Below are 72,089 nucleotides of genomic sequence, written 5' to 3' on the forward strand. Positions count from 1 at the left end.
AACTAAGACCCAGTTAGTTGGTGAGAGCTAGTCCCAGCAGAGGTGTTTCTTCTTGGCCCTTCTTGAGCAGTGGAGGGGGGAAGGACAGCAGAGGGGGGAAGGACAGTGGAGGGGAGGAAGGACAGCGGAGGGGGGAAGAGCTTTGTCGGAGGTAAGACTTTGTCTTACGGAAAATTTAGGATAAAAATTATAATAAAAAGTTTACTTATCTAAGTCTAAGTTACTAGGCTAATGTAGCTGACCTGCCTCCTGTGTGCCTCTGAAGCCAGAGACTGCAGTCTCAGACATTTAACACCTCATCCTAAATCAGCAGGACATTAAGTAAAGGATTTGTTGCTAGAGCCTTTTCTCTATTGTCCAGATGCCTCTTCCTTGTCAGTCTAGGGGGAAGATAGGAGCAATAAACTTCTATTGGACCAGGAGGAGAGAATAACACTTCCAGAAAGAAAAAAGTCTACATAAGTGAATATGCATAATCACACATAAATTCATACATACAGCTTCATACATATTTTCACGTTCAATCTCACAATCTCATGCTTACACACATACATGCATACATTCTCACAATTACATACTTACACACACATCCATACTTACATATGCATATGGAGCAAAAGACCAAGCACCAGTAAAGAAAGAACTCACTCATTCTGGATGAAAGATGGAATCCAATATTTATTGCATCAAGAAAGAAAAAGCTTCTACCTTTTCAATGCTAAATGAATTAAACCCATGTTTGTAAGAAAAAGGCTTTGTTTCTCTTAAAAAGACTAAGCCTTAGTACAAGGAGATAAGAATGGATCAACTCGCATTCTCCTGCATACTGACCTCCAGTTGAGCCAGCACCATTTGTTGAAAAAGCTATCTTTTTTCCACTGGATGTTTTCAGCTCCTTTGGCAAAGATCAAGTGACCATAGGTGTGTGGATTCATTTCTGGGTCTTCAATTCTATTCCAATGGTCCACTTGCCTGTCCCTGTGCCAATACCATGCAGCTTTTAGCACTATTGTTCTTTAGTATTGCTTGAGGTCTAGGATACTAATATCCCCAGAAGTTCTTTTACTGTTGAGAATATTTTTAGCTATCCTGGGTTTTTTGTTATTCCAGATAAATTTGAGAATTGCCTTTTCTAACTCTGTGAAGAACTGAGTTGGGATTTTGATGGGGATTGCATTGAATCTGTGTATTGCTTTTGGCAAGATGGCCATTTTAACTATATTAATTCTGCCAATCCACTAGCATGGCAGATTTTTTCCATTTCCTGAGGTCTTCTTCGATTTCCTTCTTCAGAGACCTGTTCTTGTCATAAAGATCTTTCACTTGTTTGGTTAGAGTCACACCAAGATACTTTATATTGTTTGTGGCTATTGTGGAGGGTGTCATTTCCCTAATTTCTTTCTCAGCCTGCTTATCTTTTGAGTATAGGAAGGCAACTGATTTGCTTCAGTTGATTTTATATACTGCCACTTTGCTGAAGTTGTTTATCAGCTGTAGGAGTTCTCTGGTGGAGATTTTTGGGTCACTTAAGTAGACGATCATGTCATCTGCAAATAGTGATAATTTGACTTCTTCCTTTCCAATTTGTATCCTTTTGACCTCCTTATGTTGTCTAATTCCTCTAGCTAGAACTTCAAGTACTATATTGAAAAGATATGGAGAGAGAGGGCAGCCTTGTCTAGTCCGTGATTTTAGTGGGATTGCTTCAAGTTTCTCTCCATTTAGTTTGATGTTGGCTAAAGGTTTGCTGTACATTGCTCTAACTATGTTTATGTATGGGCCTTGAACTCCTGATCTTTCCAAGACTTCTAGCAGGAAAGGATGCTGAATTTTGTCAAATGCTAAGTGGATCAAGGACCTCCACATAAAACCAGACACACTGAAACTAATAGAAAAGAAACTGGGGAAAACCCTTGAGGACATAGGCACAGGGGAAATGTTCGTGAACAGAACACCAATAGCTTATGCTCTAAGATCAAGAATTGACAAATGGGATCTCAGAAAATTACAAAGTTTCTGTAAAGCAAAGGACACCATCAAAAGGACAAAATGGCAACCAAGAAATTGGGAAAAGATCTTCACCAACCCTACATCTGAGAGAGGGCTAATATCCATTATATACAAAGAACTCAAGAAGTTAGACTCCACGAAAACAAATAACCCTATTAAAAAATGGGGTACAGACCTAAACAAACAATTTTCGCCTGAAGAAATTCAGATGGCCGAGAAGCACCTTAAGAAATGCTCAACATCATTAGCCATTAGGGAAATACAAATCAAAACAACCCTGAGATTTCACCTCACACCAGTCAGAATGGCTGAGGTTAAAAACTCAGGAGACAGCAGGTGTTGGTAAGGATGTGGAGAAAGAGGAATACTCCTTCACTGTTGGTGGGATATAACACCACTTACAATGTACCACCATTGTAAGATGGTACAACCACTATGGAAATCAGTCTGGTGGTTCCTAAGAAAACTGGACATGACATTTCCAGAAGACCCTGCTATACTTCTCCTGGGCATATACCCAGAGGATTTCCCAGCATGCAATAAGGACACATTCTCCACTATGGTTGTAGCAGCCTTATTTATAATAGCCAGAAGCTGGAAAGAACCCAGATATCCCTCAATGGAGGAATGGATACAGGAAATGTGGTATATATACAAAATGGAATACTACTCAGCAATTAAAAACAATGAATTCATGAATTTTTAAGGCAAATGGATGGAATTGGAAAATATCATCCTAAGTGAGGTAACGCAATCACAAAAGAATACATATGGAATTCAATCATTGATAAGAGGATATTAATTAGCCCTGTAGCTCTGAACACTGAAGATACAATTAGCATATCAAATAATTGCCATGAAGAAGGAAGAAGAGGGCCCTAATCCTGGAAAGCATTGATTCCTAATCCTGGAAATCCTGATCCAGCATTGTAGGGGAGAACCAGGACAGAGAAAAGGGAGGGGGAAAGATAGGAGAATGGATGGAGAGAAGAGGACTTATGGGACATATGGAGAGGGGGGAACTGGGAAAGGGGCAAGTTTTTGGATTGTAAACAAAGAATATAGGAAATATATATATATATATAGTCTTTATATATATATATATAAAGACTAAGCCTGCCTTGTCCTTACAATGGGACCTGTCCCATGGTAAGGAGAAGCATGCCTACTCCTTCTGCTCTCTACAACATCTTTTTCCTCTTTCCCTCTGCCTCCTGCACATTGTTCTCTTAGTTATTTTATTTTGCCTATAGTTTCTAAGTTATTCACTATACATTCTCCTTCTAATCTTGCTCTCTTCTGACTAAAAACTTCTTCTCAGTTCAGTTCTTCTCTCAGCTCTGTTCCTCTTACTCAATTATTCTCGTCTGACTCCTCTTGTCCTCAGCCCTTAAACATCCTTCAGAATACATAATCACATGTTACAAAGTTTATCATAAGTTCACACAAAATACCAACTCATAAATTAAAATAGATGTTTACAACAGAGAATATTTACATGCATATCCATTAGGAGTAATTATCTAGCTATCATTTGTCTTCTCTACAGGTTCGTAGAAAGTTTAAAATCATAACTAAGTTATAAGTGAAGTTTTGTATCGATAAACCCAGTCAATATTTTGTCTTCTGTCCTAACACCTATAATAAATCCTAGTTCCCTTTTTTATGACCTTTGGTTAATTGTTTTACAACTTCTTGGAATGTACTCTGAGTAGGAGAAAGTCTGGTTGCCATCTAAGAGTGATAAACTTGTGACACTTGGGAGACTGGCAGAGTTCTCATTGCAGTTTGACTATAGAAAAGGTCCTAGTAGCAGTCCCATTATAAAAGAGCTATAATAAATCCTAGTTCCCTTTATAATAAATTATATTTATGATAATAATCATAAATATAATTTTAATAATTCTTATAGGATCATCATTAAAACTTCAGTCATCTATTTGCCTACCTAGCATCACTATAAGACAGTACATCTTTGTGGATCTGCAGAGATCTGCGCCAAAGGGGTGTGCTATTACTTATTAATTATTATAAATGTATAATAATAACAGGAAAAGCATATAAATAGCAGGAATATTTCCTAAAATTAGTCCCCCACAACCTTGCTGAATGGGGGATCACCTGTTGCAGATTATATAATAATCCAAGGCAGGCATTTCAGGATGATCATCTGCTAGTATATTAGCTTGTCCCATTAAGGCTCCTGACAATTAATCAAAGGAACAGAGTGATAGATTCCACTGCCTTTACCTCTGGTGTAAGTGGAAGCCATCTTTAAAGATACATCAGGGACAAAAATCTGATATGACTACATACCGGACAAATCAGGAGATCTGTATATTAGATTGAATTTTAGGAAAACATTGAGTTAGAAAGTTGAACTGGAATTCCAAACAAATTAATGTTCAAGGGAATTGAGGACATGGATAGAGTAATCAGAGACCTGCTCTGGATAATTCTAAAAATCAAGATAAAAGCATGTGAAACTTTATGGATTTTATTAAACCGCAATCCAGATTAAGTTTAAGTTCAAGAAAACAAGGAAGACTTCATTAGTTGGGGACAGATATAGTCAGAATTATCAACATGTTTAGATTAAGGAGAATCAATTGATAGGGCACTTAACATGTATCTCAGTGTCTTCAGTGTGTATAATGCAGTTTACAAATCTTGCTTATCATGTTTCTTATTACTTCTGTAATAAGAGAGATTACTTCTTAATATTTCTGTAAAAAAGAAAATTAAATGCAAAATCTATCCATGTATGTACGTACTTATCTTTACTACACAGGGAAGAACATATTTGTGAACAATTGTGTGTGACATAAAACCATGTCATGAACTTTGGTAAGGTAGAGTAGGTGGAGACCTGGAGATTTGGTGGACACACATGAGGCTTATATTTTTCCTAGCTCCCTGCCAGACTCCAGACTTGGAACACACTTAATAGAAACATGTCCTATGGTCATATATGCTCAAAACAGAGTTCTTCATGCTAATGAGATACCTAGAGACCTAGAAGGCTTAGCCAATAAGCTTCCCTTTCCAGACTTACCTCTCTACAAAAGTTATCTAATCTCAGGCCCACCCTGAGAAGTGGGGTGTGGTTTATGCATCCATTTTCCACCATGACAATAAACTGTTTAGAACAATGGACTGTCTCTTTTCATGCAGATCTGCCTGGGAAGCCATGAAGGAAGCATTTGCCTACAGAGCTACAGCCTCATCTCCTGTGGAAGGTGTTTCTGAGCTTCCAGCTACAACTGCCACCAAGCCTGCTGCTGCCAATCTAAGGACAATCATGCCCTATTGGGACAAGCCTGAGCTCTCCTTTCCCACTGCCCATCCCCAGCCACAGGCTAGACATAGCCCATGGCTCTGTTCTCTGCTCTTCCTTGACTCCCTGAGGGGCTTGGATGTCTAAGAGTGTGAGAACGTCATAGCCCTGGCCTTGTCACAGACCTGGGGAGCCCCAGCCAGCTCCACTTTTCCCATGTCTCAGACTGCGCTCTCACACCCCTGAAGCGATATCTACGCACTTCCCTATGACCTGTCATCCACCCTGTCAAACTCTTGCATTCTGCCTCGCCAAGTGCTATGCCCTGAGTCTGGGCAGACTCTGGCCTACACACTTGTTCTTGCCAACAAACTACAATTGCATTCATAATATAAAAAGTTCAAAAATAACTCTTGAATCTTTATGCAACAAACTTCCACGGGTCCAATATCTGAATAACTTATAGTAGTATTGAGGAAAGATGTATATAGGAACTGCAATATTGTTTTGCCTCCAAGATCATCCTAATATATTTTCGTAAGAATTATATTAGCCTATCAGACTGCTTTCCTGAAGCCTAACAAACTTAATAAAAAACAAACAAAAGAAAATGACTTCACAAAATCTAGATACTGGAAATGCAAAGTACTGTGACAGCAACAACAAAAATAATCAGTTAATCAATCTACAAGGACCTACTCCTTGGTTTATCTGTTGCCATTTCAAGTTTTCTCACACAAAAGAGTAAATGACTTATCTCTTTGGAATTTCCTTTATAAAGGCATAAATACGAATGTCAAGGAATCAACCTAGAGGCCAAACATATCATTGTATAGCATATTATTTTTAGTATATAAATTTTGGAGGGACACAATCTATGGCTGCCAGATAGATTTAGAATTTCAATTTAATTTTTCTTTCATGAAGAGTTTTTATGAAAAGTTGAAGTGTGACTAGAAATAACACAGTGGTCTCTGAGGTTTCCAAACTTTATTTTTCTTCTAATTTTATTTCAGTTAATTTGCTGTAAGTGAGCATAATAATTATATAGCAGCATTAATTCTTAACTGTCCTTAATGATGTTAGACTGAATATAGTTTCATGAAGAAACGTATATACAAACTGGTTCTGGTTTGCTTTTGTAAGGATGCTGATTTGACAAAATTCTCAGTGATGATTCTAGATCACTGTTCTATTTGAAATCATCTTAAATATTAGACTTCTTGCACTACACTTCTTAAAAATTGTTATTTTGGTAAATAATAAATATATCTGAAAAAGCTCTTCCCAGGTGAAAACAAAATATGGATCAATGGTAGAGTACCTGATTAACATGTGGTAGCCTGGGCTCAATCTTTAGCCCCACAAGAGAAACAGAATGAAATGAATGAGTAAAATAGAAAATAATAGGTCTTAGTGGCACTAGAATAGCTGCTTCTAATCCCAGGTCCTCATTCATCTTTCTATCCTTTGCTTTTATGATCCTATCAGTTATAATTTCCTGTACAAGTCATAGATCAGTGAGATAGTGTAGAAAGTATAGAAAGGCCATCGGCCTGTATAGTAAACTCAAAGATAGGCTGTACTAAATATTCACTATCACCATCATTGTGAACTGATTCTAAAGAATTTACGTACCATCAATTCATATTCACATTCTTGAAATTAAGGCTACCGAAGGTATAATCATGTAATTTATAAGCCAAAGAGTACAGAATTACTGCTTAAGTTCATTTGGATATGAGCAACATTTATAAAATACTTGCATACTTGTTATAAATGCATACTAGGTGTAATTAGTGTCATTAAATCTGAAGTGTTACCAAACTCTGTATGACAGCTACTGTGGAGATGGTAGACAACCAATCCAGGAGAAATACAAATAGCCTTCAAGCACAAAATCCCAGGTCTCTCCAAACTTTAGCAGCATCAAGTACTTAAGGTTGGTTGGGTGTGCTGAGGATAAATTGACATGTTAAGATTTGTGTGTATGTGTGTTTGTTTTGCCAATTAGCTTAAGACTGATCTATTTAGCTTCTAAGAAAACTATCCAGTCAGTAATTGTTAATATATTCAGATAAGAAGTTTTCCCCTGACATACAAAATTTCACAGTGCTATCACAACAATATTAAATTGCTACATTAAAACAACTGGACTTATAACGGCAACACTTAGTTTCTTTTATTTTTATCTTTTCACGATGCTATGTGTGGATGAATCCACAGCAGGTGACCTGGGGAAAAGAAGATGAGGATCATATTCATTTCGAAAAGCATCTGAATGCCCTGCTGCTCACCACAAGCTTCGTTTCCTTTGTCAATAACGTGACAGATAGCCCTAAGTCTATACCGGAGCTGTGAGTTTAAATCCACAGCTGAGTTTAATTTACTGACTGATTAACTGGTTTGGGGAAAGTTGGGAAATTCAATCTTTTCTACCTTTATTAAATTGTGGAAGCAAAGGGACTGCTTCTAGTACAGAAAGAAGCAGAACAATGGGAGGGGCTTTGGGAACCGGGTCGTAATATCTTGTTGCTTTTGACCTGGTCCAATTGTCTAGAAGGAAAAAGAAATGTTTTTCTTGATGAAAATCACTTTAAATCCACAAACTCAAATAAGTGTTTAGGTACTATTACTGTATTTTTCTTTTTCTTACCTGAAAAAGCGAAGATGACAACAGAGAGCTCTTTAATGTGAAATAACTTAAATTTTTAGAAGTTAAAATGTCAATTACTGCATTCTGAACAAAGAAACAGTTTAAAAGCAATGAAAATATACTAATATTAGAGATTAAAAAGATGCCTCCTTAACATTGGGGCTAACTGATTTTATCATGTAGAAAGCTATGTATATACTGTCTTTATCTTGAGGAAACAGGAGATAAGTTTAGAGAATCGATGCAATACATGAGAATGACCAGAGTCATCATGTGTATATTTAAAACACCAAGCAGTTATTCAGGCAAGCTTTCCTATAGGTGAACAATGGACAAATAAAACAGCAATGTGGGCTGCGGAGGTGACTCAGAATGTAAGAAAACTTGCCTTTGAAATGTATGGATCTTGTGGGGAATACCCAACATAATAAGCAGAGAATGGCAAGGCATGCCTATATCTCGCGTTGTAGGATGAAGATGATGTGATCTCAGGTTATCACTACCCAGCCCGCTTAGCTAAAACATGAAGCATTGTATTCAGAGAGAGAGAGAGAACCTCTTTCAAGGGAATGAAGCAGAGTTAGATAGCAAGATACCTGACACATGTGCATACACGTGCAAATGTCACACATATACACATGTAGACAGCTAAAAATAAAATACCAACACTAATGCAGTGATTAGAATGAGCTAAGTGTACAAGGAGAAGTGGGGGTACCCTTACCAGAGCACTTCCGAAAACATCCTGGGTTCCTGCCCTAGTGTTGAATTACTATTTGAACCACTGGATTTTTTTTTATGGGGCCTTATTTTTCTCTTTCTAACAAGCAATGCAAACTGATTCACCTCTAAAAGGCTAAATTGGGGAGGTAGTTTCCAGAACATTTTCTTAATTGCTCTATTAATGGTATTTCAGTCTTACTACTTGCTTTCTTTTAAACGCATGGTTCATTTGGAATTTTGTAGTAAGTCACCACCACCACTAGCAGATCCTGCGGTAGAATCAGTGGTGACTATTCACTTTCGAATCCAGTATAATTGCCAGGAGCAAGTCAAGAACATACATACCTCTTAGTGGTCAGAAGGACGTAAAATGATCTTCAATGAAGTTACATATGGCACAAAAGAATCTGAGAAAGAGAGTGGGGTAACTGATTTCATAAGCTGAAAATCAGAAATTGTAAGATCTGTCAGTGAGGCTACCAATTTCAGCATCCCTACTTTAGTTTTCTCTCCTGTGAAAGTCAACTTCCATTGCACAAGAAATGCTGTGAAAACCCAATACATATCTGAAAGTAGTATTTTTAAAATCAAAATTTTGTCCCTGATCTCATTATTTAGAAGCCCTAGAGCTTTCCCTGTAGAAAACATGAAGAGAATGTTTCAGTATAGAAAACCCAAGTGATAACACTCTCAAATACTACTACAGAGATATCAGTTCAAAACAATTCTTGAAAGCATATATTTTGTTTAGCATAAGGAATGTCAGAAGGTTTATATCATGTGCTGAAATGAGAAGAGAAATAATATGTTTTAAAAACAAATGATTAAAAAAGTATTGGCCAGGCATGGTGGCACATGCCTGTAATCCCAGCACTTGGGAGGCAGAGGTAGGCGGACTTCTGAGTTCAAGACCAGCCTAGTCTACAGAGTGAGTTCCAGGACAGCCAGGGCTATACAGAGAAACCCTGTCTCGAAAAAACCAAATTCAAAAAACAGCAACAACAACAACAACAACAACAACAACAACAACAACAACAAAAAGGTATCAATGAGAGATTGCAAGAGAAAAAAATTGAAGTTTTGGGAAAAGAATATGTAGTACATGAAGAGAGTTGAAGGAAACTTGGAGAGGGTTATTTCCCTTGGGAATAAGAGACTAAGCTCATTCTAAAGGAGACAACTATGGAGAAAAGTTAAGACCACATAGTAGATTCACTGTGTCACAGAAAAAGAAAGGATTTTAAATCGCCATTTATCCGGTAAGCATCATGTTACAACGCTACCATATTTCAAGTTCAGGACTGGAGAAGAAAAAACTTGAATTTTCCTTTATCATTTTCTCCCTGATATATCAGTGAGTGGCACCTTCAGGTGACCCTTTTACACATACCAAGCTGAAACGTTATGTGGTTTGTTTCTGGTGTGTGTGTGTGTGTGTGTGTGTGTGTTTGTGTGTGTGTGTGTGTGAGAGAGAGAGATAAATTAGTTCTCATTCTGATATACTGTGCATAAGGTTTATTGATTATTCAAATGTCACACATCCAAATGCTAGTGTCCTACCAAAGAAGTTCTTAATTAAGAAAGCAATGACATGAAGACCAACGTGTGGGTGCTTCAGTTCTTCTTAGTCTCTGGTACAAAAGACACACCAGAACAAATACAGAGAAAAGTACGGAGCAGAGACTGAAAGTAAGGACATCCAGAGACTGCTTCATGTGGGGATCCATCTCATATACGACACAAAACACAGACATTATTGTGGATACCAAGAAGTGCTTGTTGACAGGAGTCTGCTATAGTTGTCTCCTGAGAAGTTTGGCCAGAGCCTGAAAAATACAGAGCAGGATGCTCATAGTCAAACATCAGACTGAGTGCGGGGTCCATGATGGAGGACTGAAGGAGCTGAAGGGGTTTGCAACCCCATAGGAAGAAAAAAAATGTCATTCAACCAGACACCCCAGAGCTCCCAGGGACTAAACCACAAACCAAAGAGTACATATGGAGGGACCCATGGCTCCACTCGTATATGTAGCAGAGGAGGGCATTGTCTGGCATCAATATGAGGATAGGCCCTTGGTTCTGTGAAGACTTGATGCCCCAGTATAGGGGAATGCCAGGGCAGTGAGGTGAGAGTGGGTGAATGGGTGGGAGGGAGAGCATCCATATAGAAGGAGGAGGAAGGGGGATGGGATAGGAGGTTACCCTGAGGAGAAACTAGGAAAGGGGAATAACATTTGAAAGGTAAATAAATAAAATATTCAATAAAAGAAAAAAAGAAAAAACAGAAAAAAGAAGAAAAAATAAAGAAAGAAAGAGCAATGGTTTGAGATTTGCCAAGCTTTCAGCAAATGCCAGTGTGTGTTTCCATGAAGATCACCTTGGTTTAATTTCTAAAACATTGTGAGCCAGGCGGTGGTGGCGCATGCCTGTAATCCCAGCACTCTGGGAGGCACAGGCAGGCAGATTTCTGAGTTCAAGGCCAGCCTGATCTACAGAGTGAGTTTCAGGGCAGCCAGGGCTACACAGAGAAACCCTGCCTCGAAAAAAACCAAATCCAAAAATAAATAAATAAATAAAAACAATGTGTTTTATTTTTAAATTTTACAGAAAATAAGATACAGCTTCAATGACAATCTCGCGATACTTGTGGTAATTTAAAAAAAAAATGGTTGAAGTTGTTGCTGTATAAAGGAAATGCAGGGACAAAAAAATGGATCCGAGACTAAAGGAAAGGCCATGAGGAAACCACCTCTCCTTGGGATCCATTCTGTCTGCAGACACCAAACCCCAACATTATTAATGATGCCAAGAAGTGCTTGCAGAGAGGAGCCTAGCATGGTTGTCCTCTGAGAGGTTTTACCAGCAGCTGACTAAGACAGATGCCCATACTCACAGCAAACCATTGTACTGTGCCCTGGGACCTCAAGGGAATGGTTAGGGGAAAGACTGCAGGAGCTAAAAGGGATTGCAACCCCATAAGAAGAACAACAGTATTAACTAACCAGGCCACCTAGAGCTCTCAGGGACTAAACCACCAACTAAAGAAACAAAAAGTGGAACCCACAGCTCCAGCTGCATATGTAGCAGAGGATGGTCTTATCTGGCATTAGTGGAAGGGGACAACCTTGGTCCTGTGGAGACTTGTTGCCTCAATGAAGGGTAACACTAGAGGAGTGAGACTGGAGTGGGTGAATGGGTGGGGGAGCACCCTCTTAGAGGCACAGTGAAGGGGGGATCAGCTGGGGGATTTGTGAAGGGGAGACAACATTTGCAATGTAATTAAATAGAATAATTAATAAAATATAAAAACTTTTAGTTGTATTATTATTTATCAATCCTTTCATTACCTGTTTAATTTTTCTTATAAAAAATTCAAACTTTGAGATATGTTTGAAGAAAGTTTGATATTCTGTGGTTTTTAGAGAAAGAAGGGAGTTAAAATATCTTAACACAAAAACCTAGGAAAAGAAGCCCTCATACTGTTTATTAAGACTAATTATCATATTCAAATTATTCAAGACAGAATATTTCTAACACTTGAATATATGTCTGCACGTATCTCACATGCTTATAAATACTTTCAAATTCATGTCCAAATGGATTGAAATATGCAATGCACTAAATGATATAGAATATTATGTACATATTTTCTATGGGTGTTTAAGAGCACTAAGCAAATATGTGAAACAATTATGCTAATTTATGCACTAATATATTTAGAGTAATTAGATGCTGTAGAAAAGAAAGGAGACCTTCTGGTGTATGTTAATTCATTAGTTTTGCATTGATATATGATTAAATTCTCAATTTCTTGTTACTTTCAGCACTAATATATGTATGTGGCATACATAAATTTAAGGGAACTATTTTAAAACAGAATTTGAAATATGTAAAGTTTGTCAAATGCCTTTGTGCAAAACTAGGAGAAGCTTTTAAGTAGTTTATCCCACGTCTTCATTTCAAGTCACGTCAATCAGAGTGATACTGTTCAGTGTGGCATAGGTTTATACTTTATTTGTAACTATTTAATTTATTGTCAAATCCACAGTAAATTTTGGGAAAAATAATTTATCTAAAGCCACCCAACTTGCATAAAATCTGATTCATTTACTTCCTGAGTCTTGGACAAGGGTACCAGTGTCAGACAAACTTAGAACCCAGGTCTATACCTCCTCCGAATAGTAAAGACTGTCCAAAAGTTAACAATTGTGTTGGTTTGTTTCTGCAGTTATAAAAGTATAACTTCTGCTGAGAGGACTGATGGTGATTAGTAATATATTGCATTAAAACAAGGGGCAATGCAGTAAATGATATAGAACATTATATACATATTTTCTATGGGTGTTTCAAAGCACTATAGACATCTACAGTAAAATCTATTTCCCATTTGCCCTATGAGAAAGCAGTGGCCATCAGGTGGATGCATGTACTTATTACAAATTATTTTGAATGCATAGATATGTACAGAAAGAGTACTTACACTCATAATGGTTAGCTTGAAAAGCTGGAACACAGAAAGTACATTCTGAATCATTTGCCAGATTAATTTATATTCATTATAACCTAGTTTCCCCTGTACTTCAGTCTGTCATAATTTTCAGTAAATATGCAATAATTCATTGTTAGCAATGGTAGGTATATCAGGAGTTCTTGCTATGATTTAATCAAAATACCAATTTAAATAAAAAATGTTTAATCAATGACTTAATGTCTCCCTTTACTTTTCTAAGAAATGAAGAGAGTAAATCACTCCAAATTAGGGAGAAATTATTTCAGTAACAAATGACTGAATTTTAATTCTGTATAGTTTAAACAAATAGTATTCTCATAAGAACTGTAAAATATCTTAAGAAAAGTTATTGAAACTAAAATGTTCTAACATCCAAAATGCTAAAGTCAAAAACATACAAAATCACTTAGATTCTATGTCTTGCCTCATTTTGACTGTCCTTCTATTGATAAATGTAGTTACTTTCAAAGAATGAGATGGATGCTAAGTCATCTAAGATATTTGCATGTCAGATAACATATAATATGCCTCTCATTGTATTTGAATTACATGTACACTGCTAGACCAAATATTGAATTTATAAAATATTTATATTTTACCCTGGCCCAACCATGAGATGCTAGTTGTTAGTTCCATTCTTGATTGCTAAGAAAGCTCTGTTCTTTAAGGCACGGGGCTTGGCTTCCCTAATAGCAGTCAAAAGGGGACAAGTAACAAGGAGTATGGTGTAGGACTGATCAACTCAACCACACTAACAATCTCCTTGAGGCATCTTTGTATAGAAGCTACAGGGTCAAGAAGGAAGCCAAAAGCTGGATTATGTTCCCTTCCATTCTATTTCTGAATGATTTCTCCAATTTCCTTCAAATCCTTTATCAGTGTTTGCTCCTGTCATAGAGGAATCAACCCAGCATTTCACCTTGCCTTTTGTATCTCATTTTCTTGCAACACATTTTAAAATATTTCTGCTCTACTTTTTTATTTCTCAACAAAGAATTAACAAACTCCTTGTGTCTCAGGCATTTTTGATAGGGATACTGAAATAAATAGGGTAGAAATTGACTCCATCATTTATTCTTCTCTATTGCTTCAAGAGAGAGATTGTTTTCTTTTTCTTGTTTTCTGCATGATTTCCAAAACATAAAACTATCTGGCATTTGCTACCTCTTGGAGAAATAAGTAGAAAAACTGAAATCACTAGATTTGGCTTAGGTGATAAAAGAATAGAATCCTCATCTTTAAGACATATCTATAATCCAGCATAGAAGTTATATCATTATGTATGCCCTATTACTTTCAAGAAAAAATAATGTTACAGTTACCTAATTTTTTTTCCTGAGAAAACATAATGAATCTTGTACATAATTTTCAGCCTACTTTTATCTCCACTTTTAAGATAAAGATGGTCACCAAGGATAGATGTCAAACAGTTTTGTTGCTTAGATCATACTAGATGTGTCAAACAAGCCTTGTTGTTTAGGTCACACTAAAGTACTTTGTATGTTGAAATGTTCCAGCATGCTAAGATGGAGTAGAAACACAATTCAGCAGCTTTCTTTTCCATCCTCGTATTTATTTCTCCTTTTCCATCTGGCAACAGGGGAAAATAAACAAAGGAAACAGCATCTGTTGCTCCTGCTGCTTTGAATTAAGCTGCCTTAGTTTAATCAGTTTTCCCCACCAAATCCATCGCTGTACCTTCCCAGGTCTTAGTCTGACCTTTACTTTGACATGCCTGATGGTTGGCGAACCAAACTTCTTTTTAAGATGTAATAGCCAGGGAGATTGAAATTTTCAAAAACTAGCATATTTAATAGCCTTTACTTTAGTTTATATGCATATATAAACCTTAACGGTTTAAAAATACCAATTTCCATATTAGCGTCTATATTTAAAGCACATGTAATAAGACTCTGATATTAAAAACAAGGGATTTCCTAGAGCTTTGTTTTAAATAATAGGCTTTGCAGCTTTAGCACTGGTTGTAGGGTGTTTCTCCTTGATAAAGAGATAGGATGAAATAGAGATTACTAGATGATTTGGAGTTTTAGGAATCTGCTTGGTTTTATACAAGCTTGATAATGCTTCAGCATACAAACACTTCCCATAAATCTAAGTCCTCCAAATTCAAGGGAAATGCATTTCTTCTTAATTGCCTGTCCTGATAATCATCATCATCATGGTCATAGTCAAAGTCATCAACAAAAACAAAACAGGTACACACACACACACACACACATACACACACACACACACACACACACACACACACACACCACAGTCTAATAACTGAAACATAGGTGTGATTCCTAATACATCAATTCAAAGATGTCAAGGAGAATCGTGAAATTTCTTTCCCATAACATTATCTATTTGAGTTTGAACTCTGTTCACTTGACAAAAAAGACTTTGTTCTCTTCCAAAAAAATTCAAATCTGTAAATTTGTTTAGTAAGTTTATCTTCTACACTGAAATACTTAATTACAAGAGATCTTGATGGAGAAGAAGCCTCCCAAATGAAACTTGATAACCACATTGGCATTTAAATGAGGAAAAGCAAAATCAACATGTTCAAAGTAAGTTCAGATTCTATCAGGTTGTGAGAAACAAAACACATTAAGTATCCTCACTTATAAAGTTTATATGCTAATTATCAGTTGCACTCATAACAATACAATTAGTTAACATTGGCCCCCAAATGTTTCAAATCTTAATCTTACAGTTCCAACAATTTGAAATTGAAACAGTCTGTTTTGACCATTAGTGAAGATTGAGTTTACCAAGTGAAAGGTTAACACATAATACTATTACAGCTACTCATTCTCTGTTAACACTATTTCTTCAAAGCAACATTCTGTTATTTGGTACTTCAACAAAGCAGTAACAGTTGTGTTTTACTTAAACAACAGTTGTGAGAAGTGTTGTGCTGATATTGGTGAAAATGGAAAAATCAAAACTGTTTATGTAGAGGTTCCGACCTATAAGTCAATCAAAGGAACATTCAATTCTGCAATCTATCTATTAAATATGAATGGACTTTCTGATTGGTGTGACATTTTACTTGACACTATCAGACAGCAAAGACAATAATACCCATTTAAAAGTAAAGCAGAATAAAATGTTCACAGTTTTGTCAAATACAGAACAAATGATCCTTGTATGAATTAAGCAATGTGCTATTCCCTAAGTCATCCAACATCAAGAATGCATTTAAAAGACATCATTAAGACGATTTTATTACAAGCAAATTTTTGTATTAGTGATTTTTTAGGCCTTCCAATTAAGTATGTAGGTTATTTGATTCTTCAAACTGAAACTTTATCATCCTTCAATGTCACTGAATTGTTTTATAAAAGTAACTTGTCTTCAGAATACTTTCCTTGGGCTTGGGCTTTTGACTGACTTAGGATATAGAATTGAACTTGAGGTTCTGAGTGGCAGCTGTTTGTCAGGTGTGAACCTATCCCTAGGGCACTGTTAATTCCAATTAGGAGAAGAAATCTAGATTCCCAGAGGTAAAGAAACTTGAAAACCTTATAACTTCTTGATGTCCTGGGATATTAAGAGATGTCATACTTGCATATCAAGCACTTTCTCCACAAAGCCATCTCCCAAGAACTAATTTAGTATCTTTATGTGACACATTAGTGTCTCTGAAAGCTTAATGTAACAAATTTGAAAATATACACCTATTTAAATATTTTATATCAAGTTAATTTGTAATTTCAACTTTAATTTTTTCATTATTAGAATGTATGACATATTTAAAATCACTGCAGTTATTTAAATAGTGTCTAAAATCAAAGATAATTTTATGAATGTAAGTGACTAATAGGAAATATAAACATATTTTTGGTGGTATAATTTATTTTATAAATTAGTTTAGAGATTTCTGCCTTTACATATTTGAAAGCAGTAGAATAGTAAGCACATGAAATTTTTGATGAAGAGTGGATTTTGTAATGAGAATTAATGTACTACTTTGGTCATATGAAAGCATGATGCTGTTTTCTTTATATTAACATATGAAGATTGGTTATCAAGAATGTAACATTTTTTACATTTGCTAATTCAATTCTGTGTCCTATTTTCCTAAAAAAAATCTGAATAAACAATTTGTGTTCTTTGGATATCATTTTTGTGTTTCATTTGCAAGATAAATGAGATAATGTTTATAAAATGGACTGATAAAATTCCTATGAAGCCACATTAACATTCAATTTGATTTGTAGCATAATCAACTAAAAAAATTAGCAATTTTATTCATTTACTTTTCATTCATTGCCCACCATCCAGGTCTACCCTCCCACAGTTCCTCATTCCATAAGACGAACCTTCTCTGGTGATGTCTGAGGAAGGCACAAGTCTGTAATAGTACATTTTTATTTAGAACAATACTATTTAGAACAATCTATTTGATTTTACACAATTTCCCTGAGCTATCCAGTCTCAGGTTATTGGTCAGCTGAATTGGGTGTCCAAGATGCCCAATGCATCTTGCAGCCTTATGTCAAAGAGATTTTGGTTGCTTACTTCCACCATCTTTGTGACAACATTTCCATAGCACATTTTGCAGACAGGACACTATTATTTTTTTTAATTTTTTTTATTCGATATAATTTATTTACATTTCAAATGATTTCCCCTTTTCTAGCTCCCGCCCCCACTCCCCGAAAGTCCCATAAGCCCCCTTCTCTTCCCCTGTCCTCCCTCCCACCCCTTCCCAGTTCCCCGTTCTGGTTTTGCCGAATACTGTTTGACTGAGTCTTTCCAGAACCAGGGACCGCTCCTCCTTTCTTCTTGTATCTCATTTGATGTGTGGATTACGTTTTGGGTATTCCAGTTTTCTAGGTTAATAACCACTTATTAGTGAGTGCATACCATGATTCACATTTTGAGTCTGGGTTACCTCACTTAGTATGATGTTCTCTAGCTCCATCCATTTGCCTAAGAATTTCATGAATTCGTTGTTTCTAATGGCTGAATAGTACTCCATTGTGTAGATATACCACATTTTTTGCATCCACTCTTCTGTTGAGGGATACCTGGGTTCTTTCCAGCATCTGGCAATTATAAATAGGGCTGCTATGAACATAGTAGAGCATGTATCCTTATTACATGGTGGGGAATCCTCTGGGTATATGCCCAGGAGTGGTATAGCAGGATCTTCTGGAAGTGAGGTGCCCAGTTTTCGGAGGAACCGCCAGACTGATTTCCAGAGTGGTTGTACCAATTTGCAACCCCACCAGCTGTGGAGGAGTGTTCCTCTTTCTCCACACCCTCTCCAACACCTGCTGTCTCCTGAATTTTTAATCTTAGCCATTCTGACTGGTGTAAGATGAAATCTTAGTGTTGTTTTGATTTGCATTTCCCTAATGACTAATGAAGTTGAGCATTTTTTAAGATGCTTCTCCGCCATCCGAAGTTCTTCAGGTGAGAATTCTTTGTTTAACTCTGTACCCCATTTTTAATAGGGTTGTTCGGTTTTCTGGAGTCTAACTTCTTGAGTTCTTTATATATATTGGATATTAGCCCTCTATCTGATGTAGGATTGGTGAAGATCTTTTCCCAATTTGTTGGTTGCCGATCTGTCCTCTTGATGGTGTCCTTTGCCTTACAGAAACTCTGTAACCTTATGAGGTCCCATTTGTCAATTCTTGCTCTTAGAGCATACGCTATTGGTGTTCTGTTCAGAAACTTTCTCCCTGTACCGATGTCCTCAAGGGTCTTCCCCAATTTCTTTTCTATTAGCTTCAGAGTGTCTGGCTTTATGTGGAGGTCCTTGATCCATTTGGAGTTGAGCTTAATACAAGGAGACAAGGATGGATCAATTCCCATTCTTCTGCATGCTGACCTCCAGTTGAAACAGCACCATTTGTTAAAAAAGGCTATCTTTTTTCCATTGGATGTTTTCAGCCTCTTTGTCGAGGATCAAGTGGCCATAGGTATGTGGGTTCATTTCTGGATCTTCAATCCTGTTCCATTGATCCTCCTGCCTGTCACTGTACCAATACCATGCAGTTTTTAACACTATTGCTCTGTAGTATTGCTTGAGGTCAGGGATACTGATTCCCCCAGATTTTCTTTTGTTGCTGAGAATAGTTTTAGCTATCCTGGGTTTTTTGTTGTTCCAGATGAATTTGATAATTGCTCTTTCTAACTCTGTGAAGAATTGAGTTGGGATTTTGATGGGTATTGCATTGAATCTGTATATTGCTTTTGGCAAAATGGCCATTTTAACTATATTGATTCTACCGATCCATGAGCATGGGAGGTTTTCCCATTTTTTGAGGTCTTCTTCCATTTCCTTCTTCAGAGTCTTGAAGTTCTTGTCATACAGATCTTTCACATGTTTGGTAAGAGTCACCCCAAGATACTTTATACTGTTTGTGGCTATTGTGAAGGGGGTCATTTCCCTAATTTCTTTCTCAGCCTGCTTATCCTTTGAGTATAGGAAGGCCACTGATTTGCTTGAGTTGATTTTATAACCTGCCACTTTGCTGAAGTTGTTTATCAGCTGTAGGAACTCTCTAGTGGAGTTTTTTGGGTCACTTAGGTAGACTATCATGTCGTCTGCAAATAATGATAGTTTGACTTCCTCCTTTCCAATTTGTATCCCTTTGACCTCCTTATGTTGTCGAATTGCCCGAGCTAGTACCTCAAGTACAATATTGAAAAGATAAGGAGAAAGGGGGCAGCCTTGTCTGGTCCCTGATTTCAGTGGGATTGCTTAAAGTTTCTCTCCATTTAGGTTGATGCTGGCTACCGGTTTGCTGTATATTGCTTTTACTATGTTTAGTTATGGGCCTTGAATTCCTGTTCTCTCCAAGACTTTAAGCATGAAAGGATGCTGAATTTTGTCAAATGCTTTTTCAGCATCCAATGAAATAACCATGTGGTTTTGTTCTTTGAGTTTGTTTTTGTAGTGGATTGTATTGATGGATTTCTGTATATTGAACCAACCCTGCATTCCTGGGATAAAGCCTACTTAATCATGGTGGATGATCGTTTTGATGTGTTCTTGGATTCGGTTGGCAAGAATTTTATTGAGTATTTTTGCATCGATGTTCATAAGGGAAATTGGTCTGAAGTTCTCTTTCTTTGTTGGATCTTTGTGTGGCTTTGGTATCAGCGTAATTGTGGCTTCGTAGAAGGAATTGGGTAGTGTTCCTTCTGTTTCTATTTTGTGGAATAGTTTGAAGAGTATTGGTGTTAACTCTTCTTTGATGGTCTGATAGAACTCTGCACTGAAACCTTCTGGTCCTCTGCTTTTTTTGGTTGGAAGACTTTCTATGACTCTTTCTATTTCTTTAGGCATTATGGGACTGTTTAGATGGTCTAGTTGGTCCTGATTTAATTTTGGTATTTGGTATCTGTCAAGGAAATTGTCCATTTCCTCCAGATTCTCCAGTTGTGTTGTGTACAGGCTCTTGTAGTAGGATCTGATGATTTTTTGGATTTCCTCAGTTTCCGTTGTTATATCTCCCTTTTCATTTCTAAGTTTGTTAATTTGGATACTTTCTCTATGCCCTTTGGTCAGTCTGGCTAAGGGTTTATCTATCTTGGTGATTTTCTCAAAGAACCAGCTCCTGGTTTTGTTGATTTTTTGTATGGTTCTCTTTGTTTCTACTTGATTGATTTCGGCCCTGAGTTTGATGATTCCCTGCCTTCTACTCCTCCTGGGTGAAATAGCTTCTTTTTGTTCTAGGGCTTTCAGGTGTGTCATTAAGCTGGTAATGTATGCTCTCTCCGTTTTCTTTTTGGAGGCACTCAGGGCTATGAGTTTTCCTCTTAGCACTGCTTTCATTGTCTCCCATAGATTTGGGTATGTTGTGTTTTCATTTTCATTGTGTTCTAAAAAGTCTTTAATTTCTTTCTTTATTTCTTCCTTGACCAAGGTATCATTGAGTAGAGTATTGTTCAATTTCCACGTGTATGTGGGTTTTCTATTCTTTCTGTTGCTATTGAAGACCACTTTTACTCCGTAGTGATCAGATAGGAGGCATGGGATTAGTTCGATCTTCTTATATTTGTTGAGGTCTGTCTTGTGACCAATTATATGGTCGATTTTGGAGAAGGTACCATGAGGTGCTGAAAAAAAGGTATATTCTTTTGTTTTAGGATAGAATGTTCTATATATATATCTGTTAAATCTAATTGGTCCAAAGCTTCAATTAGTTTCATTGTGTCCTTGTTTAGTTTCTGTTTTCCTGATCGGTCCATTGAGGAAAGTGCAGTGTTGAAGTCACCCACAATTATTGTGTTAGGTACAATGTGTGCTTTGAGTTTTAATAAAGTTTCTTTTATGAAAGAGGGTGCCCTTGCATTTGGAGCATAGATGTTCAGGATTGACAGTTCTTCTTGTTGTATTTTTCCTTTGACCAGCAAGAAGTGTCCCTCAGAGTCTCTTTTGATGACTTTGGGTTGAAAGTCAATTTTATCTGATATTAAAATGGCTACTCCAGCTTGTTTCCTGAGACCATTTGCTTGTAAAATTGTCTTCCAGCCTTTTACTCTAAGGTAGTGTTTGTCTTTGTCCCTGAGGTGTGTTTCCTGTAAGCAGCAAAATGTAGGGTCCTGTTTACGTATCCAATCAGTTAGTCTGTGTCTTTTTATTGGGGCATTAAGTCCATTGATGTTAAGAGATATTAAGGAATAGTGATTGTTACTTCCTATCATTTTTGATATTATTTTCAAAATTTGATTGCTTAACTTCTTTTGGGTTTGATGAAAGGTTACTATCTTGCTTTTTCCAGGGTGAAGTTTCCCTCCTTGTATTGGTGTTGTCCTCCTATTATCCTTTTTAGGGCTGGGTTTGTGGATAGATATTGGGTAAACTTGGTTTTGTCGTGAAATATCTTAGTTTCTCCATCTATGGTGATTGAGAGTTTTGCTGGATATAGTAGTTTTGGTTGGCATTTGTGTTCTCTTAGTGTCTGCATGAGATCTGCCCAGGACCTTCTAGCCTTCATAGTCTCAGGTGAAAAGTCTGCTGTGATTCTGATAGGTCTTCCTTTATATGTTACTTGGCCTTTTTCTCTTACTGCCTTTAATATTTTTTCTTTGTTTAGAAAATTTGGTGTTTTGATTATTATGTGACCGGAAGTATTTCTGTTCTGGTCCAGTCTGTTTGGAGTTCTGTAGGCTTCTTGTATATTCATGGGCATCTCTCTCTTTAGGTTAGGGAAGTTTTCTTCCATAATTTTATTGAAGATATTTGCTGGCACTTTAAGTTGTAAATCTTCACTCTCATCTATGCCTATAATCCTTAGGTTTGGTCTTCTCATTGTGTCCTGGATATTTTGGGTTACAAGCTTTTTGCATTTTGCATTTTCTTTAACTGTTGAGTCCATGGTTTCTATGGAATCTTCAGCATCTGAGATTCTTTCTTCTATTTCTTGTATTCTGTTGTTGATATTTGCATCTCTGTCCCCTGATTTCTTCCCAAGGCTTTCTATCTCCAAAGTTGTCTCCCTTTGAGTTTTCTTAGTTGTTTCTACTTCTGATTTTAGATCCTGGATGGTTTTGCTTAGCTCCTTCACTTGCTTGTTTGTGCTTTCCTGTAATTCTTTAAGAGATTTTTGTGTTTCCTCTTTCATGACCTCAGCCTGTTGACCAAAGTTCTCCTGTATTTCTTTAAGAGATTTTTGTGTTTCCTCTTTCATGACCTCAGCCCGTTGACCAAAGTTCTCCTGTATTTCTTTAAGTGATTTTTGTGTTTCCTCCTTGTTGGCTTTTATATTCTCTTGGATTTCTTTCAATGATTTTTGTGTTTCCCTTGCAAGGGCTTCTAACTTTTGATCCATTTTCTCCTGAATTTCTTTAAATATGTCCTTCATGTGTTCCTGTACCAGCATCATGACCAGTGATTTTAAATCCAAATCTTGTTTTACTGGTGTGATGGGGTATCCAGGACATGCTGGTAGAGGAGAATTGGGTTCAGATGTTGCCATATTGCCTTGATTTCTGTTAGTGACGTTCCTGCGTTTGCCTTTTGCCATCTAGCTCTCACTGGTGTTACTTGGTCTTGTCAGTGCTGGACTCACTAGTGCAAGCTGCCCCTTCCCCGTTGGCCTCTGGTGCACAGCTTACACCCTGCACTGCCTGTAGACAGGGTGCTGCTGTCCAGGCTGTTCAGATCCCGAAGCAGGCAGCTGAAGGCTCCCGCTAGGGCCCGCAGGATTTACCGGAGCACACCGACTTCTCCCAGCTGGCCGCCCGGAAGCCCCCGCTAGCCTCTTGAGGGACCTGGAGACGTGGTGCGGCCGCCCAGGCTGATCTGAAGCGGAGAGAGTTGGGCTGAGGGCTTCCGCCTGAGGCCTTGCCCCAGATTGTGTCAGTGGACCAGATGGAGCTGGTGTGCACCCCCAGGGAGCGCTGAAGGTGTACGCTGCTGTGACCTCCCCTGTGTTCCGCTCACTCCGCTGGGCAGCCGATTCCCCAGTCAGGCTGGTGCACACAAGGTTAGCCTCGCCGCCCAGTCCCTGAGTCCAGGCAAAAGCCTGGGGGGCCAAGGTCCGAGCAAAGTTCCCCTAGGGCTATGACTGTTAATTGGGTCTGCCAGGTGACCTGGATGGCCGGCGTGAGCGTCCGCGCTCCCCGAAAGCACCCGGAGAGTCTGCTGTGCTAACAATCTCCTGGGCGGGTTGACACACAGATGGCCCACCAAGCCGCCCAGTTCTTGGGGTCAGTCCTGTGCCTTTTGGGGCCTAGACCCCCGTTTTGTTAGCCTCAGGCTACACTTGTTAGCTGTCTCTGCCCTCCCGAGCACTCTGGGTCCTGTAGGCAAAATGGCGTCGTGCACCAGCCAGGGCAAAAAAACCTCCTGGCTGGGTTGGCACCCCGATGGCCACTCGAATAGCCCAGGGCCTGGGTGCAGGCCAACGCCCGTCGGGCTCAGACCCCTGCGGTGTTGGCCTCGGATTATGTTTGTATACCTCAGTCTGTCCGATCTCTGGAGCCCGGAATCAAAATGGAGGTGAGTCTCTCCTGACTGGCGGGAAGGCGAGTTCTGAAGTGGCTTCCGTGCAGCGAAAGGCTCCGCAGAACAGCAGCTGCTTGCCGCCCGGCTGGTCAGCGAAGGTCAGTGGTCGTGGGCGCAGGGCCTAACTGGACCCTGTGTCGCCTTGGTTCCACTGCTGATGGCCCTTCAGCTGGACGAGCCACTGCTGCCGACAGGACACTATTATATTTCAAAGAGTTGTTTATGTTTCTCCTTTGGTACCATCCAAGTACCATTTTGTTGCAAAAGACATATGGGCACTCTGCTTCTCTCTATATTCAATTAATTGTGTAGGTGTTGTCTTCAGTAACTGGACCTTGCTGTCAGTTTGTGGCAAGCAAACTATAGTCTTTACAATAATCTGAACTGTTTGGGGGTTATTATGGTACTCCTTCGGTCAACAATCCAGTCCTGGTAATGGAAGCTTCATTTGGTAACAAGAAATGGCCTATTGTGGCTCTGTCCCTCCATTATTGGGAGATTTTATTTAGAGTGTCTTTATGTATACATATATTTTAGGAAGTTTCTACTGTATTAGGTTTACATGCTTCCCCTAAAATTGCCATTAGTTGAGTTCGCTCTTTATTTTTTTCTTCTTCCCTCTATTTTTTCCCTCCCAACACAACTCCTGCCCCATCCATCCATAGCTACCTACTCAGGTGGCCTTTCCTATCTGTCTTTCTAGTCTCTTAGTATATACCCAAGCTCTGTAGTCTTATGGGTTACAATTAGGTTATTATGCAGTTAACAGCTAATATTCACATACAATCAAATATAAGCCATTTCTTTCTGGAAGGGAAAGTGGGAGTGAAAAAAATATCTCACTCAGGAAGCTTTTTTTCTAGTTATATCCATTTGCATGATTTCATATTTTAAAGACATAGTAATACTATTTTGTATAAATGTACGCCATTTCCTAACAATTTTTTGATGGACAGAAGAACAGTTGCCTATTGGTATTTTTATGAAAGAGAAAGAAATGGTGTGTATTTGGACCAATGAATAAGGGAGGACAATCTTTAAAATTCTTTGGGATTTTAAAAAATGGAAAGAATAACAGTAAATTATTTTACTTATTTATTTATTGTTACAGATTTGTAAGTGTCTCCAGTAACATTTCCACTCCATTGAGTTTCTCTCATTAAGTTAAATGTCCTGATAATTGCCAAATTCAGGGCATGAGTTCAATGTTAATTTTATTTGACTTTCCTGTCCTGTGACACCGTTAATGAGCATGAACTTGATCTTTACTTCCTCAGGAAACCTATAAGAATGTTCATTATTACTGGCCCCTTTGTATTCTCAGAGTACATGTTTTAGCTGTACAACATTAGTGAACAAACATGAGGTGTATGTACTTCCCCCTAATTTTAACCTTGTCCCCTTGATTTCAATTGCCATCTGATATCCTTGCGTTTAAATTGATAGCACAGCTGGTCATGTATTCCTCATGCAGAAGAGAAATACATGGCAGTTGCTTCTCTGCTTATTTATCTTATACATAAATTGGCCTTAATATGTATGATATGGTCCTGCTTTTCTAGCTACCCAATCTCATAAACAGCCACTTTCTTCTTTATATTGCATTTACATCCCAATAATAAACTATTCCATGAGAAATACTCGGTCCTACATACTTTTATAACTGTATATAGATCACATACTCTATTTAGACTATGTTTCCTATTCCTAGGAATTTATCCTATAGTACATCTAATTTTCATGCATACAAGAATCCTTCATAGAATTCATCAAATTAAATATCCTCTCAATAAACTTGATTCTCTGAGTCATGAATCTAATCCCTAGCATATACTTTGTATGTTGCGTTACTACTGCTTTCATATTTGTTTTTTAATAGATATTGAGGAAATTTTACACAAATAATTTTATTGTAATATTTTTATAACAAACCACAATGAGCTAAATGTCCTATGTAATCAATAGGCTTCTCAAAATTATTTAAGTATTATTTGATCCAATTATATTGTGCATTTCACATGAACTATATATGTATATAAGCTATATTTAACCAATCATTAACAATTTATATTAACTTAATTGTCTACCTACTCTATGGTATTGTCTCCAATTACTTTTAGTGGTCTAGACAATAATTTCTTGAAATTAGTTTTTGTTGTTGTTTTGACAGATTTTCTTTCTCTAGCCTAGTTCTATCTAGAAATTTACTAAAGGACCAAGTCTGATCTTGTACTTGAAGCAGCCATCCAACCTAAGCCTCCCAAGAGATGAGATTACTAGTCTAAACCATTTTGCCAGGCTTTATCAAAATATTTCTGATAACAGACAGCCTTGGTATCAGCTATTACTGATATCAGATATGAACATTCCTATGAAGGCATAATTAAAACTTCATAGACATAGTTTTAATTGAGCCAAGTCTAATCTGATTACACATATGTTAGCCAAATAACTGTTTAGGAATACAAAATAGAGATACAGGGAAAATATTACTTCTTAAAGCTAGCTTTATTGTTTTAAATTCTTTAAAATATTTCTGTGATTAGGAAGAGTTTAATTTTTAGAAACATATATTTATAATACTTAAATATTTCTAATATAATATCTTCAAAATAATTAGATTTATCTTATTATTTTACAAATACTCATATTTGACAGCATATAATTTAAAGTCTATTATTATGTGGTGACATAGTATTCAAAAAATGAACTCTAAAAGTAAATGCATTTTGTCGAGTGTGTGTGTGTGTGTGTGTGTGTGTGTGTGTGTGTGTGTATGGAGATGAAGAAATTTTAAGAGTTGTTAACCTAAAACTTCTAAATGTTTTAATGGTTCTTCATTTAGCAGGATTTTGATATATTCTTTGAGATTGCTTTATAATTGAAACATTTACCTGTTCTTTTTCTTCCCTCAGACACTGTCCCAGATGCTCTCCTTGATGTCTTCCAAACTTTTGGACTCCTTTTGCATTAGAAATTTTATCTATATATCTATAGATAGATATCTAGATAGATTGGTAGAGAAATGTGTGTCTGCACTGTGTGTGTGTGTGTGTGTGTGTGTGTGTGTGTGTTATGTATGCATGCATATATATGTATGTATGTATCCAGGGCTGGCATTTTGTATTAGATAACTAATTTATTTGTACCTTCCAGAGTTAAACTATTTTTTCTGCCCTCAGGATTTGTTACTTGCCTGGAGTTTTCTTTGATTGTTTGTGTGGGGTAGTAGGGCCTCATGGGTTTTTTTCCATCCACTTTGCCACAGTTATTAGGGTCAGCCTTCTTCTACTCATGATGATATTTTTCCCATTGAGTTTGTGATTTATTTAAAGAAAAATTTAATTTATTCAAAACTTGTTTATCTTATTAAATCTCCTAAATTTCTAGTATTGGGTTACAAATATTAGTAGAACTTAATCATGATTCAGTGGTATTGTAAAATACATATTAACATACATAAATTTTACATTCAAAATTAAGTTTAAAGATACAGAACACAAGCTAGCAAAGCAAGAGTCCATAATGATGTCATGATTTTGTATTGATTATATTTCATATGATTTATCACTGGAACTAGGGTAGTAAGTGAAATCATGTATTTGTCCAGACTGTGGAAGAACTCTATTAGTTAGAAGCTAGTAGGTGTATGAGTAGGGAGGGAGGGTGAGGAGAACTGTCCTGTGAGTAGATTTCAACTTAGATAGTGAAATATCCTACAGTTCCATAAAAACAGCCCAGAGACAGACAGACATACATACATACATACATACAGACAGACAGACAGACAGACAAGCGATACACTTTATGTAAGAATAGCTTTCTCTTTTTGACACCCTAGAGACCTTGGGGATGCTAAGGTGAGTTGTATGCTGGTCAGTTTGAATTGCTGGTAGCATATGCACTCCTCACCAGTCCAGTTCACTTCGTTCCCTTAGGATATTCTCAGTAAACCCCATCACTTTTAAAACATAAAGACTCTAGGATAGGTGATGACTTGTCGTTGGCTTCTTTAGGCAGTGTTAATAAATTGATGACTGTATTTGTGTTAGTAAAACAGCACAGTGGGAGAAAGTTGCTAATGAAATTTGTAAATATATCTGATTTGTGAATAGCTGAGAAAAAATATGAAGGATATCACAAACCATGACACAATTGTGACCAGCATACTTTCATTTAAATCTGAAACTGGATTGTTTTCACTAACATAATTTAGAAAGCTTGGGGGAATTAATCATAGCGCAAAGAACGATCAGCTTTGAAAGCTTTATATTTTTGTTATTCCTTCCTGAAAGCATCATCCATTGAAATATATATTTATTTCTTCATCTTATTCAAGAATGCTCAGGGCAGGACTAAAATGATGAGGAATCCTTAAGCAACCATCAGAATCTCACAGAGCCTGAGGCTACCATTCTCCTTCCCATATTCTTCACAACATTTCCATGTCCAGGAATAAACAAAGATTGATAAAATCATTCTTTTCTCGTTTTCAATTTTTGCAAAGCCTTTCTTACATGATATTTAGAAAATAATCTATTTTGAAGATTTAAAATAAGGTGATTTTAAAATAGTCACCTTATTTTTGCTTTTAAGTAAATCTGTATTTTTCTGAAAAATTAAACTTTATGGATGTATGTATTTGTTGTTTGTAGCTACTCTGATTCTTTTAGTGTTCTCATTTGATGGAGTACAGGTTTTTAAAGAATGACTTTACAGTATTCTGGATTTCCACTGCATCTGTTGTCTTTGCCATCTCTAATTTTGTTAATTTTGATCTTTTATCTCTGCTTTTAACTAATTTGGATAAGGGTTTGTCAAACACATTTTCTCAAGAAAGCAATTGTCTGGTTTATTGATTCTTAGTATTATTTTCTTTGTTTCTATTTTAATGATTTCAGCCCTGAGTTTGATTATTTCTTGTCAACTGCTACTTTTGGATGTGATGTCTTTTTTTTTCTTGCTTTTGCGGTTGTTGTTCTTGCTGTTGTTATAGAGCTTTCAGATGAGCTGCTAAGTTGCTAATATGAGATTTCTTTATGTATTTATGTATTTGTTTATTTACTTATTTATTATTGTAGGCACTTAGTGATATGAACTTGCCTCTTAGAGCTGCATTCATTGTATCTTATATATTCATTATTTTTTAATTCTAGAAAAACTTTAATTTATTTTTATTTGAGTCTTGATCCATTTTAATAATAAGGTATTGCGTTTCCATGAGTTTGCAAGCTCTCTGCTTTTGTTGAAAGCCAGCTTTAATCTATTCTGGTAAGATTCAGGGTGTTATTTCAAGAATTTTGTATTTGTTGAGACATGATTTGTGTTAAAATGTGAGCTAAACTTTGGGGAAAGTTTTACAAGTTGCTGAGAAGGCATATTCTTCTTGGTTTAGGTGAAATATTCTATAATTATTTGTTAGGCCATTTGATTTAGGATGTCAGTTAGCTCAAGAATTTCACTGTTAAACCTTTGTGTTGAGTGAATCTCTTAGTGAGAGTGTGACATTGAAGGCACAGTTTATGAGGATTAATAGTGATAGTTTAATGAACTTGAGTGTTTTTGTATTTGGTATAGAGATGTTTAGCATTGTGGCATCCTTTTGGTTAATATTTTCTTTGAAGGCTATTCAATGTACTTCCCCAATTTTCTGATTAATTTTGGTGTAAAGTCTATTTTTTAAGATATTAAAATATCTGCACTATCTTGTTTCTTAGGTCCATTTTTTTTTTTTGGAATATCCTTTCTCACCTTTTAACCCAGAACTGATGTCGATGCTTGATGTTAAAATATATTTCTTAGACAGAGCAGTAAGATAGATTGTATTTCACACCTATTTTGTAACAATGTATCCTTTTGCTGCAAGATTTAGATCATCGATATTGAGAGATTTCAATAATCAGTATTTGCAGTTTCTTGGTATTTTGTTGTTGTTATAGTGTCAGAGGGGGATTTTTTTTCTTCTGTATCCACCATTATTTAGTCCTTTTGGATTTTTGGATGTGACTATCTTCTTTAAACTGGAATTTCCCTTCTGTCATGCTTGATTTATGGATAGATATTGCTTAAATTTGGTATTATAGGGAATGTCTTAATTTCTTCATCTATTGTGATTGTCTTAGTCAGGGTTTCTATTCCTGCACAAACATCATGATCAAGAAGCAAGTTGGGAAAGAAAGGGTTTATTGAGCTTACACTTCCATGTTCCAGTTCATCACTAAAGGAAGTCAGGACTGGAACTCAAGCAGGTCAAGAAGCAGGAGCTGATGCAGAGACCATGGAGGGATGTTTCTTACTGGCTTGCTTCCCCTGGCTTGCTCAGCCTGCTCTCTTATAGAACCCAAGAGCACCAGCCCAAAGGTGGTACCACCCAGAAGGGGCCCTCCCCACTTGATCATTAATTGAGAAAATACCCCACAGCTGGATCTCATGGAGGCACTTCCCCCAACTGAAGCTCCTTTCTTTGTGATAACTCCAGCCTATGTCAAGTTGACACACAAAACTAGCCAGTACAATTGACCCTTGTCAACTTGACACATAAACACATCACTATTAAGCCTCAACCCTTACTTTCTTATTCATCCCCAAGATCTAAATTACTTTAAAAGTCCCACAGTCTTTACACATTAAAAGTTCAATCAGCTTAAAATGTCCAATCTCTTTAAAATTCAAAGTCTTTTAACAATTCAAAGTCTTTTAACTGCGGGCTCCACTAAAATACTTTCTTCCTTCAAGAAGGAAACATATCAGGGCACAGTCACAACCAAAAGCAAAACTCAAACTCCAATGGTTCAATGTCTGGGATCCAACTCAAGATCTTCTGGGCTCCTCCAAGGGCTTGGGTCACTTCTTCAGCTCTGCCCTTTGTAGCACACAGCTTGTCTTCTAGGCTTCAGCTGCCTGTACTCCACAGCTGCTGCTGTTCTTGGTGGTCATCACACGGTACTGGTATCTCCAAAACGCTGCTATCTTCCACTGTAAATAGGCTTCACCAATAGCCTCTCATAGGCTCTCATCAGGCTGACAAGCCTCTGCTCCTATGCATGACACCTTCAAGTCCTGGGCCACCAATTGCAACTGAGAGTGCACCTTCAGCAATGGCCTTCCGTGGCCTTTCACTGTTCCAAGAGCCTCAGCTGCTCCTCATGACCCCTTCATACCTTAAAAACCAGTACCATCTGGGTGACTCTTACACAGTACCAAGTCCAGACACAGCACAAAATACAACTATGACTATCTCTGGAACACACTCTCTGTGCTGTCACAAAACACTTCCAAGAAGATTTCTTCTCAGTGATGCTGGTCTCTTCTTAATCACCGCTAAATAGTTCCAGTAACACAAAGGTTTGCTTTAGTGGTTCTGGTATCTTACTTACAGCTGATTCTTCAGCCCCAGCTAAACAAAACCACAGAATCTTCACAATCAAAACATGGCCACTTTAAGAGTCTTTAATCTTCCCTCTGAAATTTCACAAGCCAGGCCTCCATCTTCTACACTGTTTGTAACATTGTCTTCCAAACTCCTACAGAACTTTCCACAGCTTTTCTAGCTCAAAGTTCCAAAGTCCTTCCACAATCCTCCCCCAAACATGGTCAAGTTGTCACAGGAATATACCACTACACTGGTACCAATTTGTCTTAGTCAGGGTTTCTATTCCTGCACAAACATCATGACCAAGAAGCAAGTTGGTGAGGAAAGGGTTTATTGAGCTTATACTTCCATGTTCCAGTTCATCACTAAAGGAAGTCAGGACTGGAACTCAAGCAGGTCAGGAAGCAGGAGCTGATGCAGAGACCATGGAGGGATGTTTCTTACTGGCTTGCTTCCCCTGGCTTGCTCAGCCTGCTCTCTTATAGAACCCAAGAGCACCAGCCCAAAGGTGGTACCACCCACAAGGGGCCCTCCCCACTTGATCACTAATTGAGAAAATACCCTACAGCTGGATCTCATGGAGGCACGTCCTCCAACTGAAGCTCCTTTCTTTGTGATAACTACAGCCTGTGTCAAGTTGACACACAAAACTAGCCAGTACAGTGATTCAAAGGTTATCAAATATAGCATTCAATCTAAGAGACCAAATGATCTCTTAGAGTGTATAGAACACCTGATCAATCCCATCTGGATTTAGAATCTCTATTGAGAAGTCAGGTATTATTCAATACGTTCACATGTATTTGTACTTGCTTTTTTCTTTTTCAGCTTTTAATATTCTTTTTGTTCTGTAAAATTGGAGTTATGTGCCCAGAAATGTTTTTATGATCTCATCTATTTGGTGTTCTATATGTTTTTTTGTTTTGTTTGTTTGTTTGTTTGTTTGTTTGTTTTGTACCTTGATAGGCATCTCCTTCTTTTGGTTAGGAAAATTCCCTGTATGATTTTGTTGAAAATATATTCTGTGCCTTAGACCTGGGTTGGTCTCTTTCCTCTATTCATATTATACTTAGATAGTATTTTCATAACATCACAGATTTTCTGGAGTTTTGTGAGTTTTTTTCAAGATTTAAAAATTGTTTTGATTGAGATATTCATTTCTTCTATCTTGTCTTAAATGTCTTGGATTCTCACTTCCATTTATTGTATTCTACTGGTTCATTCTGTCTCTGAGGTTCTTGTTTGAGCTCCTATAGCTTTCATTTCTAAATTTCCTGCAGTTTTGGTTTTCTTTACTGATTCTATTTTCTTTTTCAGGTCTTGAAATGTTTTATTTTTTCCTTTCCACTCTTTTTGAATTTTTATCAAAATTGTATACAAAATTACAGATTTCTTTAAGAAATTTATAAATTTCCTCTTTAAGAACTTCTATCATATTCATAAATAATACTTTGAGGTATTTTTCTTATGCTTGATCTCATTAGGAAATCATTTGCATTTCTCAAGGCCTACTGTATTAGGGATACTGGAATTTACCAGAGACATATAGACCTGGATGTTCTTGTGATTTTTACACTAGTGTCTAGTCATTTGGGTTTGGAATGATTATAATGCTAGGTGCAGAAATCTGGTCTTGTCTTTGTTGTAATTGTATGTTGCCTGGTAGGGAATACGTTTAGGATCCCAATATATGTAGATAGCAGGGGATTCCTTTACAATGTGTTTAGTTACTAAGAGCTGATATTTAGAAATTGGGATTTATTAGAAGAGCAGGTTGAGGGGATCCACAGGAGAGAGAAAAGCAAGGTGTTCCTCTAGAATCAGTTTAGTCTTTCTGAATGGGGATCAGAGAGTGAAGAGATGTCAGAACAGGCAGTCTTCTACAGAAAATAGGGGATTGGATATGGTGGAGAGGATAGAAGGTAAAGATCTATTGCTTGCCTACTTTCTTAGCCTAGTTGTTTCACTGTTAGGCTTGGCTGGCAGTTTCCCAGAGAATGCCTATTGGAATTGGAGACTTGGGTAACAGGATGAGTAGAGATGTTGGAGAAGATCTGTGAGATCCACTGAAGATAGGGGCAAAGAGGAGATGGGTACTGAAGCAGATGGTTTGCTCCAGAGCTGAGAATAAGATGAAAAGATTGGATTTATAGCAAAGGATGGATACAAAAATGTATTTTGGCTACATTCTTCCCAGATAGATTTGTTTGTGGTTTCTCAGGGGATTCCTGCTGGTGTTGAGAACTAGGACATATCCTTGAATGGTGTACAGGTAAGTCTGAAGAGAAGATCTGTGTGACTCACTACAGATGGGGTTCACATTGGGAGAGGACATCACAGCCAGCAGTCTCCTACAGAACTAGGGTGAAATTGAGGCATGGACATGGAACTAAGAGGAAGAAGAGACATTATGCAGTTAGGTTACTTGTTTTCCTGGCTTTATTGGCCTGTGGATGTTCAAAGAATTCTGTGAGTTTGGGATGAGGACAAAGTGATGTGTGTCGGGAAGAAAGTTTGAAAGACACTTCAGTGTGATCCATTGGAGATGGGAGAAGGGACAGAAGGAAAGTGGTAGCAGGTAATTTGCTACTAAGTTCTGATGAGACAGAAGGATTCAATTTAAAGTACAGATGGGAAAGGTGAAGATCTACAGTTGTCTATTTAATTTTCGGATGAGCAGGACTGGGAAGTTCCCAAGAACCATTTGCCATTGTTGGTGACTGGGATTATAAGATGAGTTGGGGGAAAGAATATTGGAAGTGTTCTCCCTCATCATTGGAGAGTGGGACAAAGAGGAACTTGAGATCACAACAGATGGTTTGCTAGAAATCTTTGATTATCATGGATTGAATTTAGCATACAGGAGAAAGGCATGAAGATCTTGTGTTAGTCTCTCTGCTTTCCAGGCCAGAGGGTCCTACTTGTTGCCAAGGGAGCCTTACTGGATTTAGGGGCTGCAACAAAGTGATTAATGGGGAGTATATATGTGGAAGACTGGAGGGGAATCATTGTCATGAAAAATGTATTTAGTTCAGCTCCAAAGGTTGCTGTATGCTACATACTTTTCAATGTTGTTTGAAAATATAAAGTATTTTCTGAGACTCAAGGCAATATCTACATTGCAAACTCCTCAAAATGACAAAAGCAAATTATGCATTTCGAAAATACATGAGGACCAGATATGCCTTACAATTTAAAAGCAGAAGAATAGAGGTGTAGTTAGGACTTACTGAACACAGGCAATACAGAAACCCTGCAATGTCAGTATCAAATCCTGTAGCCCTATGCACAGTATCTTCGAATTCTGATTTTAAAGGATTTATTGGGTCCCATCTTGATGTGCTACCTGAAAATATAAGTCTCACTTAGACTGGTTTTTACCCTTGCATGCAACTCAAGTTGAGGAAGTCTCATGTCTGAGCATACCTTGAGTCTCCAATGCAACCCAGGATTCACCTTGATGGTTTTACACAGTGGCTTTTCAAAGACTCTTGCTCTCTCAGTACATTCACAGAAGGATCCTGGCCATGCATCTACTGCTCCTATCATCCAAAAAAAGTTTGAGAAAATTCATGACCTCTTCACTTTTCCATTCTTCATAAATTTAAATCTAGCAACATGTAGACAACACTGCCAAGTTTGGGTGCCAGTTTGGAATGGAAGTTGACTTTCTTAAAACACATTAACACTAGCACACATTTATTTGGTTGTTTTCTAGGATTGCAAAAACACTTTCTGCTCTCTTTCATGAGTTGGAAGCTTAGACAGGTAGGGCCTTGCCCAGGCAGGGAGGGGGTGGTGGTGGTTCACAATTGTCTTTTTGCCAGTGCAGTACAGTGCTTTCTTCAATTGCAATAATCTTATCAACTCCACTTTCTCTTTCACCACATGCCTTGGCTGTAATAATAAGCTTCTTACGCTTTTTTTTCTCACAATGCTTTAGAATTTGTATTTCTTTCTTCCCAACTTTTTCCTCTTCCTTGTAAATTTGCAGAATTATCAGTAATACCCATTCCACATAATCAACAATATGTAGTCTTGAAATTTACTACACCAAAGAACTTAGTCTGTTACTTTTTATTTAGCCTCAGACAACTTCTCACAACAGGGACAGAAGACAACCAGATTTTTTTGCCAAAATATATGCATGTCCTCTAAGGTCTGTTACTAATATGATTCCCCTCTGGAAACTCTTGGGCTGGCCCTTCATAGTCCATATTGCTCTCAGCATTACTGTCTTCCTAGTTGAATTCCTTAAAATCTGCTTGAAACATTTAACTGCTTTCCTAGTGCAAAGTTGCAAAGTTTTATCCATTCCTCCCCTGAATTAAATGATCAAATTCTCCAGGGAAGTAGCCACCTTCTGGTACAAACTCTGTATTAATTATTTTTCTGTTGTTATAATTAAACAGCATGGTCAAATGCAGCTGCTGAAAAGAAGAGAGAGAAAGTTTATTATAGATTACAGTTCCTGGGTGATCAGCGTCCTTCATGGCAGAGTAGAGATTTGACATTAAGTTTAGCCATGGAGGCATAACCAGGAAGCTGAGAGTTAACATCTTCAAAGGCAAACACTAAGCAGAGATCTAACTGGAATGAAAGTGAGGCTATGAACTCTCTAAATGTAGCCCCACTGTCTGACTTTCTACAGTGAGTCTGTATGTTTTAAACTCTCCCAAACAGGGCCTCTGACTGAGAGCAGGTATTTGAATACTTGAGTTTATTTTAATACTTGAGCTTTTTGCAACAGTTCTCATTAAAATACTGTGTGTGTGTGTGTGTGTGTGTGTGTGTGTGTGTGTGTGTGTGTACATGTATGGATATACCTATATTAAGTACTTGATTTTGCAGGTGTGTTTTCCTATTGTATAAGATGGCTTTCCAAATGAAAATATGTCAGTATCCAATTGGAGAGAAATGTCAGTAGTCCTTTTTTTATTTCATAGTGGGAGCTGAATTAAGACAAATAGGACATGAACATTCTGAATACAACTCTGCGTCTCTGTAACAAGCCTACAAACACTTGAGTAACAGTTTAGCATTTTTTTTTCTAATGCCACAAGGCCAGAAGAGCCTACTAGAGGCAATATTTTCCATCCCCCAGGTTCCAATACGAATAAACCTAAATAATTTCAAACAGATACTTATTTCCTCTTTTAAAATATACCCAGGAAATGAGAATCTACCCTTGCTAACTAGTTGCACTTTCTCACAGTCATTATGCCAATATGTACTATTAAGAGGCCTAAATGCACACATTACTGACACAATGAGCTATAATTGCTCTTTTGAAACTGCAGCACAATAACCAATCTATGATTATTTAGGGAGTTTACATTCACCCATTATTGATGCAACAGCTCTTAATAGCACCTTTGTTGCAAGAGGCAGTTGTGTTGCTTAACATCTTCTGCAGTCTTTGAAAAAGCTGTCAGAGCATCACAAGCACTGGGAATATTTCATATATGTATCAGCAAGTATTTTTAGGTGACTCTTACAGTTGAATTAATATGATTAATCCTTTACTCATGTTAAGGGGTGACAAATTTTTTTTATAATACTTATGAAGGTTATTTTTCCAATTCTACAGAAAGTTTTAACTAGCACAGGATATGAAATAAACAAGCATCAATGTCACTACTGGAACAAAATTATTCAAAATGTTTCCAGAATTATATATTGAAACATATACGTAGATAAAAGAATATTCAAAAGAAAGTAAACCTCGTTTATCTTCACATTGTTTTTTGGCCTTTGGGTAGCAGCATTCAAATAGAAGAAGCATGTCACAGCATGTACCTTTCTTCATCATGGCTGAAGTGGACATTCATGAAAACTTAGCTACTGTACACTGATTTCCAAATAGAAATGACTGGATCCTACAGAAATAACAACCCATAGCAGACATTTCAGAACCCCTGACTTAATAACAACACAAAATTCTATAATCCTTTTTTCATAGATTTTTCAAGAACAAGTTTTCCTCTGCAAAAACATTTTGTACAATAAAAAGTAATCATTGATATGCTTGGCATGATATCTAAGTATCACACAGAAGATGATCAAATCTAGTGATAGCTGATCTACAGTTAGGATAGAAGCAAGATGAGAGGAATTTGAGAAGGAAAGAAGTGAATGAGTAAACTCCGAGAGTAAGAAAAAGTAATATGATAACAACACAAGAAATAAAGAAAGAGAGTTAGAGGGATAGTAGCTCTGGATGATTAAAGAATACATATATTAATTCGATTTGATAATTTTCCATTTGAAGATAATAAGTAATATGCAGAATTATTTAGGCAATACACCAATAGTACTTTTAACTTATATTTCTCCCCAACTCTCAATGGGGAATGAAGGAATTGAAATTCAGAAGTTGAAATATTTCAGTTCTCAGTATTCTGAACTTAGGGAACTCCAAGGTTTTATAACATTGAACTTAGAAAGAAAGAAAGAGAAAGAGAGAGAGAGAGAGAGAGAGAGAGAGAGAGAGAGAGAGAGAGAGAGAGAGAGAGAGAGAGAGAGAGAGAACAAACTCAGGAAAAATAATGAATTTCCTATTAGAAGGTACTTTTGAAAATCATTTCTAGATTCTACACTTGAGAACACAGAGGAGTTGTGAATACTGATACTCGTCTAGCAAATTACACCCGATAACACTGGTAATATGCATAAAGGAAACACAAAACTCTTAATGCTCTGAAACTGTAGCATATTCCTGAAACCACCAAAGAATACAGAGACTTTAGAGACTTGGTAGTGTGAAGCTTCTTGAGTTTCATCTTCACCTTATAGACTTAAATATCATCTAGAATCCTAGAAAAATAACAACCAACCAACCAACCAACTAACAGCTTATTATTTATAGCCAGTACATATAGGTAAATGCATAGATTTACACTGTTTCCAAACTGAAGCAAAGTGTATTAGGTTCACTGCTGAATTTTTATCTTTCAAGATCTGGCAGGAATATAGGACTTTCATCCCTTTCAAAGACACATGTCCCTTTTTAACCTGTCTGGTTCTACCAGTTATTACAATAGAAAACTATTAATGGGGTTGAGGATTCTGTCCTACTGGGAAGTAATAAGTTTTCACATTAATCCTCTTGTCAGTATTTCTAGAGATGTCTGAGAACCTGCCAAAACTTTCAACACCTGCTCTTGGTGAGCCCATTTAGTGTCTAGTGGAATATCTGGGCAGCAGTAATAGGGCACCACTATCCCTTACTCACAGTCATAGTAGTATTAGTCTTTGCTTGGTGAGAAGCTTCTCAGATCAATACGTTTGTAGTAAACCCTGTACTTTGTATGTCAGTAAGGACAGTGGGATACCTAGATGTCTAGACAGTCTGGTAGTAATAAGATAGCAAAACTCCACATGCATTTGCTTTAGAATCATTACAAGAAGGTACTCAAAAAGTAGTTTATATAAGAACTAGGGTTTTGGACAATATCCCATGTCTAAATTTCAACTTGCTATGACATAAAGAATCCAATCTAAATGAAAAAAAAACAAAACAAACAAAAACAAAACTAACAAACTAACAAAAAAAAGTCCCCCCAAAAACAAAGAAACAAAGTTGAAAAGCAGGTCTGCTGGAAGCTGACTCGGAGATGATAGGAAATTAGGATTTAACTAGTAAGACCTCTATCTTTACCTATGGCAAACCTACAAGTCTGCCACCTGAACACCATGCCCTATCTCCCAGGAGGTCTGTCCGAACCAGGGACACAGGTGATACTCATGCCAGCTGGGACCCCTGTGAAGTCCAGTAAACATGGGATCTATTCAAGTTACCTGATCCCCATTCGCCTTGTAGTCTGCAACTCTACCTGCATACATGGCAGATCTGCATGCCTGTCCCCCCTCCTCTCTGCAGCATGCTATCTCCCAGGAGGTCTGCCTTAAATAGGAACACAGGAGGCCTACTCTGACCAGGAAGCCTGTTCTAATAAGAGACAACACTGTCTGCCTCCCAGGGCCCCTGCTCAAAACTAAGAAATCCAGGGCAGTTAATACCAGAGATAAACAGATGGTAAAAGACAAGCTCAAAGAACATAAGTGACAGAAACCAATGTAATTTGACAGGATCAGAACCTAGTTCTCCTACTACAGTAATCACTGGATAGCCTAATATACCTAATAATGACCTAAAACACCCATCTCATGAAGATGACAGAGGATATTACAAATGGTATAAAGAACTCCCTTGAAGAAATACAAGGAAACACAGGCAAACAGATAGAAGCTCTTAAAGGGGAAACAAATAAATACTTAGAAGAAATAAAGGAAAATACAATGAAACAGGTAAAGAAATTGAACCAAACAGTCCAAAACCTAGAAATGGAAATAGAAACAATAAAGAAATCACAAATGGAGACAATCTGGGAGATTGAACAACTAGTAAAGAGACCAGGAAATACAGATGCAATCATCATCAACAGAATAAAAGAGATGGAAGAGTGAACCTCAGGATATCAGGAAGATAACCCAGAAGATATTGACACATCAGCCAAAGAATATGCAAAGTGTAAAATGTTCCTAAACCAAAACATCCAGAAAGTTTGCAACACAATGGAAAGACCAAATCTAGAAGTAATAGTAATAGAAGAGGGGAAGATTGTGAGTAAAAGGGACAGAAAACACGTTCAACAAAAATCTAAATCTCCAATATTACATCCATTTTCAAGGTCATGGTTCCCAATTACTGAAATATAAATTACACAGCAATTCATAAATAAAACTGTAGCATCATTTGAGAGCTTCCTTTGCATGCCCTCACTCCAAACAGCCAACATGACAGAGTGGGTTATTCTACAGCACATGTACAAAATTAATCTTGCTTAAGACTTAAAGATGACATTATTTTTCAGCATATCCTATGATCTATTAGTATAAAGAGAAGATAATGAGTAGACAGAAAATCATCAAGAACATAGAAGAATTCAATGGAATCATTTGTACACAGGATCTAATTGAACTTTACCTAACCATAATAACTAATATATTCTTTCTAAATGACAAAAAGAGATGGACTATATTCTTATTCTACATTATGAATTCAATTCTAGGCAATTTTAGAAAACAAAAGTTACATAAAATAGTTATATTTTTATTTTTGACTGATAAAGAAACATCTCAATAATTATTTTATGCTGTGTATATTAGAGTATAACCAACTGAATAAGGAGATTGAATCTAAAAAAAATACTGTCTCCCTTAATATCTTGAATATAATTGAATTCACTAGACTTCCCAGAACAATGTAAGAAGGTTAAACTTGTCCCCTAATCTTTTATATGGTTTTATTACATTTAATTGTTTTACACTAAAGTTTTCACTTAAAGATCTCTATCTTGATATGGATTTCAGGAGAGAAAGGAAGTTATTTAGTTCTTCTGTTTGGAAAGTAGAGTTGAACACAAAACCCTGCTTCAGACTCCATTCAACTAATTTACAGCTATAGTCCACAGCTTCTACTCAGGATTTTAACCTTATATTTAACTGGATGCTGCTTTAGATTACAGACCTATATACTCTTATAACTAGGCATCTATCATGCTTTGTTCTTAGATACTGGTTCACTTGGTTCTCTGGGTTTCAGAGTAACATTGTCAGTTATAAGGCTCACTCTTCACAATAGTGGGGAAGCAGGTAAGCCTGGCTGTGGGTCTTTATCTTCCTCTACCGTTCCATCAAACTCAAAGCACCAGCCACACCCCCAGCACTGTATGTATATATACATATATGTGCTTGGCTTAAATCATATTGCCAAATAATTGGGAGACAAAGTCCATATAGACATCTCTTTTCACTGAATAAAGCAGATAGTAACAAGGAAGGAGTATATCTAATTTCATTGTTGCCATAAGAATCTGTAAATGCAAAAATAGACAATAAAATTATTGCAAAATGAATCCAAGAACACATGGAAAACAACATTCATCACAATCAAGAAGGTGTCAAGTCATTTCATGGATTCAGAGATTGTACAATATAGGAAAATCCATTGATATAATCTACTATATAAACAAAATCAAAGGAAAAATATTACATAATCATCTCAATAGATGCTGAAAATTCCTGTGACCAAATAAAACACCCCTACATGTTAAAAGTCTTGGAAGGATCAGGAATTCAAGGCACATACATAATAAAAGCAATATATAGCAAGCCAACTGCCAACATCAAGTTAAATGGAGAGAAATTTGAAGCGATTCCACTAAAATTAGGGACAAGACTAGGCTGTGACCTCTTTTCCTGGTTGTTCAGCATAGTATTTTATGTTCTAGCTATAGCAATAAGATAACAAAAGGAGAACAAGGGAATATAAATTAAAAAGGAAGAAGTCAAGTTATCACATTTTCTGGATGATATGATAGTATACATTAGCTACCCCCAAAATTCTACCAGAGAACACCTAGAGCTGATAATCAACTTCAGCAAAGTGGCTGGATATAAAATTAGCTCAAACAAATCAGTAGTCTTCCTTTATACACATGGTAAATGGGCAGAGAAAGAAATTACAAGCAAAAAAACTTCACAATAACCACTAATAATATAAAATAACTTGGTGTTTAATGCTTGCCGAAATCTGTGTGAGAAGAACTTCAAGTCGTTTAAATCATAGAAGACCTCTGAAAATGGAAATTTCTCCTATGCTAATAGATTGGTATGATTAACATAGTGCAAATGAATATCTTACCAAAAGCAGTGTAATCCCCATCAAAATTCCAACAAAATTCTTCACAGACATGGGAAGAGCAATGCTGAAGTTCAGATGGAAAAACTAAAACCCCAGGATAACCAAAACAATTTTATGCAATAAAAGAACTCTTGGGAGAATCACCATTCCTGACCTCAAGCTGTACTACAGTTTGAGCAAAAATGATTAAAAAAAAAAACAAAACAAAACAAAAAAAAAAAAAAACAAAAAAAACGACTGAATGGTATTGGTAGGCAGACAGTTGGACCATGGAAGAGAACTGAAGACCCAGAAACCCATACACCTATAAACACTTGATGTTTGATAAAGAAGCCAAAACCCTACAGTGGAATAAAAGAAAGCATATTCAATAAATGGTCCTGGTTTAACTGTTAGTCTCCATGTAGAAGAATGTAAATTAATCTATGCTTTTAACCATGCACAAAGATCAATTCCAAGTGAATCAAGGCCCTCAACATAAAACTCGATACAATAAAGTGGGAAATATCCTAAAATGTATTGGCACAGGGGAAATTTTCTTAAACAGGACACCAATGGCTCATTATAGGTTATAATTTCAGAAAACTGTACATTTTCTTAATGACAGAATGGATTCTAAAACAAAACAGAAAGTCTTGTGAGGACTGTGTGTGTGTGTGTGTGTGTGTGTGTGTGTGTGTGTGCTTGTTTGTATGTGTTTGTAAGTGGCAGATCTCCAAAAACAATAGACTTTTGCCACATGTTGATATTTCCCAGAAAATATCTACACTGATATCTACCTCTGACTCTGTCTTATTTTGCACAGTCCACTTCCCTTTTAGCTATACATTGCTTTGGGATAGCCTGAACTTGAGCTCAGAAGACAGAGATTCTGATGGAGCTAAGTGTGTCTCTAGCATCTTATGCTTCATGACAAGTGGAAACCTGTGTCAGATTACCTCTTAATAGCAGAGTCCAATATTGTACCAACAGCTATTTTTAAAATGATAGACTTATTTATGTGCTGCTACTCTCCTTTCCCTCTCCTTCTTCTTCTCCTATATTTACTTCTATTCCCCTCCATGAAAAGCACTGCTTCCTCATTTTCCTGATTAGATCAATTGACTTCCCCTATCCTCCTATTGCGTATCCTCCTACTCCCATCACCTCACAATGGTCCCATTTTACTTTGCTGGTTTCAGTAAAGACTATGTATTCACATAAGAAGAACTGCAGCTAAGGACACCAAATGAAAGAGAACTTGTGATGCTTGACATTCTGCGTCTTTGCTATTACGCTCAACGTGACCTGTTGTAGTTATATCCATTTAAGATAATATTTCTAATTGCATGTCACTTAGTGAACTTGGTATTATAAAGTAGATCAAGGCAATTTTATATGAATATCTAGAAAGCTCAAACTGGTCTATAATTATTTTGATATAGAATAAAAGTTTTAACTGTAAACTCTTGCATTTTCATATGAGTACAAAGTATTTGCACTCTTGTGTCATATAAAGGTGTAAATGATGTCACATTTTGTAGTCAATATCTATAATACTGGCTACCTATTATGCTGATGCACCTTTGCAGTTGTTCCACAAATAGCACAGTGCCCATGGTGGAGTTTTATTGTAGTTGACTTTAGAGAAGTTAACTGTCATTCTTCAGGGTATTCATGGTCTTGGAGTCACATTGGATGAGCATCAGTTTGAGGTCAGCATACCAAAATGCTTTAAGCATTGAAGGAAGGCACTGTTCCTTGCTTTTCTCCTGTTGATAATTGTCTTTTCAAGTGCAGGGACAGTCTTCCAAGCTTCTTCTTGGGTTTTCTATGGCTATACCTCTATTTCACAGACTACGGATAGTTACATGATGCCGTAGTAAATCCAAAGAATAACTCTCCCAAGCTTTTACACAGACACAGTGAATCTTTTATGAATCAGACTCTACCAAGAGTCAATTTATTACATGGACTCTATTTTCTCACTCTCTTTTTCAACATTTTTATTCAAAGCTATAGCTTTTACCCCTCATATTTGTATAAACCTACACCGAACATATTTTATATGTAATTTTTATATGTAATTTTATATCTAATTTTTTAACTATCATTGACTTGGAGATATTTTATCTGCCTCAATTTTACTTTTGATTGATGGTTTTCACACATATGTGTGTATATACATAAATATACATATAATTTTAAAACATTTAGAGTTGTTACAAAATTTAATTAATATTAATTTACAGTTAATGATATTTGGACAGAGAATATAATTCATGCAAATTATAATCTTTAAAATTTATGAACATTTATTTTATATTATAGGGAGTCATCAATTTTAATGAATATTTCAAATGCTCCTGAAGAAAAGGTATTTCCTACAGTTTCAATTAAGTGTTACAAATTTATTATCCACATTTCTCTAGATTGATGAAATATATATATATATAAATTGTATATAAACAAAAAGATTATCTGTAAGTTATATGTATGTTTAATATATTATACATATGCTTACTGTATGTATTTAATTCACGCAAAGTTATTATTTTGACTTGGGTTGAATTTTCAGTCAATGACCATCTGTATGTTATAGAATAAGAACATAGACATCTCAGAGCAAAAAGTCCCAAAGTTACAGCTCTAAACCAAAGGGGAAAGCCTGGAAGCTCTTTCAAGAACCATTGATGTGCTATCCTATTTCTGGATGTATATGCAAATGACTCCCTTGCATATACATCCAGAAATAGGATAGCACATCAATGGTTCTTAATACATGATAGCAAAACAACAACAACAAAAGAAAATATCTCTGCAGAATAACCAAGAAACAATCCACAGAACTCAAGAAGGTTAACAAGCTGCCAGGCTCAAGTGAAGATGCCTCAATCCAGTTGGAAGGGAGAAGAAAGCAACTGCACAGGGATGGGGGCAGAGAGAGGAAGGGATCTGGATGGAACAGGGAGGTGAAAAGGGGACAGCATCAGGCATTGGGGGAATCAGGATTGAAGCCCTCAGTGCCAGCTGAAAGATTGAAAACAGGCAAACTCAGGAGGTAGGAGGTGGGGGAACTCTCTAAAATGTACCAGAGACCTGGGAGGTGAGAGGGATGGACTTTAAATATGCTATTTGTGGCCCAACAGTGGGGAGAAAGAACTTGTAGAGTCCACAGAACATCAAGTGGAGGGATGGGGTTGCCATCCCACAGTCAAAAACTGACCCAGAATTATTCCTGTCTAAAAGAGCTGCAGAGACAAAAAATGGAGAAGGGACTGGGGGAAAGGAGGTTCAGGGACTGGCCGAAATTGGGAACTAGTTCAAGGGGAGTCTCCAAGGTCTGACACTATGCTAATGCTAGAAACTGGTGTCCTTACAGACAGGAGCCTAGCATGGCTTCCCTCTGAGAAGACCAACAAGCAACTGAAAGAGTCAAATGCAGATATTTACATCCAACCAATGGACAAGAAGCAAGGGACCTCTGTGGTTGAACTTAAGGAAAATCTGGAAGAAGCCGAGGAGGAGAGTGACCCCATAGGAAGACCAGCAATCCCAACTAACATGGAAACTGAGATCTCTCAGACATTGAGCCACCAACCAGGCAGCGTACATCAGCTTATATGAGGCCAACACATATACAGTTGAGGACTGCCTGGTCTGACATCAGTGAGGGAAGACACACCTAACCCTGGAGAAACTCGAGGCCCCAGGGAGTAGGGAGGTCTGGTAGCTGGTGGGGGGGGAATCCTTTTGGAGATGGGGGAAGAGGAATGGAATGAGGAGCTGTTGGAGGGTGGTCTGCAAGGGGATAATGACTGGACTGTAAAAAAACAAAAAAAAGAATAGGGGCCTGGAGAGATGGTTCAGCATTTAAGAGCAGTGACTGCTCTCCTGAAGGTCCTGAGTTCAAATCCCAGCAACAACATGGTAGCTCACAACCATCTGTAATGAGATCTGATGCCCTCTTCTGGTGTGTCTGAAGACAGCTACAGTATACTTACATACAATAAACAAATCTTCAAAAAAAGAATAAAGAATAATAATGATCATAATAAAAACACTGCAATGTCTTTTAACTAATAATAATTGATGAAAAAGTGGTACTTGAGATTTGGAAAGATGGCTTAGAGGTTGAGAGTTGTTTGAGTTCTTACAGAGGAACCCATTTTCCTTCTAGCACTATGGTAATTTCCATCTGCCTCTGCATATAACACCCTCCTCATTCCTCCTCTTGCACCCCCACTTATGTGAACATGCCTTCCTGCCACATACACATGTACTTTAAAAGAAAAACAGACATCTGAAAAGGGAAATGGAGTTCACCCAAAAATGTAAGATTGTTCATATATAAAGAAAAATTAAATTTTCAGAAAAAATAGAAAGTGCAACATTAAACTATGAGACCTAAATTTAAAACAAATCTCTCTTTTAATGTCCCCTAATTAACAATGTGGATATGCAAAAATTTCAACAAGGATGAACATATGCAATCTCTAATATACTAGAAAGGAGAAGAGAGAAATTGTGTGACAGTGAGAAAGCATGGATGTGGGGAAAGCACTTGGGAGAGAAAAGAGGAGTCTGGCAGGGAGTCTGCAGTTGGGCAACAGAGGGAGCAGGGAAACTGGATATAGAGAAAGGCAAATTGTAAAAACAAACAATTGCTCCTTGTTAAAGAGCAGTGTTGTAGGGAAGAGAAATGTACGTTGTGGGTGTACCTGAGATTTGGTTTAAAAATCTCTAAACTCATATTCATCAGTTTGACAATAGAATCACATGTAATCAAGAACTCAACAGTGCTCTTATTTTGAGTTCTTGTTTTTCTGTTTTGGACCATAAGGATCCATAATAAAGTATTATAAATTGGATCATTTAGACAGCCGAAATCTGCTCTGCCTCAGTTCTATAGGTTACAGGTCCATAATCAAGCAATCAAAACAGTTGCTTCTTTTGTGGTTTCAGCTTGCCCACAGATGCCTGTCTTCTGTTTCTGCTATTGTATGATCTTACCTCGTGTATTTTTTGCCATGATTTTCTCATCTTATAAAGACACTAGAAGTATTAGATTAAGAATGCTTGCTAAATGCTCAGTTTTACATAATTGCTTAGGTTAATTATCAGTTTCTCTATACAAATTTAGTTGTCTCCAGAGATAATGAAACACAGAATTTCAATACATAAATTTGAAGAAGTTAGAACTCAGACAATATAACATGATCTATCTTGATTTGAATTTGTTACTCCCACCATACGGCTATTGAAGCTGTAATAGTTTGAACAGGAAGGAGGTTTTAAGAAATGATTCACTCATCTGAGTTCTTTCATTATAGAAACAGACAAGGCTCCAGTGGAAGAATTTTCATGCAACATTCAGCTCTCTTCCTCGTTTATTATCTGCCAAATAAGAGTACAGTAGGTATACTTAGAGTACTGTCAAAGTAACAAGTTGAAATTTAGACATGGGATAGTGTCCAAACCCCTAGTTCTTATATAAACTACTTTTTGCGTACCTTCTTGTAATGATTCTAAAGCAAATGCATGTGGAGGTTTGCTATCTTGTTACTACCAGACTGTCTAGGCATCTAGGTATCCCACTGTCCTTACTGACATACAAAGTACAGGGTTTACTGCAAACATATTGATCTGAGAAGCTTCTCATCAAGCAAAGTAACTGTTGCTTGATGGCTCAGCATTTAAGAGCACTGACTGCTCTTCCGAAGGTCCTAAGTTCAAATCCCAGCAACCACATGGTGACTCACAACCACCCATAATGAGATCTGATTGATCTACTGGTGTGTCTAAAGACAGCTACAGTGTACATGCATATAATAACAAATAAATCTTTGGGCTGGAACAAGTGGGGCCGGAGCGAGCAGAGGTCCTGAATTCAATTGCCAGCAGCCATGTGATGGCTCACAACCATTTGTACAGCTACAGTGTATTCATAAAATAAATAAATAAATCCTTTTAAAAAATCCCAAATGTTCAATTTACCAAATGAAGACTCAAGAGCTAAATGCCATGTGCAAGTCTGCTAGCTCAGAGAGACAGAGAAACCACCAGCTGACCTTCCTATTCCTCTGACATCACAGAAGGGTAAAGTACATTCTTTTTATCCACACTGACTTAGAAATATTTCCAACTGAATGTCAGTCTTTTCTACTACCTGTTCTATCTGTCCTCTTGACATCCTCTCACTGTTTGCTTGCTTTTGACCTCTTGACCTCTTAACCTATCATTAACTTTATTTAGCTCTTTCTTATAGAAAGCTCTTGAGCTAAAGATGTGTTGTAAGGCTGAACCACACTGTAACTACTTGTTTACAGTAAACAGAAAGTTCTTGGATAAGAAGTGCATGCTATGTGCAGAATTGAATGTTCCCAGCCAACCATTGAACTGATCACAGGGTCTCCAGTGGAGGAGATAGGGAAAGGACTGGAGGTGCTGAAGGGGTTTACAACCTCATAGGAAGAACAAGGTCTAAATCACCAACCAAGGAGTACACATGGAGAGACCCATGGGTCCAGCCACATATGTAGCAGAGGGTGGCCTTGTAGGGCATGTATAGGAGAAGAGACCCTTGGTCCTGTGAAGGTTCGATGGAGCAGTGTAAGGGAATGTGAGGGTTGGGAGATAGGAGTGGGTGCGGGTACACTCTCATAAAAGTATGCATGGGAGAAGAGACCCTTGGTCCTGTGAAGGCTCGATGCAGCAGTGTAACGGAAAGTGAGTGTTGGGAGATAGGAGTGGGTGCGGGTACACTCTCATAAAAACATGTATGGGAGAAGAGACCCTTGGTCCTGTGAAGGCTTGATGCAGCAGTGTAACGGAAAGTGAGGGTTGGGAGATAGGAGTGGGTGCGGGTACACTCTCATAAAAACATGTATGGGAGAAGAGACCCTTGGTCCTGTGAAGGCTTGATGCAGCAGTGTAACGGAAAGTGAGGGTTGGGAGATAGGAGTGGGTGCGGGTACACTCTCATAAAAACATGTATGGGAGAAGAGACCCTTGGTCCTGTGAAGGCTTGATGCAGCAGTGTAACGGAAAGTGAGGGTTGGGAGATAGGAGTGGGTGTGGGTACACTCTCATAAAAACATGTATGGGAGAAGAGACCCTTGGTCCTGTGAAGGCTTGATGCAGCAGTGTAACGGAAAGTGAGGGTTGGGAGATAGGAGTGGGTGTGGGTACACTCTCATAAAAACATGTATGGGAGAAGAGACCCTTGGTCCTGTGAAGGCTCGATGCAGCAGTGTAACGGAAAGTGAGGGTTGGGAGATAGGAGTGGGTGCGGGTACACTCATAAAAGCAGGAGGGGGGTATAGGATAGGGGCTTTCTGGGGATGAAATCAGGAAAGAGGATAACATTTGAAATGTAAATAAATAAAATATCCAATTTAAACCAGAGAGAGAAAAAGATGTGTGCTAGGGCCGAGTCATACCACAATACATTGTGATCAAATATCCTGCAACAGATTAACTTTTATTCACCACAAGTCATCCCAGGATACCTAATACCCAATTCTCACCTTCACAGATACCAAGTACAAGCATACATAAAAGGAAAACACACATCTACTTAAATATTTTTAAAAGTACAAAAGTATTCTAGGCAATAATATTTCCAAATTTTCTTTAAGTTATGAGTTAATCTCATTATAATATTATTTTAAATACCAAAACCCAAAACAAAGCCTGTGTGTTTTGCTGTATAGTATAAAAAAAATCTGTGTAGTAATGAATGCTAATGATGTAAGGCTAGACAACCAGAAATCCAGCAGACACCTCAACAGATCTGATCGGGAGACTTGACTTTTCACAATTTAAAGCTAGCAACATGTTGCAAAATTTTGGTTTTTGTTTTAACAGCTCCTTCAATTTGCTGCCAAAGTAACTTTGTACAAATATGAACAATTTTAAAATTTAGCATTGACACACTACTACTTCTGAATTTCTTTTTATTAAAAAGTTGCTAGAAATTTTTATTATCAGGTTTCCCTCTACTTCGAGCATTCGTTTTATTTGTTGAATTTTATTTTCCTAATTTTTTTCAATTTGTAATCTCCCTTAGGGATTCTTATATTTTAGAATATGGGTTTTATTGAAACACACTGGTAAAATAGTTTGCACAGTATCTCTCAATTCAAACTACTTATGTGCTTCTTCATGGTTAAAATTAGGATTTGGATTTGTTTACATATTTCGCTCTTTAGTGCATGGAGTCAAGAGGGTATAATATCAGAGAGATTCACGATTAATAATCAATTGGTATGTCAATGGGGGTAGCTGACTAAAGTGGTATGTAGTGAGATAATTTATTAAAAGTTAACCAGATCTCCATTTATAATTAGTAAACATCTTATAAGGAGGTATTTTGAAATAATTAAGTATTCTATACTATGGTTGAGCAATATTAGTAAACACATAAGTTTTCTACCTGAAAAAAAATTACATTATTTTTCTTAAACTGTATTCTCTTTTTCTATTGTTTAGTGTACACTATAAGCTGAACTTTTATGTATGGAAGATCTGTCCTTTCTATCTCATTCAATTACTTATTTATATCATTTCATATCAATATTTAATATAAATATTTTGTCCATCACTAAATTATTTATTTGATGCTCAAATAATCCTGGCTTGATAGTTGACATTTAATTCATGTTGCATGCTGTGGATGATAAATTTCTCCATATTAGAAAACTATTAACCAAAAGCTTTATTGCAAAAGATTTTACTGATCACAATGTTACTAGAAAAATAATATCATGTACTTTAAAGTGTATTTTTTTCAAATTAAATGATGACGAGATTAAACAAAATATGAAAAGTTTTTAAACATCAACACACATCTAAACTTTAATAAATGAAGCAATTATATATTATTCTTTCATAATAAATAAATATACATTTAAACAAAATGTAATTTTGTAATGTTTATTTTGGAAAATATTTTCAGCAAGATAATCTGTTAATTTGGAACTTTGAAAACAAATGACAGTTGACAATCAAGGTGGGAAAAGTGTTACAAGTTAACCTCTTTTGTTTTATTTTTAGATAAACAAAGTAACATATTTTGAAAGTTCCCCTTAAATTTAATGCTATTAAATTTCTTAGACTATCTTCTCAAGAAATAACTACACACTGAATTACAATTTAATGGGAATATTTTACATCCAGCATTATTGACAAAAACTGAACGAAAGTCAGATATTTGACTGAGTAATAGATAAACTAATTAAATAAGTCTGATAGAATAAGGTAAGAAGAAGAACATACCTGATTGCAGTATGCTGATAGTAAAGTTTTAGGTGATTTTTGTCTTATTCCATTTTTCTTGTGACTATTTTAAATGAGAATTAAACAGTAACAGTTTAATACTTTAATCTCTTACGTTGCTCTATATTACTTTAAATGTAATGTAAGCAAAATAAAATGCCAGGATTTATTTATTGCATGAATTTTGGATTTACTGAAAATATGCCTTTATTTATTTAAAAAGAATTTTTCCTCTAACTATTTTAAGTCTGTATGATTTCGTGGCATACAGTCTTCTCTGGTGAGACTGGTAATGTATCTATATGTAACTGAAGCATCTCTTTGGCTGTGTGATGATTGCGTCATGTGGTAACTCCACACATCAATTTCAAAGACTTTTGATGTTGACTTGACAAAGTCTGAGTATAATTATTTTTCTCCATAAATTATTTTAGGAGCTAGCATACTCTGAGACATGACTTTCTTGTCTTAGAACCGCACTTTCTAATGACAATGAATGTCTGTAGCAGGCACTTGACTGGGAGGTGGCAAAGTCGTAAAAAATGAGCTGTTCCTGTCTTATGATGCCTAAAGACTTTTCTTCGTGTTCAGGCTCTTACTTGACTCTCTCATCCTCGAGCTACAAATGTTATCAGTAATCAGGAGTGAAGGGATGGATGCACTCTGCAGGCTGTCACCTGAGTGATTGCAGCATTTAGACAGCATGATAATACTTGAAAGCAGACAGTCTAAAAAAAATGAAGTCCCTTAATATTTTTCTTTCAAAATACATATATCCTAAACAAAATCATTGATTAATGCATTTTTCTTCACCTTCTATCACATTGTCCATTTCTAAGGTCATCTAAGGTGAGCTATTTAATTCGGCCAATCATTCAACCTTCCATAGCTAGTAGACCATTTGGCGATGTAATTCTCCAGACTGTCATGTTCAGCAATTGGACTGGACAGAGGCTTATTAGAGAAGGGCTTTTCCCTGATTAATCACAATCAGTTCCCATGTTCTGAAGAGCACTAGAAATTTGTGGAACTAGTTTTCAGAGGCACTCATGCCAGATGTTCTTATCAGAAGTGGTGCTTTTTATACCTACAAAATTAGACACTGAAATCCATTGTATCAGTGTTCCATGAAACCAACCTCCTGTGTTATCAATTTTAAAAGTCTGTAAATCCTATATAGCCATTTTTTGTCTATTTGCATCCAAAATCCAATAATTATACACTTAATTTCAGAGTACCTTTTAGTTAATGCACTAGAGCTCTAGATTTTCTAAACAAAGTAATTGTTTCCTTGGCTAATAAAACAATGCAGCATTTTATTAAAGCTGAATCTAACTTAGAATTATTTAAGATGCTATAGCAGCATTGAATTTATTTTTATCTGCGAGTGAATCTATGATATAAAATTGATATTATGTCAGGGCAATTGTTATAATGATCACTCAGCTTCATTCTCAAATACCACTCCTTGTCTGTCATAATAGAAGTCTTTAGAAATTACAATGAATCTGGCAATTTATGGTCTTGCACTATTTCTGTAACTATCTCTATTTCGTGGATAAAGCCTTGCATAGTGGATTTGAAACAGTGGGTATACTTGAAATAGAATAGGGGCAGGGTGACACAAATGAGATATTTGTAGGATAGTGTGAAGAAGAGGTTGTTTCACGCTGATTAAGAGTATGTGCTTAGAGACTGAAACAGTCTCTAAGTTTGTTTTCACATCTGAAATGTAGACACATGGACACTTGTCCCAGCCTTGTCAACACAATGTGCTTTACATTGTATGTAACATATTATAATTTTTCCAAAAATGTTACCTTTTATCTACAAAATAGAGAATATTTTTGTGGTATATAGACTACTATATTCCATGAAAAAATTAAAGCCAAAATTACAACATGTGAAGGGAGATCATGATACTTTTATTATTTTTGTGGTTAGTTATATTCATTAAAGTTTTATTGGATTCCTCAGTCCTATGTTGTTGAGGGAAATATTAAAAAAGAACACTCCTGTGAGCAGAGACTGAAGCAAAGGCTTCAGAGACTACCATCCAGAGACTACCCCACCTGGGGACCCATCCCATATACAGTCACCCAACCCAGACACTATTGTGGATGCCAAGAAATGCTTGCTGAAAGGAGCTTGCAGGTATGGCTGTCTCCTGAGAGGGCCTGCCAGAGCCTTACAAATACAGAGGCAGATGCTCACAGCCAACCATTGGACTAAGTACTGGGTCCCCAATGGATGAGTTAGAGAAAGGACTAAAGGAGCTGAAGCGTTCACAACCTCATAGGAAGAACAAGAGTATAAACCAACAAGACCCCCAGAGCTCCCAGGGACTAAGCCATCAACCAAGGCATACACATGGCTCCAGCTGCATATGTAGCAGGATTGCCTTGTCAGGTATCAATGGGAGGAGAGGTCCTTGGTCCTAAGAAGGCTTGATAGATTCCCTAGTTTAGAGACATCAAGGCAGAGGAGATGGGGGTGGGTGGAGGAACACCCTCATAGATATAGGGGGATGGAGGATGGGATAGGGGCTATCTGGGAGGGGGTGCTGGACCATGCTTCTGCAATCTCCAGGCCTGACAATGGAGAGCAGGAGAGTTCCCATCTAGTCTCAGGTCTCCTGCACCACGAGCTAACTCTCTGGTGGAGTAAGACCATGCTCTAATGCATACTTCTGCCACCACTGACTCTCTGGACCTGCTGGTCTCTAGGTCTGCAAACTCTGTGGCCCTGTAGGACCATAGGGTCCCTGGGGGGTGGCATCTCACTTGGCTGTCCCTCTGTTAGCCATCTCTCTGATGGGGACCCCGAGTTCCTCTCACTACCATGCAGCAACCCACACACCCATGGTCTGTCAGCTCACCATCCAATTACCTGGTAGAAGCATGACTCTTTTTTTTTTTAAATCTTTTTTTTTTTTTTTTGATTTTTTTTTTCCCCCGAGACAGGGTTTCTCTGTGTAGCCCTGGCTGTCCTGGAGCTCACTCTGTAGACCAGGCTGGCCTTGAACTCAGAAATCCGCCTGCCTCTGCCTCCCAGATTGCTGGGATTACAGGCGTGCACCATCACCGCCCAGCTGAAGCATGACTCTTAATGCTTAATTAGTTAGCCAATTAGATGTATATTATAATCACAATTACAAGATGCCAATACAGTAATTTCAAAGTCAGTGAAAACTGATAAAGCTTTATCCCAATATTTCTAACCTTATGAAAACACACAGAAAAACATCAGAAGCTTATTCTAGTTCTCCAAACTGTGACCTCTCTCCAGAGTCTTCTGTGACTCCCCAACTCCTAGCTCTACCTCCTCTTTCCTGTCCAATCAAAGGCCTTCCGCTGCCCCAATGTGATTGGACAGGAAATATCCTGAAACACTATGTTTCAAATATTTTAAGTTGTAAACTAATATACATTCCAGTTCTGTTCCCTGATCTTACTCAAATACATTATTATTTTAAAGACTTATTTATTCATTTTATGCTTATCAGCACACTGTTTTTTAACACACAAGAAGAAGATAGTGAATGCAATTACAGATGGTTGGTGAGCCTCCATTTCTTTGCTGGAAATTGAATTCATGACCCCTGGAAAAACAGTCAGTGCTTTTAACAACTGAGCCATCTCTCAAACCTCTTGGCATATCAACTTGCAGTAGAACTATGCACATCTCTCTTTATTGAGAATAGGATTTCTTTACATGAGGACCCAGCTATACCACTCCTGGGCATATATGAAAAGATGCTTTAACATATAACAAAGACACATGTTCCACTATCTTCAGAGCAGTCTTATTTACAATAGCCAGAAGCTGGAAAGAACCCAAATGTCTTTCAACAGAGGAATGGATACAAAAATTGTGGTACATTTATACAATGGAGTAATAATCAGCTATTAAAAACAACAACTTCATGAAATGGATAGAATTAGAAAATATCATCCTAAGTGAGGTAACCCAATCACAAAAGAACACACATGGTATGCACATACTGATAGGTGGATATTAGCCCAGAAGCTAGGAATACCCAAGATACAATTCACAGACCACATGAAGCTCAAAAACAAAGAAGACCAAAGTGTGGATGCTTCCGTCCTTCTTAGAAGGGGGAACAAAAGACTCGTGGAAGCAAATATAGAGATAAATTATGGAGCAGAGACTGAAGGAAAGGCCATCTAGAGACTTCCCTACCTGGGGACCCATCTCATATACAGTTACCAAACCCAGAAAATATTGTGGATGCCAACAAATGCTAGCTGACATAAACCTGATACAGTTGTCTCCTGAGATGTTCTGCCAGAGCCTGACAAATATAGAGGCAGATGCTTGCATCCATCCAACTATTGGACTGAGCACAGGGTCCCCAGTGGAGGAGTTCAAGAAAGGACTGAAGGAACTGAAGGGGTTTGAAACCTCATAGGAAGAACAAAAATATCAACCAACCAGAGCCCCAAAGCTCCCAGGCACTAAACCAACAAACAAAGAGTACATGTAGAGGGACCCAAGGCTCCAGCTACATATGTAGCAGAGGATAGTTTGTCAGACATCAATGGGACGAGAGGCCCTTGGTTCTGTGAATGCTTGATGCCCCAGTGTAGGGAAAGGCCTGGTGGGGAGGCAGGAGTGGGTGGGTGGAAGAATACCCTCATAAAAGCAGGGGAAGGAAGGATGGAATAGGTGGTTTGTGGAGGGGAAACTGGGAAGTGGGATAACATTTGAAATGAAAATAAAGAAAATATCCAATCGATAAAAAAAGACCAATTACCTTTCAAAAATTTAGCTATTGAGTGAATTTATTAGATATTGCTTCAGAGGTCAGGTATGAATTAATATGAATATATGAAACTCTGTTCAGTAATAAAGAGTATTTCAAACATCTTTTTATATTTTCTGCTGTTTCTATGCTTAGTATACAATATATCTATAGTATTTTACTCTAAGTACAAAAATATCTCTAATATTTTAGAGCTCTAGTTTGGAGCTATGCATTATTCTGTTACATTGATAGGATGAATATATGTATATAGAATGTGTACACATATATTTATAATATTGCTAATATTCTACAATTTTAAATTATGTGGCTACAACAAACATTACTGTCATGAGTGCCATATCTATATGTAAGTATGTCAATAGCATAAAATTACTGGCATAAGCTGTGTGTAGTTGAAGTCTTAGTAACTATTGTACCATTACATTAGAGTTGTTACTTATATATTATTACTCATAGTATATAAAAAGCCATCATATATCTGTGCATGAAATCTGTGGCAGCTGCTGTTTTATATCTTATACTCAAAACTTAAGTTTTTCTTGCTAGAAGTGGTTTTTTCCTAAGGATCTAGTTCCTGGACCATTTAAGAGCAGAGATTAGGAATACTTGTAAAATCTTACAGTTCAGTGTTATGTAGAGTTGTTTAATTTAATTTACCACTGCTCTTCATTCTTTCTTCTTGAATGTACCGAATATTATAGGAGACTTCCAATGGCAACAATGATACACTAAATCAAATACTCTTTATTAAGTGCGACAAAATCCAGGAATTTATTAGAATCCTAATAAAATGTGGCAAAAAAAAATATGCAACTTGATTATCTCTAACAAGAATTTTTATGTACTTCTCTAACTTAAGGACAAATGCAACTACATGGAAATGCTTATTAAGGCCTAGTAAAGTAAGTTCTTAAATTAGCCATTTATCTAGACCAATTTCAAATACAATCTAATTAGTGTTAGTCAAGATATATTCAAAAATATTAACAGATATATGTGATAAGGTACTAATATTCTGGATATTAATCAATGTCAGAGTGACAATTGCATTGCATTAAAATTGAACTTTCTTCATATATAAAATTCATTATTAGAATTCCACTTACTTCAGGGATGACAATAATAATGTTAAAATTGTTTGTTGATAATAACTGAGCTAGGTAGAAATATATTCAAGATAATGACTTAGGTTCTACTTCTGGATGGAAATAGATACCTTGTAAAAGATACTTAGTATGAGGTTAGAAAAGAATATAGTGCACATTATTCACAACTTTAAATAAAACTGTGTAATTCTCATATTTCAAGCTGATTAGTCACAGTAAATGTATTGAACCAACAACTTCCAAACAAAGCAAATTTACTGTGGTCACTGTACTTATTGTCACAGCTGCTGTTTCATTCTGACACCCAGCCTCTAAATAAAATTACTTAAAAATATCAGCACTAAGTTTTGCTTTGTGACACACTTGAACAACTGATTAGATTTGTTATTACTCAGGAATATTGTGTGGTGTGGACTTCAGTTCTTTTGTAACACAGCCTTAACTAGTCGAGTTCATTTCCCAGTGGGTCCCTCTCTGTTTAACCTTTGGAGTTCTTCTTAACTGTTTTTACACATTGTAAATAAGCCTTTGATACTCTTAGACCCAAGAGTATACTGACTGAGATTTATTTTAAGAAAGAATCTTGATTTTCCTAGAAGTACAAAGAAAGCTTTAAAAAACCCAATCTTCTCTTAAAAGTAAGTACCATGAATTTTTATTTTTATTCCAATTCTCTCAAGGCTAAAGAATTAAATATCAAGATTATATTTAACTGATTCTAAAGTAACAATACATGTCAACATATGCTTTTAAATTTGTTTAACAGATATAGTCAAGTCCTATCTCTTAAAATCACATATAAGGGTACAAATAAATATAATATTGTCTTCTTTTATTTTTGTTAAACAATATATTTGATATTTATATTTTTTCTATATTTTTCTTTGTGAAATCAAGTATCAAATAACCAGTAGTCATATTAAAACTGGTGAAAAAGCACATAAAGAAGTATCACACACACACACACACACACACACACACACACACACGCTGCCCAAACAGTAAACAAGCAACAAAATTATGATGATTTTCCACATTTTAAAAGCCAAGAATTTTGGACATTTCTTTAAACTCAGTGTTCAGAGAGGTTAGAGACAGGTAGAGTCAGGGCTTGCAAAGCAGATAATGCCACCAAAATCTGTACTCTAGCGTGATATCTTGTCTCAAAACATAAAATAGGAGTCAGGAGAGATGGCTCAGGAATTAAGAAGCACTTACCCCTCTTTCAGATAACAATTGTGAGGAAACAAAACTGCCTGTAAGTATAGTTCTAGAGGATCCAATAGAGAAGGCATATATATTATACATAAACATATATATAATGCACATACATACATGAAGACATACACACAAGTGAATCAATAAGTAGGTAGATAGATACATACATAGATGGTAGGTAGTCCATCCTTCAACTGGGGGGCCATGTCTATCTACTGGAGGTGTTCTCTATAGGTTCTATCTCACCTTTGTTGTGTACCTAGCCATCTCAAAATTGATAAACCAAAAATGCTTCTGTCCAAAGCAAAGACAGGGACAACAAATGGAACAGAGACTTAAGGAAAGGCCATCCAGAGAATGCCCCACCCACGGATCCATCCCATCTGTAGACACCAAACCCCTACACTATTGCTGATGCCAAGAAGTTCTTCCTGACAGGAGCCTGGTATGGCTGTTCCCTGACAGGTTCTACCAGCACCCGACCAATATGGACGCAGATATTCACAGTCAACCATCTGACTGACCCTGGGGACCACAATGGAAGAGATACAGGAAGAGCTGAATGAGCTGAAGAGGATTAAACCCCATAGGAGAACAATAACCACTCACTGGACCACCCAGAGCTCCCAGAGACTAAAGCACCAACCAAAGAATATACATGCAGTGATTCATAGCTCCAGGCACATATGTAGGAGAAGGTGGCCTTATCTGGCATCAATGGGATGGAAAGTCCTTGGTCCTGAGAAGGTTCGATGCCCCAGCATAGGGGGATGCTAGAGCTACTAGAGCTGTGAGGTGAGAGTGGGTGAGTGTTTCGAGGAGCACCCACTCAGAAGCAAAGAGAAGGAAGAAGATGGGCAGATGGGATGGGGAGTTTGTGGAGGCATATTTAGGAAGGAGAATAACATTTGAAATGCAAACAAATAAAATTATTAATTTAAAAAAAAAGGAAAATGAAGGCTAGAGAAACAAATGTATGGCAAACAACATGAGGTATGTAACCATGAGGACTGTAGTTCAAATCCCAGCACCCACCTAAAAGTCAGCCATTCCATAAGTACCTGTAACTTTAGCTCTCAGTGATATAATGCCATCTTTTTATCTCCTCACAAAAGCATGCACAAGCCACACACAATGATATACAAACACATAAACAAACACATAAATAACATAAATTTTATAGAAGTAAAATATATCGAGAGAGATATATAGGTAGATAGATAGATAATAGATAGATAGATAGATAGATAGATAGATAGATAGATAGATAAATCTTTAAATCAGAAAAGACATTAGATGAGAAACAAGCCATGGAGATAACTAGCATCAATCTCTGGTTTCTATATATACAAAGTTGGAACTCACACCAACATATATGTCAACCACACACAAAAACTTTTTGACAAGTTAAATGAAAGGAATTGTTTTCACATTTTTAACTACTTATCTCTGAAGATGCCCTCTGTTTGACAAACATGTTTGTGTGTGTGTGTGTGTGTGTGTGTGTGTGTATGCACGTGTATGTCTATATAAACATGCATATGCTCCCTTGACACAATATTTTGTATACTACTTTGTGCAAAAAAGGATCAATATTTTCCACTTAAAATTTACTAATAATTTTTGTAGTTAAAACTTGTTAAAATGCTCCAGTATTTCTACCATCCTTATTCTTTACTTGAGAAGCTATGTGCCTTCAGAGCTCAACTTTAATTTTGAGTCAATTATGTGTATCACTAGTGGTTCAATCATCTAACAAAGTTACTACTGCTATGTTCCTGGCTGTCTCCCCAAAAGAAAAACGTTCTTCTTTCTCTATTTTTTGCACACCTCATGATGTGTAGTTAATCAAATTAACTTTAAATAGAAAAAGTGATATAGAGACCAAAGGAAAATATTTAACTGTATATTACCTGCAAGTCTTGAGAAAGGATGATCTCCTATAAGATTAAGTTCACTTGTACTATGTAGAATATTTCCAGTGTAACTTTCTAAGTGTATATGAAAAATCATAATATATAATATATTAAATTATATATTATACAGTATTCTGTCTTTTATTAACTGATTTTCTCAGTGTGTTAGTCACCAAGATATATTTTTATAATTTTGGAAATGGAGAAACAAATGTACCACAGATTTAACAACAAGAACAAAAATTTGCCAGGGGCATATATTATTTTATTTTGATAACTGCTACTGATGGAGTTTTATAAATCCTGTAATATTAGAAGATTACATATTTGTATAAATTTATTAATGACCAGTTTGTACAGTTTTTATTTTCATGGAAATGTGCTAATAGTCTTTATACTTTTCTCCCTGTTTAGGTGCCCACATTCCCAATATACTTCTGCGATTGACACTAATTGGCAAGGCTTTTGGCAGCCAGAGCGAGCAAACAAATGGCCACTGGACACAGAAACTAAACAAGGGACTACCTGCAGGTTAGGGTTAAAGGGCAATGAGTTAGACTCTATGTATCCACTGCGTTCATTTCCACCAGGTGTCAAGAAATGAAGACTGGAGATTTCTAGGATGTCAATGAAAATTATTCATATTTACCACTTCATAGAGAAATTTATTAAATGGTGAGGTCTCTGCAGATCAGCTAGAACTAATAGCATTAATTAAAAATCGAACAACTTCATGATTATCATAAACATTATGTCAAGTTAGAAATTATTTCTGGCATACAATTAAGTGTCATTGTCATTAATTTACACAAAACCCGCTAACAATATGCTCCCTCATCTCCTCGATATAAATTTCCAAATGGATAAGACAGATATTGCCCTGTTAGTGCTCTGGGAAGTTTCAAGAGGCATCACATAGATAACCAGTCTCTACAAAATTGAGCTTTATTCTACAGAAGATTTTATTTTTAAAGCCAACTTTTCATCAAAGCGGGCTTTCATTTTTAACTGTATTCTTACTGAGAGCCCAGAAGGACACAATTATGACAGCAATGGGAACCAGAATTTTGGTTGTCTAAGAGGATGTTTCAGTTTCTCCTTTCAATTATACTTACCTGGAGTCCTTCCTTTCAAGAACTGCTCAAACTATCATGTTCTTGGAAGAGCACAATAGAGAGCAGACATAGCGATAGAGATGAGTACCCCGAGTACAGAAACCATTTTAAATGGCATTCCTTTACAACAGGATCATAATGGCCCTGCTAGATAAAAGTAAATAGGATAATAGTGTAAAGTGCAATGAAAGAAATGGGTTGTCTCTTTTGGAGTTGTTGACCAGTGAGGCCAAGGAATTCCCAGCATTAAAAGCTATTGCCAATGCAATTTATTACCTTCCAGATCTCATTGGAAAGAGCCTATCAATTAAAAAAAATCACATGTTTGAATCAAGAACATGGAGAAATCAAACTGGTGCTGACCTGGAAGCTTCATTCTTCCTGCCTAGCTTTAGTAGTTCTGAAAGGAGCTATGTACACTACCAGAGGAAGAAAGTAATCTTCAGTCCTAATTAGCTATGATCTAGTAAGCTACATTCATAACCATTCTGGAAAGGTGTTAAATGGTGCAATACTGGCAGTATGTCTTGGAAGTAGGCACTAATTGTTGAACTGGAGTCCTATTTTACAAGGTGATAACCATACTACACACTGTTATGTGGACCAAGAGTCTATAGCTAGACAGGCTCTAACCTTCAGACAAAAGCCTACAGCTATTACTCTGCTAAATGGATATAGTGCTTAGCTGACTACTAAAGACTCATCATTATGCTGAGTAGCATGTGATACCTATTCCTGGTTACATCTGGAATGAATCCAGAAATAGAGGGCACACCTGTAACCCAGATCTTAAGGTTGTAAGACAGGTATCTGTCCTGGATCTTGATATGGAGATCTTGACACATAGTGGCCATAAAAATCTTAGGCCCAGGCAAAGTAGTACATACCTATAGTTCCAGGATACTGAAGCAAGCAAATCTCAAGGTCAGCCTGCATCAAAGCAAGTTTTAGATCCAGGAATGGTGTTACTCACCTTTAATCTGAGCCACACCTCCTGCTGGAGGCCTACATTTGGATATTGGAAGAAGGAATATTCACTCTTCTTAGACCACCTGCACTTATTTGCCAGCATGTGTTGGAACCTACTTTGACAGAGACCACCTTAAACAACTAGTCCCCTGGTACTGAGCAACTACTAGGTTCTTGGACATTCCATTCACAGCTGCCCATTGCTGGGTTAGTTGTACTACAGATTGCAAGTCATTTCAATAAATTCTCTTAATATATAAAGAAATTCCATAAGTTCTGTTACTCTAGAGAACCAGAACTAAGACAATACCACCTCTCTTAAGCCTCATCATAGAAAAATTATTTTTGGTTGAGGGTGATATACAAAGACTCACAGCTGATCAAGGTGCAGCAGTAAGAAAACTAGCCTTAAGTGGGACGTGTATTTTATTACACTCCATCCTCCAAGAACTTAAGGATCATAAGGATATCATAAGAACTTAAGGATATAAAAAATGGGGTAGAAAGAATTTTAAGAGCCAAAGGCCTTGGGTGACTACAAGGAAACGGTAGTTTCAGGTACAATCACTTGTATGAACTCTCAAAATTGTAGCAGCATGCACAAGAATAGTGCAACCTAAATCAAGGGGAAAAAAAAAACCAACAGAGGGAGATGCACATGAATTTCCATAATTAGCTGAGGAGTTATTGGCAATTGACTGTGCATAGGACAGAGATAATTATTTTTCTTTAAAAGAGTGGCCCATGGTGAGTGGATTGTGGTCCACTGGAACCACACATATTCGAGAGCACATGGGCAGCACACATTGGACATCATTTCTTATATTTTAATAAAAACAAAAAAGGGAGAGAGCTTTGGCGGGTCAGGAATGACAAGTTGCAAACTATGGTCTAAATACATTATACAAGATTCACAATGAATGAAAAAAGAAAAAATAAGAATGAAAGTTCTGGCCTTTGAAATTTCTCTTTATGGCTGGCCATCACATTAGAATAAGAAATGGGATGACAAGGCAGCACAGGGAAAGCACTCCTGTGTATGCAAACAAAGGAAATGCCATCAGTGCATTGAAGGGATATGTGCACTATCATGACCATTGTGATATTCTTATGATAGCCAAAACATGAAGTCAGCTTAAATGCCCATCTCTAGTTAAATGTGAGAAGAAAATGGTGTGTGTGGCTGTATATTCATATGTACATATGAACATGTACATATATTAATGAATTTAAATATGGTAAAAGCTAATGATTAAAAATAATGTCAAACTATAATCTTTCTACTTTTCCATAAATAATTTTATGCATAAATTTTCCTATGCAGTTTTATGATAGTTATGATTTATCAGTTGACCTAACTTGTGAGGAAATTTCATCTGCATTTTCCACAAATTATAACATTATTGATTACTTCTTATAAAAATGTTAAATGAGTAAAAGATGTTTGGTATTGCTCTTTAATTGGATGACAAACAAAGATAAAACGAGTGAGCAAAACTAAGTGGGTATTTACTGCTGAAAATCTACAATTTAAGAGTAACTGACCGAACACAGTTGCAAAATAACTTCAACATGCCTTCAACATGTGCATTTTATCTTTCAGGTGTCAGTAATCAGGAACTGATTAAGGGTAGGGAAGCCACCCCAATCACAAATAAATGGTCACAAATTGTTTAATATCATTCAAATCTTGGTGGCTAATGTCCCAAGGTTGATTGTTTACCCCAAAATCATCTAATTTATTAGAAAATATTCTTAGATATCAGGAAGAATCTGTATCTCTTCAAATAGAAGAAAAGATCTACAACTATGTTTCTGGTATGATGTTGTTGTTTCTTGTTGCTTTGTCCTAGTGTAAGAAATGGTATTAGAAGCCAAGGCTGCCCATCTTCAAGCTTGAAGAACTGGTGATTTTACAAGCTATTTTTTTCTCAAAGAATTCTATTCTATTTTCCAATAAAATATTACTATATCCCAAAAGGATGAGAAAATAAATAAATTTGTACATGCATTCACTTTTAATTGATAGTCTAAGTAACTGGAAACCAGAATACAATTTTCATGACATTGGTTTGAAAGAGTAGATTAAATACAAGAATGCATACATACATATACATATACATATACACAAACACATATACATACATAGATACATTATATACATATATATTATATACATATACATCATATATATTATATACATCATACACACATACACATATACATCATATACATATACAACATATACATCATATACATCATATACATCATACACATATACACAGCTACATATACATATCCATACAATCACATCCATACACATCATATATATATATCACATACATATATATCATATGCATATATGTCATATACATATACATCATATACATATATATCATATGTATATATCATTTACATATATATATGTATATATATATATATATATATATACATGCATACACACATCTACCTGTCTATCTATTCATCTACCTAACTATATTGTATAATGTTTATCACATTTGTAAACACATAGACTTATTCTTATCCATCTAAAATGGTGCATCTTTTGGCTCAAGAGTGCTCAACTAACATGTAAATAATGAGTTGTATTTTAATTGGCGGAGGTGTGATCTGCTATTGAAATTTCCTTTCAAAGTGAATTAAGTGTAACTAATTTTCGTGGATACACAGAAGGAAGAAAAGTGAGGATTTCCATAGCTATAGAAAACCTTGTGTTCTTACCTGTGCCAGAAGGATGCATCTAATATTTTTATACTGCAGATCCTCTTCTTTATTAAAAAAAAAAATAAAACAAAAAAAGGCAGCATGAGAGCAAATAATAGACAGGACATGAGAACTTACCTGATATCTTAGATCTATACATTCACAGTTGTAACTCAATTTGTATTTTTGAGAACATTATGTCACCATAAAATCAATATTTTAATTCTTTTAAATAAAGTTATGTTGAGTTATTTTTAAACTAGCAAGTAAAACATTTTGGAATACGGAAGGGATGGCTTGATGGTCTTCTATTCATCCAGGAGTCTCCGTTCAGTTCCCAGAACCCAAATGGTGATTCATAACTACCTGACTCTACAGGTCCAGGATAAAAGGCCACTTCCAAACATTGTGGGCACCCAGACATGTACATGGTGCATAGACATACATGAAGGTAAAACAACATTACAATGAGATAACAAATATAAATGAAAGAAAAATCAAATATTTTTATTAATCATTTTATTTGTTTATATTTCAAATGATATCCTCCTTCCTGGTTATCCCTCCACACTCCCCATCACAACTCCTCCTCCCCTTTACTTCTACAAAGGTACTCCTCTACCCACTTACCCATTCCCACCTCACCCTACTAGCACCCCTATGCCAGGGCATCAAGTCTCCATAAGACCATGGACTCCCTCTCCCATTGATGTCAGATAAGGCAATAAGTATCTGGAGTCCTGGATCCCTCCGTGTGTATTATGGTTGGTAGTTTAGTCTCTGGGAGCTCTGGGTGGTCCAGTTAGTTAATATTGTTCTTCTTATGGGGTTGCAATCCCCTTCACCTCCTTCAGTCCTTCCCCTAGCTCTTTCATTGTCTCCAGAGGTTCAGTCATATGGTTGGCTGTGTGTATCTGCATCTGCATTGGTCAGGTGCTGGTAGAGCCTCTCAGAGAACAGCCATACCAGGCTCCTGTCAGCAAGGACCTCTTCACATCATCAGTAGTGTCTGGGTTTGGTGTCTTCAGACAGGATGGATCCCTAAGTGTGGCAGTCTCTGGATGGCCTTTCCTTCAGTCTCTCTTCCATTTTTTGTCCCTGTCTTTCCTTTGGGCAAGGACATTACTGTTTTAAAAATTTTGAGATGGGTGGGTGGCCCCATCCCTCAACTGGTGGACCATGCAAATCTACTGGAGGTGGTCTCTACTGTTTTATCTCTGCTTTATTGGGTACTTTGGCTAAAGTCACCCCAGTTAGGTCCTGGGAACCTCTTGCTTCCCTAGCATCTGTGTCTTTCTAGTGACTACCTCCAATTCCTTATCCCCCACTGCTACATATTTCTATTCGATTTTCTGACCCTCTGTACTGCTCTCCTGTTCCTTCCAATACCAGATGCTACCACTCCCCTTTTCCTTCCTCCTCTTCCCGCTCTCCTAGGTCCCTCCCTCCCTCTACATCCTGTAATTATTTTCTTCCACCTTCTATGTAGGATTGAAGTATCTACACTCTGGTCTTCCTTGTTCTTAAACTCCTTATGGCTGGTAGGTTGTATCGTAGGTATTCTGAGCTTTTGGTCCACTTATCAGTGAATACATTCTGAGTTTGTTCTTTTGTGTCTGGGTTACCTCACTCAGCATATTTCAGAGATTTAGTGAAAGAATGAAGAACATATGTTATATGTTGATTTTGTGACATTTTAATAGTAGATCTAGCTACTAAGGAGCCATATCACTCAATATGACAATGGAATGATCAAATTAATTACAAAAACATACTAAATATTAATTAGTACCTCACATTATAATTTTCTGTGACTTTAATAAATAATCATCTAAAAAAATATATTTTAGAAAAAATCAATAAGAAAATCCTGGAACAACATTAGTAGAGGTAGGTAAGTGTGGCCAGAGAGAAAATATAAAACTGGAATAAGTTTTTCTGCATATCATTTGTTTATAATTACATAGTTATTACAGATGTTAGTCTACAAGCCCTGGATAAGCCATTCCTGACACCAAAGTTATGATTTCTCACTAAAATAAGGTATTCTTTATATCATTCATTTCTCATTTTTTTCTCTGTGCTGTAAATTACATGTATAAAGTAGGCATGGTAGCTGGTAGCACATTCCCACAATCCACATGTTAAGTGGTAGAGACAGGTAGAGACAGGTTTTTAGGACAATTTCAACAATATAGCAAGGCAAGCTTAGGCAATGCAAGCCCCTGAGATAGATAGATAGATAGATAGATAGATAGATAGATAGATAGATAGATAGATTGATAGATAGATTGATAGATAAACCAGCAAGTAGGTAGATAGGTAGGTAGGTAGATAATAGATGCATACATACATAAATACATACATATATACATATGGTATATGCATACATAACACATACATGCATAGAGATCGTTAATAGATAGATGATAGATCCAACAAATAAAGTATTAGCTGACCAACATGGTCTTCAACAGAATATTTATAACAACATTTATATAATTAGGAACAGAGTCAGAAGGTGATAGAAAGGATGCCTTTGATGAAAGGCTTGCCTTTGCTAAATGAAACTTTTCATGAGATTTCCTGAGTTTTCTGGGTCCTCTGTTTCAGAGGATACTGTCAGAAACCTGCTTTGCTTCAGATCTCTTTCCTCTTTCATCCTTCTGATTGTCCCACTGGGTCTATTTTTTGTTTCAGGAGTTCTTCTACTAGGCACTAATCTTTCCTTTAACATCTTTTCTGTTTAATGGAAATGATCTCTTTGGGAAAAAAAATATGCTCAAGGGACACGGTTCTTGGATTAGTAGCTTGCCGATGGAGCATGAGAGAGGAAGTAGGGAAAAGTAATAGAGTCAAGAGAAGGGTTTTAAGTGCTTGATTGAAATCAACCCACATTTGCTGGCTGCTTCTCTTCACATTCACTTATTTGTCAAAAGCCATTCAGAAACAGAGGGGCTTCAGCTTCAATAAATCCATTTCTAAATTTAAAACTGATACTAAAGCAGCATTTTCTCTTCTCATCCTGTAACATCACATCGTTTTCTAACAACTTGCTCATAATGTCATTAGTACTTAAACTTTAGAGCTTCAAATGCCTTTACATTTAATCAGTTCATAAAATAAATTACACTGTTTCTATTACATTATACATGACTTTTAGAGATTATCACTGTAGAGATTAAATGTCTGCATCACAGGAAGACTTTCAAGAAACCTGAATGGTTTTATACCTAGGTCTATATAGCAGATATTTTCACTCAGAGTATTATTTGCTATACATTACCTAGTAGTACTCACTTTATTTATAGTTGGCATTAAGTCAACACTTCATGTGTGGCTCTGAAACTTTTGAACTGTCCCTTCTGATATCCAATGAACCCCTTATACTTTGTTGAGTAGTATAATTTTTTATAATAAGCTTATTATTTTTATATGAAGTCTTAAGTGAGTAATATTGGAGTCTATGTAGCTCTAAGATAGTAAATTGACTTTAAAAATGGTTAACTTATTTAAGGTGTTTCTTGCATTTCTATATTCAGTGTTAGACCCCAATTTCTAGAGAAAATTCAAAATAATATGTGATTCAGTGAGCATTCTCTATATTTGATACAACTGGAGTGAAATTGGGTATACTGAGACTAATCTAATCCTAACTTTGAAATACGCTACTTTTGGAAGAGATATGTGCTTATATTTTCAGAAGGATTTAAACTTTAAAGCACAGCACTTTTGTATTATTTTCTTTTCTCATTACTTTAACTAAGTGACTGACAAAAGCAACTAAAAGAAAGAAATGTTAACTTTTGTTTATGATTTATGAGATAAATCAGCCTATCCCACTGGTAAAGGCTTAGTCTCAGGAACATGAGGCAGATGATCACATTGAGTCGAAGGTCCCGAACCAGAGAACCTACAGAGAAAATGAAGCCAGGGAGAGAAAAAAAAACTAACCTCAAACAAATAGGAAGAGATAGTTTATTGCCATCTTCTAAATTCATAACACCCTCCCAAACATGGCCACATTTGCCACATTATAACACAGTCCAGTTTCTATTTTTCTCCTCATTTCAAAATAATTGTTCATAATGAAAAGGGAGGGAGGCTCACATATTTTCCTATCTTTTCTTTGAAGAAAATAATCATTGACAAAATGATAATTCTCAAATAAGGTCCTTGATTGAACTAAATCTGTTTTTAAATAAAATTTTGATCAATAATCTCTCATCATAATGCCATGCATTTCCACTAAATTGTTTTTTATCTTCTTTAATTGGAATGGTCTAATCAAAAAAGGATTGGCACTCTTCTTTGAAGAGGTGCTAAAAAACATTGACTGTCGGTGACATGTAAATATTCCGAATGCATATTTGAACAATTAATACTGAAAAATTAATGGTGCCTCTCATATCTGGATCAGAACTTCTTTCATCTAATAATGTCATGTTAATCATTAGGGAATTCTTAAGATATTTATATTACTGGAGAAAACATTAGGGTAAAAAATGCTGCTAAGGGATATAATTGAATTTCTCAGTATTATACAGCATAATACAGGTAAAATATTCTTCTGGGTAACTAAAATATATATTCTAACAGAGACAGGCAAATTGACACACATATACACTCACACTTATGTTCATGCACACACACACACACACACACACGGAACATTATTGAATCAACTTCCCAATAGCCATTATTATATTTCCTTGAATGGATTACTGCTTGGGATATTACTTCATCTCTAGGTATATCCCCAGAAAACAAATGATTCTATCTTATAATTTTTTAAAAGGATAAGTGAAATTTCAATGGTTTAGTACTTGAGCAAATAGATCAAACATTTCCATGCTGCAATATGCTACTGAATTAGTTATATACATTTTAATGTATATTAAAATATTAAGAATATGTCAGATTTTATTCCGATTAAAACTATAGAATATTATATTTTTGTACATTTTAACATAGAATAAAATTTATTGAAAAAGTCCTGAAAATATAATTAAATTTACTTTTAAAAGTTTCTTTTTATAGATATAAAACTCTTGAAGACAACATAATATATAGGTAGTTTGGAGTTTTCTTACATACTAAATAATCGGAGATGGTAGCTTAATGTTAGGTTGATATAAACCTTAATGCTCATAGTCTTTTCTGGACCTGTGTATTTGTAATTTCTCAAAGTAAGTTCCCAAAAGTGATATATTGCTTAAAGTTATGAAAAATCTATGGTCCTCCATATGGAATGTCAAATATCCTATAAAGGGAAAGCTTATATTATTGTCTGAATTGATGTCATATAATGCAAGGAAAGGGATGGGAATATTTTATTCCACAGTAAATCATTTGTTAATAAATAGATACATAGAATGTATGTATTCAGAACAGATTCTGAATAAATTTATATTTTTGAATAATTCACCATGGTTCTATATTTGAGTTTTGACAGTAAATTTATAGTAAATATTGAGTGTTTCTGGATTAATATTTCACATTTATTTATTTATTTATTATGTGTGCATGTGTATTTGTGCATAGGAGCACAGCTCACTTGAGTCATAGCATGCTTGGGTAAGTCAGAAGACACTTTGTAGTTAATTCACCACATGGGACATAGGGATTGACCAAGATTGATGAAAAATATTTTTGACAAATTGATTCATATTACTGGAATTCAGTATTTCAGTATATCTAGATATTTATCCTCATAACCTACATAAAATATGCAAAACTCTTTATAAAGGTTACCATTTCAGACAAAATATACTTATTTTGAAATATTTTAGAGATAGTATTTTAATTCCTGTTCTAATATCTTTTATTCTAGAATATATCTTTTCTCTAAATAAGAGAACACATTTTATTTTTGTGGGTTTTATTAAGGCAGTCTTAAGCTACAAGAACTTAAATCTGTCATTTGTGGAAAGATTCTAGCTGATGCTTTGCCCATGTCCATATGTCTTCTCATGTATGTGTCGAAGCTAAGTCTTTGCTGCCTGGTTACCATAACCCACTCAGAATAGAACAATGGAAGCAAGAACAATGGAATAGAACAGTGGAAGTAAGATGACTGAGAGCTGATATTATGGAAATCTGGAAAAAGCAAACTGTGTGCTACTTACTCTCATGAAGGATATGCCCCCAGGTCATATGAAGAAAGTGGTTTCAAGAATATTACAGCTAATGTGACAACTGAGGCTATTACTGTAGCCTGTAATACTTTCATTTATTCTGAGTAAAAATAATAATAATTTTTAGTTATATGACTTTGGAACCTAGACATAGATTTCTAATCACTGAATGCTTAACAGGATTAAACACTCACAAAGTTAAAATTTATCACCTGATTTTAAAAAAGTTGTCTTGCATTACAATGTTGGATTTGCTAAGACATACTAGAAAATTGTAATAAAGCATAGATGTAGAATGTTACAGTATATGTAGAAATCTAGTCAAGAAGATAAGTTTTTCATTGCAATCTCAATATCAATATTTTCAAACATGTATCATGCATCTAATGACAAAATTAAGCACAAAGTTAAATAACATGTAGAGCCATATAGAAGTCTCACTGGATAAGAAACCCTTCCTATGCAAAGCAGAGAGCGTAAGTTTATTCCTCAAACCCACATCAGAAGTAAAGTTGTCCTTCCCTTTCTATTCTTGAAACATGCATATGTACACCTGTATATACATTGAAAGATTATACACACATACATGCATACAGATCACATACTATACCCACAGT

Source organism: Apodemus sylvaticus, chromosome 8, assembly GCF_947179515.1.
Source record: "Apodemus sylvaticus chromosome 8, mApoSyl1.1, whole genome shotgun sequence".
Lineage (NCBI taxonomy): Eukaryota > Metazoa > Chordata > Mammalia > Rodentia > Muridae > Apodemus > Apodemus sylvaticus.